The 72089-nt window shown below is 40.1% G+C and overlaps 1 protein-coding gene across 1 annotated transcript; it reads left to right on the top strand.

Annotated features, from left to right (window-relative positions):
• Window positions 1–12976: 12976 nt before the first annotated feature.
• On the top strand, window positions 12977–18089 carry LOC147881086 (receptor-like kinase TMK3). The gene is made up of 2 exons (XM_087402258.1): window positions 12977–15762; window positions 17065–18089. The coding sequence occupies exons 1-2, from the start codon at window positions 13344–13346 to the stop codon at window positions 17592–17594; spliced, it is 2949 nt and encodes a 982-aa protein (XP_087258384.1). The 5' UTR covers window positions 12977–13343; the 3' UTR covers window positions 17595–18089.
• The last annotated feature ends 54000 nt before the right edge of the window (window positions 18090–72089 follow it).

Consider the following 72089-nt stretch of genomic DNA (forward strand, 5'->3'; position numbering starts at 1 on the left):
AATCTTGGCGAGAATATGGATGGCACAATTTTCTTTGTGATATCAAAGAAGAAAGGTAGTGTGGAGAGCCACAAAATCTGTGAATGGTGTATCAACGTATTGGGCAGCCTAGAGTGACATCTTTCATTGGAGTGTTAGAAGGAGCGTGGACATCTTCAATGCTTTAGTCCATTGTGCTGCCAAAATGTTGGCTTGCCAAGAATTCTTAACCAACATAACATGGGTGTCAGTTATCAGTTGAGTGCCTTGAGAACTTGTGGCATTTTACCATCATGGTTGAGAACTTGTGGCATTTTACCATCATGGTTGAGAACTTGGGGCATTTTACCATCATGGTTGGCTGGAAATGTGCATAGGCACAAATGACATATGGGTGGAATTGGAGTAGAGACGGTATGGCAATGGAAGTAGAATGGAAACCCCATAGTATTTCAAAATGTGGGAAAGAGGAAATCAAACTATGTAAAAATCTTCTAGGAGAGCACTACTACTAGCTTCCTCGAATCCGAGAGACTCCATGAGTCTCAACAGAGGGGCACTACTCATGACAAAGATAACGGGCACCCACTGCTCATTGCAAAAATGGAGGGGCACTTTGGAGAGAAAGCACAAGAGCACTTCTTGAACAAACTCTTGTCTAAGCACAACATACCTTGTTACTGCTTCTTTCTCAAACTTGTGTGAACATATCCATGAAAGCAAGATTCTCTAGGTGAAATTGCACAAGTCCATGGCCTGGTCAACCCTATTTACGAAGTGCTTCCACAATTAAATGAAATAATCTCCCCCAATAGCCGCTACCCATCACTAACTCTGGTGATGTGAAGAAAAAGGGAATCATCTGCCCTTGTGGCCTCCCAACATAAGTCCAAGTGCAAATCTAGACTTCAGCAAAAGTGGACATCCACCCACTAGTTTTTGGATCTAAAGGACTCCCATCTCGCTAAAGAAGGTGAGTCTAATTTGGCCAACACCTATCTCTTGAAACCCATAGTGTCCTTCTCCCTCAAAAGAGTGATGTTTCCCAAGGGTAGTTTGGCACCCTTGCCCATGGTGAGCGTTTCCCAACACCCCATTATATCTTTTGGTCCTTCACCCTTCATCAACTCTCATCAACACCATTCCGATGGTTTCCTCTTCTAGCCTTGTGCCCTTGGTGCTTGTGCCAACTAGTCTTTACTCCCCTGCCTACTGAGCCAAATCCATTCCCTATTGTCTGTGCCATTGTGCCCCCGCCAGATCCTAGCCACTAAGCCCTCGATTTCAGCCTCCTTTGTCTTGGGCATCTCCATCATTGTACACTTCAAGCGCAATGCCATCATCATCGACACAACCCTGTTTGAAACCACCAAATGGCAAAAATCTGAGACAGAGGTGCAATCTTCCTTAGCCATCATAGTTCAACAAGAGTGGCTAGTTGACCCACAGCCCATGCCCTACAAGTGTGACTGTGCCAAAGCGCCCAATGTTGGCCGATAGTGTGTCAGATCATAGTTTCTTGCCACTAAGGACATGGACCAGCTCCAGTAAGAAGTAGACCAGCTGTATGACACTTTGACCACCACCACCCAATGCAGTAGCCTAAAGAGAACATCTTGAACACTGGGTCAAGCCATTGTCAAAAGAAGTCGCCTCAGTCGACTAGGTGTAGCCTGATGCCAGTGCAAAACATGTTCAAATGCTCGATAGCCTCCACCAATAGCATGCTAATATGAATTCTTATGCCCTACTTCTCGATGCATAGGTCCAGTCCCTTTGCAACCCAATGGTAGAGATGATACCCATGAACCCAATGGGTTTATTGGAGCTCTTTGAGCTTATGAACAATGGAGCTCTCAAGGTGGTGGTAGCAGTACAGTCATCCACTCTGACAAATAAATTTCTACATGAATTGATTTATCCACTTTGTGAATGGTGCTATACTAATTGGTACCAAACATGCCTCTTGCAATGGTACACACCCCCATAGAAATTACATACTTTGGTTCGAGCATCTGTTCAATGTTCACAGAGTCTCAGATAGTAACCACCGTTGTTATGGGATCAGCTTGTCTAGGATTGGATCTTGGTACTAGACCGTATTGGTCGAAGTCAACCTTGCTCAACTTCCTCATCCCCTTGAGCAAAGTGCAAGGCCTTGTTCATAATACAAATGCTCACCCTCTCTAGCTTGTGCTCTTTTACCAAGTGAGCTTCATCCATTTTTATAACAAATACTAGCTGGCCATCTGTACAATGAAAGAGAAATTCAGTAAGGATATAGAAATCAGAAGAAATAAAGTTGAATGTGAAGAGGAAATTTCTCTTGCCTTCTTCTCTCATCCCATAGAATTTGACCATGGCTCTCTGCAAATTCTCTACATCCATGTAAACATTATTGAAAGCATTCATCTCAAATGTTTGGATGCCAGATTTCTTTTTACTCTTCCAAGTCATTGTGCCACTTACACAATGGTATCCTCCAAGCTTTTCTCTAGCACATTGGTTTGTTTCTTAACATGCAAGCCTTACAGACCACGGTGTTGGCAATGGCATTGTAGATATCTTATACTTTTCCTCCATAGTAGACTTGAAAATTTTAAAAAGAAACCTGGACTGCCTGAGGATTCGACATTTTTTTTCAATATTATGTTTGTCAAACTCAATATTATTAAAAATTCTTAATTTGATCGAATTTTTTGCAAACTCTAGTTGCATTTTTCAACTTAGATGTCTTAAACATTTTTTCCTTATGTGTTTTCCTTTTTTAATTTTTTATCCAAGTGATGGAATTAATTGTATGGCTCAATTATTGATGGAACTTTTTAATCTAAACACACACTTTGATTTCCCAACTAGCCTTTGGTCGGGCTAGTGCCATATAATTAATTCACATCCATTGGATAATTATTTAACATGAATAATCCCTAGTCATGTTGTTGTGATCCACCTTATTTTTTACTAACTTTTATATCTATTTTGTAAAAGTGGTTTATGCATTTACTATTGGCATTATTTTTTCATTTTGACACTTATCATACAGATCCACTTTTATTCACTTATTATTGGTTGGTGGGGAGTAAGTTCCACATGGTGGGCTTACTCCCCACCATGTGGTCTTACCCTATGGGTTGGGGGTGGGCCACACACACACACACATACACAAAAAAAAAATTTGATTAGTAAATGTATCTCACACACAGAGACACTTATTTCTTTACACACACACACACACACACACACACATGAATACTTCCCTAACTATGAATTATTCTTTTATGTACCCCCTTGAAATCTTCCCTTTACACTTTCTTTTTAACCACCTCACATACCAAGCCCACTAATCGTCCCATACCTCCTCTAATCCCTTCTTAACCCATGCACTCATTCGCTCCTTACTCCATTTGTGACTTAAACTTCACTTGTGGCTAATTTGGTTTTTTTAAATTATCTAAAAATCCATATGGTTGTCTATATTCCTAGGTAAAGCAATAATAAGCCAGGGAAAACAAGCATTACCTGTCTATCCAAACATAACTATGATGTTCTAACACCTAGTTTGTTTGGATGGTGGTAGGTAAGTGAACCCCAACCTCAGAACTTAGATTGCTTGAGGATTCGATATTTTTTTTCAATATTATGTTTTTCAAACTGAATAATAGTAAAAATTCTTAATTTGATCGAATTTTTTGCAAACTCTAGTTGCATTTTTCAACTTAGATGTCTCAAACATTTTTTCCTTATATGTTTTCCTTTTTAAACTTTTTATCCAATTGATGGAATTAATTGTATGGCTCAATTATTGATGGGACTTTTTAATCCAAACACACACACACACTCTCTCTGTCTCTCTCTTTTGTGAAACTATGAACATCATATTACGAAACAATCATTTTATAAAAGGGCAGGACTTCAAAAAATAGGCAATGCCCTATCCATCAGAAACAATAAAAGAAAAGCTCCCACACACACACACACACACACACACACAATTACACACGTCCCCGGACCTAGTAGTAGGCCATATCCAAAGCACCTTGGACACAGAGTCTCGAGCACCCTGAACACGGAGTCTGATACATGGGATGGAGATAGGGGTGGTCTATAAAAAAGTAATATTAGTGAAAAGCTACGCCCATGATTTACCAAGCCCTGGCTATAGACCAAGAAGCATGCAAGACCCCTTATTCTAGAATTGTGAAGCATGGTGGTGGGGGTGTCTTATTAATAATAATTGTAATGGAAATACGATAATGATACATCCCCAAGTACATAGTGGAGGATGCTTAGACATTGCAAGGGAGGCATACGACATTACATAGCGACTATGTGTTGGTGGGATTAATTTAGAAAACCCTAGTGCTATGTATGGAAAATGGACTACTAAGAGCCATGATGATTTATCGAGATCCAGGGGGTCAACATGTGCTAGGGACCCTCGAGCACATCCATTCACTTGGCAAAAAATGACTTCCGTAGGCTTCTCTCGATCTACCCATCAGATGGAGTGAAGGCTGTGATTTGCTTGGCAGGAAGCTTTTTTTTGCAGGGAGACTTGCTAGAGTAGTAACTATGCCACTATAGATGTCGCCAAAAACTTATGAGAATTCACATGTGGGATTGTATAGAGCAAGCCTCTAGCATTTATCTTGCATGCACGCCATAGCCCTTGCCCTGAGGGAGCTCCCATCGAAGCTGGAACCAATTGGGAGGCTACCCCTTCCAGACTTTCATGGAAAAAAAGGTGCCTTGGATGTGATTTTCTCCTTCATTTTAGCCTGAAGGAGTGCGTAATAACTCTGACGAGACATGTGAGTCCTAGCCACAACATTCACTAGCTCGTACTCTGCTCAGAGAGGGGGGATGCGAATCAAGACAAGATACCTCATGGCAACTCTGTTACCATCTGGAGCAATGGATAACACTTAGGTATTTTGTAGTCCAGCCTCAAGAAACACTCTAAGTCTTGACCCATGAGTAGAGGGACGCCTTTTCTTTTGAAATACTATAGAGTTATACATCTTCCATGCCCCTTAGCTCACTTGGGGTTGTTGAGTCATGGAGAGCCAACTCTCTTGGCTGAGTGTCTCATAGAGACACAGTGATGCTCATGTTACTTCCCTCACTGTGTCTCATAGAGACACAGTGATGCCCATGTTACTTCCCTCACTATGTCTCGTAGAGACAGTGTGATGCCCATGTTACTTCCCTCTCTAAACACTAACGGACTCCTAAGCATACATTGTAGCTCATTGTGTATCCCTTAAAGACTGTCTCATGCATGTGTGGGGTGTGCGGTGTAGCTAGATGACCGCCTCCTCAGGTGGATAGTAGCACATACTTCCAGTGATGTTCTTTGCTATAATGCTTTATGTTCTACCTTGTCTAGGGTGTAAGCCTTTTGATCGATGATACTCCACATTCTGTCCCGTCCCATTAGGCCTAGCTTCATCACTCATCTCTAGACAAGGGCACTCATCCTCCAGGGCATGTCTAGGCCTCTTCAGGGAGGTTACATCTCCCATTCCAAGGGAGGCCACACATTGACCACGCACTGGTGGGCTTCAACCGGCTCCAAATCCACTCTCCATCTCGTTTATAGGTCATCTAAACTTGAGCATTGTCCTTTAATTATCTAAAGTCTTAGCTCTCTACAAAATAAGTCATGTATTCTCATGCCCACAAGCTATTGTATTCTTAGACCTAGTCACCATATCACATTTGAAGCAAAATTTTAAAAGTCGAAGGAGATTTCCCTTAGAAATTTTTACCTTTTCAATAATGCAACAAATAATGTTAAGAGAACCTAATGATTCATAATGTAGAAAGAATCAAGCTTTGATAATACAATCCTAATTGTATTTTTTGCCTTGCAACTAGCAAGTACTAAGTAGACATTCATTGAGTTGTTGTGGTCTTAAGAGTCAAAGAAAATACTTAAAAAGAGACAAACTTTAAGGTTGTATAAGCCCCACATAAGGAGTTTAAATAGAGCTCTTACTCTAGAATGCTAAATTTTAAAATTCGTGGATGATGTGATAATTGTGCACCTTGAATTAGGTTACAAAATAGGCATCTGTATGGATCTCTTTAAAAATATTGCATTGAAAATGCTGAGAGGTCTTTCAAGGCTACATCAAGTTTATAACTTTAACAGTGAGCACATATACAAATCATTACAAAGGGTAAGGTTCAAGAAATAGAGTGGGCACATGGGTATATGCATGTGGAAAAGTGCCCATTGAGAAAACAAGTAGATTATAAACCCACAGCTAAAAAGGAAAAAAAAGGAAGAATCTTGTACATATCACTAGCTTGAGTTGTTAGCACTAAATTACAATACATATCCAATCTTCTTGGAGATTGACCCTCAGTTGCATGTGGTACGAGGTTATCCCCTTGAAATATAAGTGCATCTTCAAATTCACATACAGGTGATACTCCCATAATTGTGACATTTCAAGTGCTACATATGGAGATAAATCAAAATTAATGACTATTAGGTGAAGGATAAAAACTTCTTAAACCATGTGAAGGGAAGCAACCAATTGTCATCAATAGAATGGGAATGCCTTCTACAACTGCCTTGTTTTTAGCAATTTGTTGGTGCTGAATAACACTACTCATTTAATTTTCTAGGGAGAATTTCCCCTCAATTGCATGTGGTGTGACGCTATCCCCTTGCAAATTCTGTACCTACAATTCAAACACATGTGGTACTCGAAGCTTTGAATGTTACCTATGAGGCTAGGCAAAGCCAATAGCCTTGGTGTGAAAACATTCATTCTTCTTACACAATGACAAGGAAAGCAACCAAGTTTTGTTAATAGAAAGAGATAAATGCGAGAAATACAAGGTTTGGCCCAATGAACAAGTGTTACATGAGGGGAGCTATGCTACATTAGGTTGAGGGTTTGTTAAATTGTAGATTCATATGTAAGGTGTGTCTAAGTGATGTGTTGGCATGTAGGTGAGGAGATCTCACTTGATATGATTGGTGGTAGCCCAAGTGGTTAAGTAATTAGCTCGCGTGGATGATTGTGACTAAACAAATCCCATAAGGGATACAATGTGGAAGGGTTATCATGTCGTCCTGTGTTTCTTTATGATTACGTTCATTGCTCTACAAAGTGCCTCGTCACAATTGGCACACTAATATAATACTGATGGATCCCTGTCCTTCCAAGCCCTTTTGACTACTGCATGGTAGACTTTCGACCTCAGCAGGCTTTTATTACATTTTATTGGTACATTCATTGACCGGCCAATCGTGAATAGTAGGTGAAATCTCCACATTGCTGATACGTGGTCGAAAACAATAGTTCAGGTAAGGAATTCCCCACCACAAAAGCGGCGGCTTCAGCCACCACTAGCTGCGACAGCATAAACTAACCCTAGGTTTAAGTAGAGTGTTTCCCACTCTTCTCACTCCAGCCCTAGTAAGGATGCACCTTGTGGTGAGTTCTTTCCCCTACTTTCTGAGTGAAGTTCCAGTCCCCCCCAACTATCTAGCATTCCCCCAACAGACCTACACTTTGACACTCCCAACCATCCCACCTTTCTGATGAGGAATTCAAGCACTCTGATGATGTCGAAAATAAAGCCCTTGGCACATAACCTCACTCCTAGGACACACCCTCTCTCATCTCTGAATACTTCTATGGGACTTAGGGAACTCTAGGCTAGGACTGCTAGCCCTCCCTTACCTCTCACGGGACAGTTAACAAAAACTTTGAACCCCCATTGCTTCATGGCAACCAGAGACTACCTTCGCGCCCACATTTAATCTCTTGTAAAAGAACTACCTTCATCTTATATCTACATACCACCGAAACACACCCTTTCTGCTTTATTTTGTTACAGCAATGCCTAAACATTCCATGAAACTTATGACACACTCGAGATTGGATCAACACACCTGGACCTTCCTAATGCACTAATTTGTGAGCGCCTTATAGCATCCTTGAAGAAATTAAACATGTTGTCTTTGCCGCCCCTAGTTTGACTTGCTTCGACATACTTCGTTGGTACAACTTGAAGACTCTTCTCAGCTGGCTTCTCCTTACCTTCTTTCTCATGGATCTTCTCTTCCTGCATCCTCTTCTTGTGATTTGCATCGGGCATTGACTCTTCCCTATTGGCTTCATGCTCGACCTCTTACGTGTCTCCCACTTGCAACACCAGCATGGCCTCGATCTCCAAATGTTTGTGTTGCTCACTGGTGGCCATGAAAACCTTTGTTGCTTGGAGAGCTAGATCATCAACATGCTTGGGGATCTCTGGCTGTTCATGGCTTTGCATGGTCATGATTTTACCCTTCTGTCCCACTACATTCCATTGCTCCAATTCCGATATTGTGCTTTGTGCTTTCCCCCCGCTGAGCTGATTGAAGATTCTTTTGGCGTCTTATCTCCCTCATGGGATGGGGGAGGGGACTTATGTCCCCCCACACCCTGCTTGTCCGACTCACATGATTCAGGTCCTATCTTATCTCAGCCAGTTTCTATGCTTTCACTTCTGGCCAACGTTGTTCATCGTTGCTTTGAGTGAGTAGATCCTCGCAAAGTGCCCCAATCGCTTGCATATGTAGTAGGCATCTAGAAAGGGCTGAATTTGACCTCCAACACAATTGGAGGACCTTCGAGGAATTTGATCGCCATGAAATCTTGGATCTCTTCGGACGTATCCCATAGGATCCATGCCTTCTTCCTGCCAGACTATGAGTGGCCTAAGGGAGGGAGTTGAAGGACCTTACCCAATGAGGCTGCCACTCTGCCCATCCTTCCTTCCAACCATTGTGGAATGTTGAGAAACTTCACCCACACTATTGTGTTTGTTGCTTTGAGCAGGTACTTCAACGCAAAGTGCCCCAATCGCTTGCATGTGTAGCAAGTGTCCCCAGGAAAGGGCTGAAACCTCAAATGCAATTGGAGGACCTTCGAGGAATTTGATTGCCATGAAATATGGGGTCTCCTGGGACCTATCCCAAAGGATCCATGCCTTCTTCCTACCAAACTACGAGTGGCCCGAGGGAGGGAGTTGAAGGACCTTACCCAGTGAGGCTGCCACTCTGCCCATCCTTCCTTCCTACCATTGTGGAATGTTGAGAAGCTCCACCCACACTCAGCAGTCATGAAGCAGGGAATGATCCACATTGAAGTTTGAGCTCCATGCAAAAGCAGCACCGAGCTCCCCAAAAGAGTGCTTAGCTTAGCATGTCACTCAGCAAGGGCCTTAGTGCTTCAACCCTCTATGGCTTGTATGAAATTCTTTTCGTTTGTTATACTTTGTCCCATAGGCCTATGAGGCCTCTCGAGGACATTAATCTTTCTCTCTCTCTCTCTCTCTCTCTCTCTCTCTCTCTCTCTCTCTCTCTCTCTCTCTCTCTCTCTCTCTCTCTCCATCTATCTAATGGCTTTGTTTATCAAAGTAATGGTAACCCTCTCCATTTAATTTAATGCATGAGTGAGTTTTCTTTTTTGGGGATGGGAATGCTGGTTTGCTTGGTCATTGCAATCGTTTGGTCCATGGACAAGATACTTTGCATGTACCTAAATGCAGGTGGCATTGAGGCCCATGCAAAGTGACACACTACACCAAAAAGAACCCTCTCCCAAGTTATCAACCTAATTATTCGTTCGACGACAGCTCACATTCATATGACATAAACTGTTTGAACTTGTCTATCGATGGGGTGCGGCTGGTGAAGAACATGTACAAGGCTCCTCTGGGCAAGCGTTCCATCCGGCCTGACATCTTCGACCTCCAACTCGCACATTGTGACATGTCTTCTGCCATTTTCGAATGATGGCTTCCTTTCAAGCTCTTTCGCTCGTTTGACAACCTAAGCCTCGGGTAGAGGGGAGAACCTGCTATGAAGCTTTGCAGAGCTAGCACCTCCACTTATGATGGTGTGTCCGTTGTCTCTAGTCCTCCCAAGGCCTAATTGGACTCCTCACTTGATGTGGCTCTCTGTTTGCCATCTGCTTCCTCCAGATTCTTTCCCGTCCCATCAGGCCTAACTTCTTCACTCATTTATAGACGAGGGCACTCGTCCTCTAGGGCATGTCTAGGCCTCTTCAGGGAGGTTACATCTCCCTTGTTCTAAGGGGAGGCCACATGTCGACCATGCACTGGTGGGCTTCAACTGGCTCCAACTCCACTCTCCATCTCGTTTATAGGTCATCTAAACTTGAACATTGTTCTTAATTAGATAATGTCTTACCTCTCTACAAAACAAGCCATGTATTCTCATGCCCACAAGCTATTGTATTCTTAGACCTAGTCACCATATCACATTTGAAGCAAATTTTAAAGTCGAAGGAGCTTTCCCTTAGACATTTTTACCTTTTCACTGATGTAACAAATAATTTTAGGAGAACCTAATGATTCATTATGTAGAAAGAATCAAGCTTTGATAATATAATCTTAATTGCATTTTTTTCCTTGCAATTAACAAGTACTAAGTAGACATTCATTAAATTGGTTGTGGTCTTAAGAGTCAAAGCAAAGACTTAAAAAGAGACAAACTTTAAGGTTGTATAAGCCCCACATAAGGAGTCTAAATAAAGCTCTTGTTCTAGAATGCTAATTTTTTTAAAAATTCGTAGACGTGATAACTGTGCACCTTGAAGTAGGTTACATATTAGGCATCTTTATGGGTTTCTTCAATAAAATTGCATTGAAAATGCTGAGAGGCCTTTCAAGGCCACATTGGGTTTATAACTTTAATAGTGAGCACATATATAAATCATTACGTGCATGTGTTATACAAGATAAGGTTCAAGCAATAGAGTGGCACATGGGTATATACATGTGGAAAAGTGGCCATTGAGAAAACAGGTAGATTATAAACCCATAGCTAAAAAGGAAAAAAAAGGAAGAACCTTGTGCATATCACTAGCTTGAGTTGTTTTTAGCTAAATTACAATACATGTCCAATCTTCTTGGAGATCGACCCTCGATTGCATGTGGTACGAGAATATCCCCTTGCAATATATGTGCATCTACAAATTCAAATACACGTGATACTCCGATAATTGTGACATTTCAATTGCTACATACAGAGATAAATCAATATTAATGACTATTAGTAAAACTTCTTAAACCATGTTAAGGGAAGCAACCAGCTGTCATCAACAGAAAGGGATTACCTTTTACATCTGCCTTGTTTTTAGCAATTTGTTGGCACTGAATAACACTACTCATTTAATTGTCTAGGGAGAAATTCCCCTCAATTGCATGTGGTGTGAGGTTATCCCCTCGCAAATTCTGTACCTACAATTCAAACACGTGGTACTTTGATAATTATGAACCTTTGAATGTTACTTATGGAGGTTAAGCAAAGCCAATAGTTTTAGTGTGAAAACATTCATTCTTCTTAAACAAGGAAAGTAACCAGGTTTCGTCATAATAGAAAGATATAAATGAGAGAAATACAAGGGTTGGCCCAATGAGCAAGTGTTACATGAGGGGAGCTATGCTACATTCGGATTAGAGTGTGTTAGATTGTAGTTTCATATGCAAGGTGTGACTAAATGATGTCTTGGCATGTAGGTGAGGAGATCTCACTTGATATGATTGGTGGACCCTGGTAGCCCAAGTGGTTAAGTAATTAGCTCGCATGAATGATTGTGACTATACAAATCCCATAAGGGATACTATGTGGAAGGGCTATCATGTAGTCCTGTGTTTCTTTATTATTACACAAGGAGGTATGCAAGAGTTTAAAGCTAACGGTTGCATGGATGGACAAGGAGAGGTGCTATTGAAAGTGCCCTTGAAGTTGGACGCTATTGCAAGTACCCTTTAACTTGGACTAGTTTAAATAGTCAAGTGAAGGTTTTTCCATGTTAAAATTGCATGGACTCAATAGTTTATGATTCATTATACTAGTTTAAGGGCTAGTGCACGATTGGCTGCACTCCAGAGTGCGCACTAGTTGTCGATTGAGGGAGGATCAAAGCGCAATTTTCTAGTTCATATGCGGGAATTCGAATCATATTGACTGGCCGACTAAGCCTTTGCATTGAAGTGTCTGAAGCTATTGTGCGACCCCCTGAGATTGGCAAGTGACGGTTAATCTTCATAGATGACAGTCTATTGCAAGTCATAATGCAAAGGCGCGTTAGGTGCCACATCTCGCACCCTCAAAATCCACGGTGCAAAAAAGGGCAATTGAGAGATGTGCGAAGGTATTTGAAAGTGTGAATATGTTTGGAGTGCATGGGATGAGGGTTCACTGGCTCTAAGTGAGTGCAATAGGATCACCTGAGAATGCCGAGGGAACACTTAGGGTTGTGTGAGACTTGTTGAGCACTCTAATTATTACGGTGTTTACACACTTGCCGGCCTATGGGCATGTCCAAGGCTCGCCCACAGCCTGCGCATGGTCTAGATACATTTATTGAGTCTTGGGCGCCCACAGTGTGTAAACACTCTAACCGCAGTTGATTGTTGTGTAAACACTCTAACCGCAATTGATTGTTGTGTTGGATTTTAAAAGTCAAGAAATGGGTCGATATGTGAATGGAAAGATATAAAAATTAAAATGTTTGACAGCTGGTAGAATAGACGGGGTAGAAACGGCGCAATTAACGGCGTCAGGTAGGGTTCATCAAATAGCACTTCATCACTCTCACTTTCTTCATCCTCTCTCTCTCTCTCTCTCTCCTCAAAGTTCCTTAGCTCCTCCATACCTGTTCTGCTTCCCGCCACTCCTCAGCCTCGCGCTTATCTTCTCGGGGCATGAGCACGCGACGCGCATCATGAGACTTGGTCGGAATCGCTCTGCGAATTCCCACTCCAGCATCCGTCTTCGATAAGCACGAAAGCGCGACGCGGGACGACGACAAGAGGCCGGAGATCGAGAGAAGAAGGGGGAGCGAAGGGGGGTGGGAGGCGCGCGAAGGAGATCAAGAGAAGGAGAGAGAGAGAGATCTGGGGAGGCTGCGAGGGATGAAACGATAGGTGGGGGGGAATGAGGCGGAGGGGAATGCAAATGCAAATGGCGATGGTGGCGATGGCGATGGCGGTGGTGGTTGCTCTCACATCCTAAGCGTAGGTCTCTCTCTCCACACGCATATAAGCTCCCGCCATAGCTGCTGCGGGCTTCTCGCGCTTTCCTTCTCGTCAGAGCTGAGCTTGCTTTCCTTCTCGTCAGAGCTGAGCTAGCAGGAGGCGGGCGGGGCTAAAATCTTCTCGGGGAGCGAGCAAAGCGGGGCAGATCACGATGCGTGGTCGGAATAGCGGCGGGAGTTTCCATTCGAGCGAAGGGTTTCGATGCGGCTGAGGAAAGCAAGGGGCGTGAACGACAAGCAGCCGGCGATCAGGAGAAGAAGGAGGTGAGTTCGGATCTGTAGAGGATGAAACGAGAGGTGCAAATGGCGATGGCGATGGCGATGGTGGTGTGCATTGTGTCGATGGCGATGGTGGACGTGGAAGCAACGACGGATGCAACAGATTTGAAGGTTTTACAAGAGCTTCTAGCGAACGTGGGAGGGACGAAATCTCTTCCGTCATGGACAGGCAACGATCCTTGCGGGAGCGCATGGACGTACATAGTCTGCAAAGGAAGTTCCGTCATCAGCATTCAATTACAGAACACAAATCTGCAAGGCCAACTTCCGTCGTCTCTCAATCAGATGACGAATTTGCAAGCTATCGCCTTGCAAGGCAACAATTTCTCCGGTCCTCTTCCTTCTCTTTCCGGTCTCGCAGCCCTTCAAACAGCTTACCTCGACGGACAATTTTTCTCCGTCATCCCTTCCGATTTCTTCCATGGCCTCTCCTCCCTCACCTTCATCGCCCTCGATTACTCCCCCCTCAACTCCTCCTCCGGTGGCTGGCCTCTCCCCCTCGATATTGCCTCCCTTTCCTCCCTCCAAACCTTGTCCCTCACCCGTTGCTCCGTCTCTGGTTCCCTCCCTCCCTTCCTTGCTTCCCTCCCTAGCCTCCAAAACCTCCGCCTCGCTTACAACCTCCTCACTGGCTCCATCCCTCCTTCCTTCTCCTCCGCCAATTTCATCTCCTTGCAGCTCAACAATCAGCTCAGCTCCTCCCGCCTCTCCGGCCCCATCGACCCCGTCGCCTCCCTCCCTTCCCTCTCCCAGCTCTGGCTCCAAGTCAATGCCTTCTCCGGTACCATCCCCCCCGGCCTTGGCTCCCTCCTCTCCCTCCAGGATTGCCGCCTCAACGACAACCAGCTCGTCGGCCCCATTCCCACCACTTTCTCCTCGTCCACCTCTCTGTATTGGTTTTCCGTTCGGCACAACAGCCTGGACGGTGCCGTGCCCAGTATCCCTAAGCTCCCCCCTGCGAATTACACGTTCGATGGCAATATGTTCTGCTCCACTAAGATCGGGGACTCCTGTGCTCCAGAAGTGAACGCATTGCTGGCGTTCTTGGGCGGGGTTGGATATCCGTTGACTTTGGTGCAATCCTGGATTGGTAACAATCCTTGCGCATCTTGGTCTGGCATCATCTGCGATGCATCGACCTCAAAGGTGATTACGATCAACCTTCCGAACCAAAAACTCACTGGATCCATCTCCCCTGCTCTTGCCAATCTCACCTCGCTTGTGAACCTCATTCTCAGCAATAACAATCTCTCGGGTACTATTCCATCTTCTCTTGCTACGATACATACGCTTAGTCGGGTCTCCCTCGAGAATAACAATCTAGATCCGCCAGTTCCATCTCTACCTCGGGTGAGTCTCAATGTTTCGGGTAATCCGGCAATAAACAAGATGAGCCCATCCACTGCACCTAGCTCTCCCAGTAGCGCGGCACCCAGCTCTCCCAGTAGCTCGAGCTCGCCCAGTAGCTCGCCCAGTGGGAGTGGGGGTGGGAATCGGAGCGGGAGTGGGAGTGGAAGCGGAGCTACTCTGGGTGGGAGTACACCCACGACTAAAACGTCTGCGGAACAGAAGTCGCGCAGTCGGTCAATCGGAACTCTAGTGGGTGGCGTTGTCGGAGCTGTCTGCATTGTCTTCGTTGCAGGAATACTTGTTTTCTTTTTCGTCAGAAAGAAGAAGAGATACTCTAGGGTGCAGAGTCCCCACACAATTCTGGTCCACCCCGGCAGCGGTCGAGGTGATCCTGGCGTCGTTAAAGTTACTGTCGGCAACAGGGTCGCAAGTGTAAGCGACGCTCAGAGCCATACAGACAGCCCACCTCGCGATGTTCAAGTGGTGGAGGCAGGCAATCTGGTGATCTCCATTCAGGTGCTACGCAACGTAACCAACAACTTCAGTCAAGAAAATGTGCTCGGCAAAGGTGGGTTTGGGGTCGTGTACAAAGGGGAGCTGGACGATGGCACGAAGATAGCCGTGAAGAGAATGGAAGCGTCTGTTGTAAGCAATAAAGGTCTGAATGAATTCCAAGCCGAGATCGCTGTGTTGACGAAGGTGAGGCACAGGCATCTAGTGGCCCTACTTGGTTACTGCATCGACGGAAACGAGAGGCTGTTGGTTTACGAATACATGCCCTTGGGCACCTTGAGCCAACACCTCTTTGAACATGCAAAGCTCGGATTTCCGCCGTTGAACTTGAAACGACGTCTGAGCATTGCTTTGGACGTGGCTCGCGGCATGGAGTACTTACACGGCCTTGCGCAGACCAGCTTCATTCATAGAGATCTGAAGCCATCCAACATTCTTCTGGGTGACGATTATCGGGCCAAGGTTTCGGATTTCGGGCTGGTGAAGTTAGCAAGCGAAGATAAATTCTCAGTGGAGACCAGATTGGCCGGCACCTTCGGTTATCTAGCTCCGGAATATGCAGGTACCTTCACTCCCAAGTTTCCGATTAGCGTATTTCAACGTATTACTCTTTGTTTCTTCTTATGAGCCGGTTGAGCTTGTTGATGGGCAATGTTATTAGCATAATGGCAGCGTACAAAATTCTGCTGGTCGCTGTTTCGCTTCTTAGTTTACTTAGTTGCTCCTTCTTTGAAGATCATCGTAAAAAATGAGTCTTTGCTTTTTTCCTTGCCAATTTGGCTGATACGTTCTCCCTTATGTCAGCAAAGCTTAACTTACCTTAGTAATGACTAATCTGCAACAATCACTTCAGGGGGCTTGTAGAGCCGTTGTGTAAAAGCGCTTGTGGCCTGTCAGGTATGTTAGTCTAGATAGGACGAGCTGGCAAAATACATGGAACGACTTGCTTGGCGATGTCTTGCACGGCTGTTGATGAAGCAAACTATTTGGACGGCATTTGTTAGGATTGCGTTAGCCGATCGTGTCGCTTGAGGCTGGCATAGGCGAAGTCAATTCGGCGTAATGGTCAGGAGTCACGTATAGGCAGGTAGAGGGAATGCTAGAAGATCTGGGGTGGGACGTAATGCAGGGTGTCTGGGATGGTGGGTGGAATGCTGTAGAAAGTGGGAAAAGACAGAGAAACAAGAGGAGAGGTATTTGGTAGACGGTTGGTCGAATTGTGCTTGTGAAAGTAGGGTCGAATTCTGCAGCTTGTTGAGGAAACAGAAGGGAGCAATGGTCACAGGGGTCATGTGTAGGCAGGTAGAGGGAATGTTAGAAGATCTGGGGTGGGTTGAAGGGCATTAAAATTGTGGTATCTGGGATGGTGGGTGGAATTTGTTCTGTGGAAAGAGGGAAAAGACAGATAAACAGCAAGGGATATGCATGGTAGAGGGTGGGCCGAATTGCGCTGCTGCCTGCAGGGTACTGGATAGGTAGAGAAGAAGACAAAGTATAAAACGATCTGCAGCTTGTGGTGAAAAGATAGTGGATGATGCATTATGCGGGTGTGTGCATTCTGTGGTGTGATGATGAGAATCATGCCAAATGTCTCTTTGCAAATGTTCAACCCTTGAGTTCCAATGACATAAACCTGTGTTAGAGATGGAGTCATTGTGAACGAAACCTTCTAGAAGAACAGTCCTTTCATTTCGAATGACATGGATGATCTTAAACCTGTTTTATAGACGGGACTCTTTGTGAATGAAAAAGCAACATTGTCCTTGAAGAAGTAGCTGATGTTGGTTGTTGATGTGGGAAAAAAGCTGCTGTAGTGTGTCGATAAGGGGAAAAAGCTGATGTTGTGTGTTTGGGCAAAATGCAGTGACAGGGCGAGTGACGACGAAATCGGACGTGTTCAGTTTCGGGGTGGTATTGATGGAGCTGATCACGGGGAGGAAAGCCCTGGACGAGACGCAGGTAGAGGAAGAGAGCGTTCATCTGGTGTCATGGTTCCGAAGGATGAGCAGCAAAAAGGAAGACTTCATAAGAGCAATAGACCCAATTCTGGAGGTGACAGACGAGGCCTTCCAGAGCATAAAAGCGGTGGCCGAGCTAGCAGGGTACTGCACCATGAGGGAAGCATGGCAAAGGCCAGACATGGGGCATGTGGTCAATGTATTATCCCCTCTCGTTGAGCTTTGGAAACCCACAGACATTGAAGGGGACGATGGAATTGGCATTGACTTAGATATGACCTTACCCCAGGCTCTCAAAAAATGGCAAGCCTTTGAAGGTTCCTCTTCTTCAGCTTCTGCTATTTTCTCTAACACCGATTTGGACGATACCAACGGTAGTATGCCGAGCCGTCCCACTGGCTTTGCAGACTCTTTTACCTCCACAGACGGCCGCTAGAAATGTCGGGTCCCGCCAAATTTAGCCGCTTTTGCTGGCCTCCAGCTGTTTTTTTCCTACCTATATATTCGTCCAGCTGTCTTCTGTCACGTGGGCCCACGGGCCCACCCGGGCGCTTCTTCTAAATTCCAAAAAGAAAAAAGGCCCTTTTACCTCGTGCCACTTGGGGCCCGACCCCTATGTAACGGCTGTCCTGTTCGTCAACGTGCCTGCCAGGCTGGCTGGCTTAATAAACTCCCCCTTTGTGAGAGACAGTTCAGAACCCCAAAAAAACATGCAGAAAAGCTCTGACTTTGTACCTCCTTCGGCTGTCGCATCTAATGCTAAGCTTTTTTGTGCACAGCTGGTAAGCACGCACACACAACGTTCCAATATCCATCCCCTCCTTTTCTATTTGCCCCGCCTCTTGGCTACAGCACCTGTCCTGTCACTCTTTGAAGTGCTCTTTGAGTTCAAGTATTGAAGGTGCCTCTCCCCAACCTATTTTGTTTGACTAATGCTTAAAATTCTTACATATTTTATATATATCTTGGGCAAGTTTGTGCTGACCTTGAAGTTAATTGGAATGAGACAGCAACCAAGAGTTAAAAGATAATCTGAACTTATGCCAAACATAAAAAAAAATTGCTTCAAGACATACTTGGTGCATGATTTGCAACGCAATATTTATTTTCTTACAAGTACTTAATTCTTCATGCAATTTTGGTATTGGGCTTTTCTAAAACTCTTGCTTTTGAGCTCTTAACATGAGCATAAATTCTCCCATAAAAAAAAACATGAGTAAAAATTCTAGCAACTTTTAATGTAATTATATGCTATAAACTACATTGAAATGAGAATCGAGAAGTCTTTTTAATCTTTTGTAATATCATAGAATCCCTTAATGGAAGTCTCTATAAAAGCTATAGGGTAATGTTAGATTATTATAACAAAATGTTGAGTTCAAAGCTATATGTTTTGAGAGACTTTCCATTGGAACAAATTGTGACCTCTTAGAGTGTCTTCATTCACAACCTTAGCTAAGGTTGGATAATACTTATGTTGGATGCAATGTTATCCATCTCCTTCTGTGATAAGAAAGCTATGGCAATCTTCATTGACAACACTCCCAACAACTATGAATGTTGCACGATCCAGAGGATTGGATCAAGAAGAGGATTGGATCGAGATCAAGGAGGACATGTTAATAGATTGGTCAACAATATGCCATCGTTGGTTAAGTGATGTGATTTGATGGATAGTGGTAAGTTCATGGAGCCAGGATTGTCTTGGAGTTAGATGGATTCAAGAGGATGGTAAAAGAATGAGAAGAGAGTGGTATAAAGAGATTAGGCTTGCCTCTCCTTTCAAAAGGTGACTTGTATAAAAGGCCAAATGGTTAACTTTGGTCTTCATTGTTGTTTGTAGAAGTTTGAATACAAGCTCCCTCTTCTCTTCCAAGAGTGTTTTTGGGTGTTTCCTTGTTTCCATTGTAGTGTCCTTGTGTTTGCCACTCCATTTTCCTTCACTCCCCTCTTCCCTTCTTCTTTTCCCTCCCTTCTTCCCTCTCTTCTCCCCGTTCCCTCTTTCTCTCGTGGAAACACATTGCAACAATCTGGAGGTCGCTTGAGTGACATTTGCGAATGGCTCGTGCCTTGCATTGCTCTCACAAGTGGTAGCTTGGAGTGGAGGCTCCATCAGAATCTCTTCAATATCCCCATGACATGGGAGTCACCGTCGAGACTTACACAGTTGCCCTTGTTGAGGCAAACATGGGTAAATTCGTTTTGTGTAAGAACTGCTTCCCAAAGTGCAATGCTAAAAATCAAATGACTATTTTTATGTTAATGAAGTATTTTCCATAGTGCGATAAAATACGCTACCCTTGCCAAGGAAAACTTGGGCGATTTTGTTGGGTGAAAGATGTGCTTTCCATAGCATAATACCAAGAATTAAAGGACTATTTTTAAAGCTCGAGAAATTGTTTCTTGCATGTGATAACGTATTGGAGAAGAGTAGCAAATAGGTTAATTTTCAGGCATCGTGACCTCAAATAGGTAGTATGCCAATGTACTCCCTATTTCAATGTCAACTGAATGCTTTGTCTTTCTCACAAATTAGCCCATCATCTTGATATCGCTCTTTCATAAGCTGAATACAACCCAACAAATCGGGTCTATTTTGACTATTAAACTAGGAAATTCATGCATACTTACTGAATAGAAAAAACTATATTTTCTTCTTTATCTAGAGAATTGCATTTCCTATATAGCTATCTAGTAAATGTAAATCTTAGATATGGAGAATGAAGTGTTTTGTGTTTCTACTCTAAAGAATTGGATTACCTATATAGTGCTATCTAGGAAATGTGAGTTTTAATATGGAAAATGAAGTGGATTTGACTTTTGTTATGAAGGGAATTTATTTCTTATATAGCTCATGTATATTGCTATCTAGGAAATGCGGTTTTTATATGGATAATGCAATGGATTTCACTTTTGCTATGTAGGGAATTGTATTTTCTATGTAGTCCACTCATATTGCTATCTAGGAAATGTGACTTTTAATATGGAGGGTGCAGTGGGTTCTACAATTCCTATACAGCAAACGAGGTCTTTATATAGCAAAATTAGCAAGAATGTATCTTTTCATTTGTAGTAATTGTAATTATCTAAATAACAATGAGTTGTTTATTTAAGAAATAAGCTAGAACAGGTTCAAGGAGGAAATTAGAATTAAGCTAAAACGGGTTCAGGGAGGAAATTCGAGCCATGTGGAAATCTTGTACAGAGAATTTTGTCGACCCCAAAGAAAGATGGGATAGGGGTGTTCATGGTGTTTAGCTAATAGTTGGCGCACTCTGTTTGGATCAATACGGGCGATAGAAACCAAATCTAGAGCAATGCTTTGAGCCAGAGGTGCACTCCAGGGGGTAGAATCGTCAGTTAAAAGGGTTTGGCAAAAGGCACAAGGAATGAAGAGAACGGAGCTTAGTCATTTCTGAAGAGGAAGGGAGAGAGAGCTTCAAAATGGAGGTGATGGGGAAGATGATGAGGTGGCAGTACCAAAGTGGACTCTCTAGAGCCTACCAGCTCTGGTACCAAATCTAGAAGAGTGTGAGATAGAAGAGATGCATCATGGCACAAAGAGTGGGAGCATAAGTGAGGCAAAATCCATTGTATTAGAATGAAGGAATGACCTCCATTTTATAGAAAGAGAGGATGGTGTAGGCACCTCCCCTATATCAGTGGCAATCAGCCCCTACATCAGTGGGACTGGCCTAAATCAAAGGAAACTCCCATGTGGGGACCTTTGGCTTGTATCATCACTTAGGTCACATACTAGACACATCATAGCACTTGATGTGCCTCTACAACACACACACACACACACACACACACACACACACACACACACACACACACACATGTGACTCCCCTAGATGCACACATGCACCATAGAGCAATCTCTTGACCATAGTTATCCCAACACCATTGCCATGCACATGGCTCGAGGGGGTTCTCTTAACCATACCTGGAAGTTAAGATGGTGTGCTACATGGTGGAAGGAGAGACTCTGTGAAGTTGGGTGCAAGTAATCTTTGGCAAGGCTAGCTTCCTTATGTGGAAGGTCATGTTTAATGTGGCTGCCAGTGAGGCATCGCCTGGCAAAATTTATTGATGTCTCTGTCCAACATGCTAGTGAAATTTTATTACCTATCAAATATAATTTGCATGGTTGGGCCTGCATTTTTCCTTGTTTCTCATCATGCATAATGCATGAGGGTCAAAAAATACGTGCGGGGGTGCTTCTACCCTATGTGCATGTCTCCAATGGCTATGATTCTTTCCAAGTGTGTTAATCTTAACTCAAGACTCGTACAAAATATCATAGCCATAGGATATCATTCACGTGGTTGCGCATGCACTTTTCTTGGTTTCTCACCATGCGCCATTTAATAAGTGTCAAAAATATGTATTAGGATACTTCTATCCTACGTGCTTATCTCACTGATGGATCCATTGGGCTGTAATTTATAGGGTTGGGCATGCATGTTCCTTATGTCTCACCATGCGTCATGCATGACTATCAAAAAATATGCATCGGGTTGCTTCTAGCCTATGTGTTTATCTCCATTGGTTATGATACTTTGCATTGGCATTAATATTATCCACGTTAAGTCCCATTAAAAGTATCATACCCATACCCATGAAATACCATTTCCATGGTTGGGCGTACTTTTTTCTTTTTTCTTATTCTTGTTTCTCACCACCCCTCATGCATGACTGTAAAAAAAAAAGCATTTGGGTGCTTCTATCCTATGTGCGCCTCTTAGATGGATATGATACTTTGCATGGGCATTAATCTTACCCATATTAATTCCCATAAAAATTATCATACCCATAGTATATTTTTTGTAGGATTGGCCATGCAATTTTTCTTGTTTCTCATCACGAGTAATGCATGAGCATCAAAAAATATGCATCGGGGTGCTTCTAGCGTATGTCTGTGTCCTTAATGCATATGATGCTTTAATATTACCCACTTTATCTCTTTGGAGAAGTATAATAGCCATCAGCTATCAATTGCATGGTTGGACATGCATTTTGCCTTATTTCTCATCATCACCATGCATCATGCATGAGTATCAAAAATATTCATCAGGGTGATTCTATCCTATGTGTTTATCTCCGATGGGTATGATACTATGCACGTCTTAATATTACCAAATTAAATTCAAATTCAATTTACCATAGCCATTAGATATCATTGGGATGGTTGGGCATGTATATTTCCTTGTTTTTCCCTAGGTGCTACCCATCAGTGTCAAAAATACAAATCATGGTGCTTCTAGCCTACATGTTTCTCTATGATGAGTATGATACTTTGGAGTAGTGTTAATCATACCAAATTAAGGTCCCATGCTAAGTATCATATCCATTGGATATCATTTTTAAGATTGGACATGCATTTTTTTTTGTTTCACCACATCATGCATTAGTGTAAAAAAAGATGCATCCGAGTGCTTCTATCCTATGTGTGTGTCTGTGATGATATGATTATTTGCAATGAGTTTCATCTTATCTACTTTAATGCCCTTTCAAAGTATCATAGGAATAGGATATCATTCGCATGGTTGGTCATGCATTTTTCCTTGTTTCTCACGACCATGAGTGTCAAAAATATGCATCGAGGTGCTTCTATCCTACGTGTTTATCTCTGGTGGGTATGATATTATTCACACAACTTAATATTTCCTACTTTTAGTCCCATGCAAAGTACCATAGCCATTAAATATCATTTGTATGGTTGGGCTTGCATATTTTCTTGTTTCTTCCCATGCATCATGCATGAGTGTCAAAAAATATGCATTGTAGTATAATACTTTGGATGAGTGTTAATGTTATTAAATTTAAGGCTTTTGCTATGTATCATACCATCGGATATCATTTTCATGGTTGGACATGCATTTTTCATTGTTTCTCACCACTCATCTAAAAAACTTTGCATCTAGGTGCTTCTATCCTATGTACATGTCTCCAATGGGCATGATACTTTGCACAATCATTAATATTGTCCAATTAAAATCCTAAAAAAATATGCATCTAGGTTCTTCTATCCTATGTACATGTCTCCAATGGGCATGATAATTTGCACAAGCATTAATATTATCCCAGTTAAATTCTTCATGAAGTATCATAGCTATCAGCAGATATTATCTACATGGTTGGGCATGCATTTTTATAATCTTAGAAATAACTACTCTCTTTATAACATTAGATCATAAACATTTGTTCAATTATTTTTGTGCTTAACGTGAACCACATAATGTATATCCAGTAGAGAAACATATGTTATCAAAATGTATCTAGTAGACACATATGAGTTACACAAAGGCTAAAAGCACCCTGATGCATAATTTTAATGCTCATGCATGATGAGAAACAAGGAAATATGCAAGTCTAATCGTGCAAATGATATCTAATACCTATGATACTTTGCTCTTGCCTTGAAGTGGATAATATTTATACCAATGCAAAGTATCATACCCATCAGAGATAAACACATAGGCTAGATGTATCCCGATGCGTATTTTTTGACACTCCTACTAGAGGTGTGGTGAGAAACAAGGAAATATGCATGCCCATCCATGCAAATGATAGAATAAAAGCACATAGGATGTGTACTTTTTGATACTAAAATGCACATGGGATAGAAGCACCTTGATGCATATTTTTTTAACACTCATCCATGAGGCATGATGAGACATGTGAAAAATGCATGCCCAACCATGCAATTGATATCTGATGGGTATGATACTTCCACAGGCCTTAAAGTGGGTAAGATCAATGCTTGTGCAAAGAATCACATCCATTCAGCAGGCTAAAAGACCATGATGCATACTTTTTTGACACTCTGCATAACGCGTGATGAGAAACAAGGAACTATGGATATTTGATGGCTATGATACTTTGTATAGGAATAAAATAGGGCAAAGTAAGATGTATGCATAGTACCATACCCATAAGAGATAAGAACATAGGATAAAACTTAAACGCAACCTAATGCATATTTTTTGACACATGCACAATGCATGGTGAGAAACAAAGAAAAATGCATGTCCAACCATGAAACTGCTACCCTATGGCTACGATACTTTTCATATGTCTTAAAGTGGATAAGATAAAGATACATTCAAAGCATCATACCCATCGAAGACATTCACATAGGATAAAATCATGCAGATGCATATTTTTTGACACTCATCAATGCTGCATGGTGACAAACAAGGAAAAATGCATGCCCAACCATGCAAATAATATATGATGGTTATACTACTTTGAAAAATACTTAAATTAGGTGAGATTGGTACCCGTGCAAAGTATCATACCCATCAAAGATACACACATAGGCTAAAGGCACCCCCATGCATATTTTTTTGACACTAAGTGGGGGCCTTGTATTGCATCACCACTTGTGTCATGGTCCATAGCACTAAGTGTGATTCTGTACACACACACATACACAATCATATGACTACTACTAGAGCAAGCCCTTGATCACACATATCCCAACATACCGCCCCTCAAGGGTTTGCCTCATGCTATGTCAAGGATAAATCTAGTCAAATAGTTTCACATGCCATCTTATGGTGGTCAAGGATAAATATATGGCTAGGATATCATGCTAGCAAAGGTGAGCAAGGGTCAAGGTTTACAAAATGGGATAAAACCCCCCAAATGGTTCTCTCTCTTGCATGTACAAGGATTAATCTTAGGCCTTTGTGTGGACCTAGTTTCTCATGTCTACAAGAGGTATCATGGAGGCAAAGACATATCACATGGCTTACATCATATGGTAACGAGAGGTGATTTACAAAGACTATAAGGACTAAAACACATAACCATAACATTCTTTTTGGAGTACCACTCTAGGCAGAGAACCTCAAAATTGACTACATGACCAAGTGATGACAAAAGTTCAAAGATATTGGACTTTAGAAGGTTCAATCTTTATCTTCCCCTTCATTTCTTGATGCTATCACAAAATTTGTGACGTCATGTTGATGGAGTTATTTCTTCAACCATATTTGCCTTTACTTTCTTTTTTTTATTGTAAAACTTCTCAGCAGAGAGATTGTTTTTGCCACAATAAGTGCATGGATTGATCCTATAGAAATCTTTTTCAAGATGATCGGTCTTTCCACAATGCTTGCATGCTTTGTACTTGCCCTTTGATGAAAACTTCACTGTAAGTGCTTGAGTTTTATCTTCTACCTTCCTTAAAGTCTTCTTTGTCTCTTCTTCTTGTAGAGCACTGATGTAGCCCTCTAGTATTGGTTGGGGAAGATTCTTCAAAGTAGTCACAACATAGTCAAAATCCTGAGGCATACTCTTCAAGAGCACAGCCATTGCATCATCTACAATGACTAGAGAGTTGATTGAGGCAAATTGTGTCATAAGACTCCTCATAGTGTTGACATGAGCTGCAACAATGTCTCCATGCATCTTAAGTTCAAAGAACTTAATTTTTAGATTCAACTTAGAAGTATGAGAGCTAGCACCAAATAACACATGCCAAGCCTTAGAAGGAGATTCAAAATCTAAAATATGATGCACATAATCATCTCCCAAACCTAATGCAATGATTGCATAGGATTTCTCTAACCTTTTAGCATCTGCTAGTATTGTTGAAGTAGAGTCACTTGCCTTTCCTTTTCCTTTGGTTGTCATGGATTCACCCTCATTTGATGATTTATTCCCTGACTTGACTAAATCCCACAGATTCTTCTTCATAAGCACAAATTTAATTTTCATTTGCCAAGTATGGAAGCCTTGGCCATGGAATTTGTCTATCTTAAAGGTATCCATAAGAGGGTCTTCCCTTTATGTTTAGGCAGTGTCTGATCTCTTACAAATGGCTCTAAATATCAACCATACAAGTGCATATTGCAAGCCGTAAAATTAGAGAATCCTAGTCTTTTTGCATCAAAATAATAATATGGCTTATATGGCTTTTTCTTCACAAGCTTTGTCACCTTTCTATTGACATATTTAGGTACTTGTTTCTTCTCTTTTTCTTTCACATATGAAGCATGGGAAGAGGAACAAGAGCTAGGCATTCTTAATAAGAATTACTAATTCACAATTTTAATGATAGTTAATCATCCTCAACACCCACATGAGCTAAATTTTAACATCAAATGTCAAAAACTGCCAAATCGACTTGCAAAATACTAGAGCAACTTGGAGGGAAAATTTTGAACAGTCATCACATGCAAAATTGAGAGGTCTTTCAGAAGCGAAAGAGAGCTCTTATACATGACAACGTCTACTAGAAAGCATGCATGCTAATTCATGTCAAGTCGCCTAGGAGAACTTCGATGGATAAATAATTGATTCAGTTCAAGCTCAAAATACATGACTAGATAGCTCTCAGCATCTCCTAGCTGGGGCTATGAGAGATTTGGGAATGGTGAAGTAGATGACCCAAATTTTGAAGCGATGCGCTGGGGAGAAAAATAGCGAGTGCAACTGATTCAGGCAAACTTTCATCGATCCCTCTAGTGAGGATGTGTGCCACATTGATATGAAGGTTCGGATGAGAGGGCTTAAGGAATGCTACTTTAGAGGCGGAGAATGAGCTTAAGCACTCTTGGAGAGAAAGAGGAAAAAATGAGGAAGAAGGTGGAGAGTGGAAAAGAAGATGATAAGGTGGCATTTTGGAGCTAGAATGGGCTAGAGGCTCAAGGTGTTTCTGATACCACATGTTGGGGAGTGGCTCTAATGTAGTGTCTTGTTTGATTGCAGCCCACCTAGAATACTTTTTATAGACAATGGTTTCTCTACAAATATTAATACAATGAGCAATGTTTCCATCGACTCTTGACTCTATTGGTACCCTCTATTCTTTTGAAGGATACAGTTTGCTATATAGTAGTAACCAAATTTCCCCTTTTTTTCTCAATATATTGTTATTTACCTTTTTTACCTCTATAATATTGCAAATAGCAATTGGTGACACATAATTAGATAAAATTTTAACTATTAATTCTTCAAAGATCTTGTATAGTTCCTATTAATTCCCCCCCTTTTTTTATTTTTATGTGTATAAACTAATGAGTTTTTGCAATTTTTATGCTTGGATAAGAGAAGAAGCAATAGTGTACCTACTCTAAGAGGTGCCTTTATAGTTTTTGGTGGCAGTATGCTTATTTAGGACTCTCCTATCCCATACCTAGCCCCCAATAACTAAGCTGCCTCCTTTTCACTAGTGTCTGCGACTACTGCCTCCATCTTCCACCTCTACGCACTCTCCTCGTAAGCTCTGCCTCTACTCTACCCCCCTCTAAGCCCTACGACTACACGTTTGCTCGTATCTACAACCATGTCGGCTACTCAGGTGCTTCCCTTATGCTCTCTCTACTCCACACTGATTCGGCGCATCATGTACTGGCATTTCTTTGATCACTCTTCCTTCATTGGCCCCCCTGTTGTGCAGCATTGCTGTGTTGTTGCCTTAGTCTTTAGATAGTAGCCTTTGATGTCTGCATATGGTTGCCTTGTAGAAACGCAACCAACAGTTACATACTAGTTTTACACTTCTTACTTTTTGTTTTTATGTTAATGTCTCACCGTCCTCCATTCTATTGTGTAGCTGCCTCCTCCGTGTCTCTCTGCTAACTGGGCAGACCGTGGTTCTGCTCTTCCTTCACCTCTTTTGAAAGTCTCATGTCGTTATATGTTAGTTGCTTGCTATGTGCCGCTCGTTCCCAGGCCTTGCTGTAGCTTTAGGTAGTGTAGATATTGTCTTACTCTATGTGGCTTGCTTGTAAATGATGTTGACTGCACGATGACATAGAGAAAAGGCATAGGTGGCACGGTTCTTCTATGCTTGGTAGAGCATCTTAGATTTTGACGTAGCTATAGGTCCTTTCCCATGTTATGCACTTACCTCTTGGCTTTGTATCCCTTCGCCATGTGTCCTGCATGCATACACTTTAGTATAACCTCACTTCCTATGCCTAAAGCTAACCTTTGGTTATCAATACTAACACGCCAGTTACCCTACTTACCTTTTAAATTCTTTTTTATCCTTTAGAATTCCTCTTTATCCCTTAAAATTCTTTTTGATTCCCCTTTTTTTATATATATGAGGAAGCGTGCTTGTCCACAAACACATATATTTATCGATTTACCTCTTCTCTAAAAGAAAATGCTAAGTTTACTTTAATTTACTTCTTAGTCCTTTCTATTTCGCTTTTGTAGAATTCTTTGAAGGACTCTCTATATAGTGATTTAAAACCCATATAGTCAAATTTTCTCTATTTTCCCAAAACAGTAAAATTTTCTCTATAAACTATATAGAGACACTCTCGTTTTCTCTAGCCTAGAATTTTACTAGATATGTGTATTTCTATATAGTAAACAATCTAGCAAAATTTTTTTTTTTTGCTATATGGAGAATGGAAAAAAGTTCTACAAGCAATATCTTGCCTTTTTTTCATGTTTGCCTTTCAATGAACTTGTGACACACCTCCAAATTCATTTCTCTTGTTACAACAATCTTACTTATCCTCATTCCCTATCATCTTGTGGGAGCTGCCCCATCACATTCGAAATGCATTGCATTTGAGCAGCAATGAGGTAGCAAGAAGATGGAAAAACCATGCTCCATTTAAATGTAAAAGTATTTAACACATCCTTAATATTCTTGTAACTTAAGATAAACCTTGGAATCAACCCCAATATTTGGCAATCCATGAGCTATCTCCTTTCTTTATCTAAAATAGGCTCAAGTCTTATAACCTAGATTCACATGCTTGCCAACTCCAAAATTTCTTTGAAAGGCAAGATAAAACAAAATTGCTCTTGTTACCTGTATTCCTGATTCAAAACAATGTTGTCCACCTTATCCATGCATACTAGTGGCTTTTTGCATTCCTATTATAGACAAAGAGATAGAACAATTAATAGGCTACACATCACGTGCATGTACATGTAAGAGTCAAGGCTATTGAAAAAAATTAGCACTGAGAGAATTGAGATTATAAGACTACTTCGATAACTTTGGGAAAATTCCTTGATTTTGGGACGAATTTAATGATCTCTGTCCCTCTCTCTCTATCCTCTTTATTGAAAAATATAGGCTAGTGGTCGAACTTAAGTTTGGCATGGCACACCTAAAAAGTATAGGCCATGCTCAAACTCAAGTTCGAGCATGGCATTTGAGTTTGAGCATGGCGTGAAGGTTATAATGATTTTTCTATAATAGTGGGACTTGGAATTTTACCGATATTACTAAAAATAATCTTTTATTAACAGAAATAGCAAAACGCTACTCACTCTAGATGCCAAATTTGAAAATATGATATTACACAATGGGCACCTTGTTAACTTGCATGCATATTTTACACAGAATGCAACAATTCAGCTACCAATCATGTCATTTTATTGATTAAAAGAACAACTTTACTATTACAAATTATTCGTGTAATTATTCGTGTACACTAGTCTCAAAACCCATTATGTCATTTACATGCATAAGGATTCAAACGTCATAGGGGACAAGTCTTATTCCATTCCACATCGAGCTTTTGCAAAGCAAGCTATCGTGCTTAACATAAATGGTAATAGTGATGCATGTATTTCTTGACATAATGCCCCACAAAATATTTTAAGAAGATAAGTGTTAGAATCAGCTCAACAATGTACTCCAAAACATTAATTTATAAGATATGAGGATGAATGTAAACATGAATATAAATGAATGTACTTCTAACTTTAGTTCAAGAATACACGTATCAAAAACATCCAGATTCCATTCCATTGCATTTAACCATTCACTAATGACCCAACACAATGGGTGTCAAATTAAAGATGCACATAATCCATACTATAGCCTATGATTACCATAGATGCAAGGATGCCTTTCTTTATTCCTTTTCTACAAGTGATCTATATACATAATAGTCTCGTTGAATATGATTTTGTTACTTTTATAATCCCACAAAAGATAACTCACTACCTCCATATCCAATAGATATGCACTCCTTGGACTTTGCCTCAAGCTATGTTCTCAATTCCTAATCAACATGGACACATGATTCATAACCCAAAACCTTTAGAATGGAATAGTTAACCTTTTTACTTGTCCATGCCTCTTTTGTAATGCCACCATCTAAGAAACTTGAAGGAGACCTATTTATCAAGTAAGCACTTGTATTCACTGCTTCAACTTAAAGCTATAAGGGCAACCCTATGTGTAGTCTCATGTTCCTTGCATGCTCCACCATGATTGTTTTATTCATCCTCTCTAACATAGCATTTTCTTATGGTGTTCTTAGAGTTTTCTTCTCTCTACAAATTCTATTGTATGAATAGTAACTATCAAACTCTTTGTTGTAGTATTGACGTCCATTATTTTATATGAGACCCTTCTCAAACCCTTCAACTTCTTTCTCAGCCAAAGTTTTCCATTTCTTAAAAGCTCAACTGCACAAGAGCATCACACATGCCTACTACCTTTTGTGCATACTCTTCCACACCATATCCTAACACCACATTCTCTATGATGGATCATTCATATCCAACTCAAATTCATCTCTTTTCTCATATATCAATGCCAAGTTATGCAAGATGCAACAAGCATAATTAGTCTCGGGAGATTAAATTCTTAATCGGCGGGCTGAGATAATATTGTCCATGTGCCCTTCAACCTATAAAATGTATGATCAACACAATACGGCTCGAAGACAATCCATAATTGTACTTCACACACTCCTTGTCTCCCAACATTTGATCTTGCCTAAAAGGTATCGTAAGGCAAGGTATTAAAAAAAATTTAAAATTGTACTCTTCAAAGCTATCAGGCCCTACCATCACTGAAGGACCTAGCAAATTCTCTCTTCCTTGGTATTTTCTATAAAATGGAGTGTCATTTGTCATTGCTGCACACTAGCCACCCAATGTTGATATATAACAATCTCATCTTCACATCGACTATGGCTTTGAACAATCATGCTATAGTTTCAATCCTTGTCATACTAATGTGTACAGTCCTCCTTCATTGGAATCTCCAAGAGAATGTGAGTGTAGTCCATAGACCCACAATAGTTTGAAAGCCCCTAGAGCTCCTCAAGTCCTCTGTTCCACTATAGCCAACTTTGTCCGCATTGTTGGCCACCGAATCTTGTGATGGAGTCGAGAGCGAATGGGTTCCACAAATTTTTAGAGAAAGAAACAAGATATTGATCTCCCACAACCAAATTTATCTAATAGGCACACATAGCACATGCTAGACATTAGCTGCAACAAGTGAATTGCAACCTTCCTCTCCATAAAAAATAATCTCTTCACCATAGTTGACAGGCCTTTAGGAATGGTGCCTTGCTGAAGGTATTCCTATAGAATGTGACAAAGAGATGTGAACAAGCCATAAGGTAGGTGCAACGCCTCTCAAAACCACCAATGGCTCCACCAGTGGATGGAATGAGGCTTGATGCACCACCAACAAATCTCCCTCACAATCAATGTCCATTGTATCTTCATTGATAGAAGGTGGTCTATGCCATGCATGGCAACATAAAGATAATGCCATAGCAACATTAGACAATGCCATGATATAGGAACATCTTCTACATTTTTCTAAATCCATTTGCATTTGCCATACATGGTGACATTTAGAGGTCAGTCAACTACAATCATACATAAGAAGTCCTTTGAAAATTAATTGACCATAAGAAAGGTCTCTCTCTTTTTTTGTGAATTTCATTTGAAACCAAAGGAAGAAATAAAATAGTTCTTGTGTATCATTAGGAAAAACATAGGCCATCATAAGGTGTCCCTCTCTCTTTTCTTGAGAATGCTACTCAAAACAAATGAAAGAAATAACAATGTCCCTCTTGACACTAGAAAAATCAATAGCAAAAACTACAACATACATACTGGGCCAACTACATCAATAAATATTATCGAGGCACATTTGTTTGAATATCAATAAGAACAAATATAGAAATAGGGCATTAGTGGCATCTGAATAATATTGGAAAAGGGTAAGAGGGCGAAGACCTTTGAGGTAGAATGAATTTTAGAAGATAGAATTTTGCATTGTGTTGTTTATGAAATCCTCATCTTCAAAAATCTACCTAAAGTTTTACTACAACTGCCACCATCAATGTGAGTAATTACTTTTGGGAGGGGGATACAATGCATAGACAACTCAACCTTGGGTTGGCTTACTGCAATGCTATCAACACTCAGGCGAGATGGGTAGAAAACTATGTTAATCCAGCCAAGCAGGGTGAAAGCAAGCTACGGTGTACCCATTTAGTACTCTTTTGGTTAGGGGAAATTACTGTACTATTTGAGTATTAAATAGATATTTTAAAACTACTTATAGAACATTTTGGCACTTTGCATTTGCCTTTGGATTCTATCCCCTGGATGTTGAATAAAAAGTACATATGGCTATTAGCAATAAATTTCTTTTAGAAATGAATGAGTACTAAAATTTTGTACTATTGCCAATCGTAGCATGCTTTTACCTAGCACGTGTTATTATTTTATGGCTACTCCCTTGTTTGTTACATGTAAGAATGCATGATGGATTTTGGCTTGCATATTTTTGTTTCATGAATTTGCTTCAGATTAATCATGATCATCGAGGCTAAGAGACAAAATCAAGTGAAGAAAAATTTGCAATTTAGTGCAAAATAATCAATCCACATAGTTTTTGTCCATCCTATTTGTTTCTTTAGTAGGGGACAATGGGATTCTAATGGGGTTAGTGCCACAACGAGACTAAGCCACAATGGGATTCTAATGGTTAGTGCCACAATGACACTAAGCCCATATTTGACAAACTTTCTCTTTCTCCCTACCCTCACAAAATAGTGGAGGAAATCATCCACCAAATGAGAGTTTATGTTCAGATTCTCAACATCATAAGGCTTCTAGATTTTGAAAAGATATTGATCTTGCACTTTTCATCTACTCATTTGAAGAGATTAAAGATTCTAAGGATTGTAGTCACTAGTGCATGCCTAGACTACTGATGCTTGGAAAGAGCTGCTCTATTTTGCTTTTTTTCCGATAGGTGTCTAATAATTATGGCATTCAAACATTGCAAAGCTATCAATCAAAAACACTGACTAGTGCAACTTATGTCATGACACATGAATGGAAGCTTTGAAATATGAAGTGCAAATATTTATTTTAATGTCTTCACTAACTAACCTCATAGTAAAATAAATCTAAATTTTTGTGTGTATCAAGCTTCAGGATTGGCAGAAATTCTTGATACATCATTCCCCCAAGTTTTTTTTGGAGTATCATGTATGATATGCTACTACTTCCATACTTCTAATATCTATAGATGTTTGGTTTTCCATTGATTATCCACCATCATGAAGGCCATAAAGGGAGATTTGGGGTCTAAAAATTTCCTCCTAAGGCATTTCTAAAGGTTTACAAAAAGTTCATGGTCATTTTGGAGGGAAACTTTTATGGCCATGGACAACCTATAGCTAGAATTATCCAAATTCATCAACCTTTATATTTTTATAATTGTTTCATTGATAGATTTCTAGTGATATATATATATATATATATATATATATAGATATAGTTTGGATAGGATGTATTAGATTTCTAATTTTCCCTCAAATTTCCAAGTTTGAATCTCACATGGCATTGGAGCTTATATGTCATGAACGTAGTGGCTTGAAGAATGTGAGGTGTGAACTTTTCTTTAACCTTTGCCTTAGGGGGGACTTTTGCGATCTCAAACATCCCCTAATTCCCTCTCCCTCCTTCATAGAAGCAAAGAACTTCGACTAAAGGGGAATACTGAAGCAAATGTTGGCTACAACATTGAACATGGGATAAAAAGAACATAAGGGATGTGGCAAGGTGCAATAGGAGGGGAGCCCAATAAGTGATCAATAATAACACATGCAAGATGGGCATACTAACCCAGAAGAATAAGATGCAGAGAGTTGGACATGGAACATCTATTTATTCCTTCAAATATCCACATTCTCATAGCTTTTTTTCATGGCAAGCCATGGGTTTTGCACTAGTACATAAGACAAACAAACTGAAGAGATACAGTGTAAGAACTTGGAGGATGGGTATTATTATAGCATCCAAAGCTAGTTGGAATGTAATGTCTTGTATGAAAATGAATCTATGCATTAATTCTATTGCTTTGGAAATATAAAAAAAGTGGTCAAAAACCATTTTATAAGTGCCACGATCAACTTTATGAGTTTGTAGAAATCAAATGTTCAACTTGGATAGAGTCGTAAATGAGCTTTTCCATTACAGCCTTCACATAGTAGAAAAAGAAAAAGAAATCTTTCCATTACAACCTTCACACAATAGAAAAAGAAAGCTTACCTATAGGTTTACTGAAACATTGAGACAAAGGCTTCTAAGATGAAAGCATTGAGACAAAGGTTGCTGAGACAAATTATGATATTGAGATGATGCTAGGAGGGTAGATGTTGCACAAAAGCAAAAAGAAAGAGATTTTGGGAGGTGATTGAGAGTTCCAATGGTGCAAAATTTCCTTTGGAAACCCTAACGATAGTGGATTTCCTTCCACCTTTAATTTTTGTGCCTACATCATTACTTGACTCTATGGGAATGATGATAATTCATCCCTTCATTGAAATAGGGTGTGCTTTTCCATGGCATGGGAATACCCCATATTAATATATAGACCACTAAGATGACACTAACCTTCACCATGTACTGTTGATTGTGTAGTCAATAGTACTAATATTTATACCACTGAGATGACATGGGACTTCACCACTAGTGATGGCATGTGTTTCGTGAAAGCCCAAAGTGTGGCTATGTGTAAGGTGTGCAATTGATCCATATTAGTTTAGCATGTGCTTTGTGATTGTGTTAATGGTTAGGTGATTGTAATCCTGTGCATTGTTGTGTGCAAGTAAGGCTAGTGGAAGAGCTCATTGCTTAAACAATAATCTTTTTCTTACATTCTCCATTGCATAACAATAGCATCACAGATGTATCTATCGAAGCTATGCTTATATATTAATATACAAACTTGGAAAAAGTTTATTGAGACTTTTTTAAAGAGTTTCATAATATTAATAGGATGTAGTAGACTTTTATATGTTTTCTTTTGAATTTTGAAGTAAAAAATGTAAATCTTGGTGAAACTTTAGATTTTTTTGCATAAAAGTTTCAAATCTTGGCAAATCTTTCAAACATTTATCTTTATTAGGGCATAGAAACTTTTGTCACCAATATTAAAGTTTTGCTTCTTAACGAAACTAATTAGAAAAAATCATCCATGAATAGCATTTTTAATATCTTGTTCAAAAATTGCATAACTATGGCATCATTCCAAGTTAATACACAAACAGTTTTGGTAATCCTACTCGCGAAGAAAAGGTATTGATTACTAGGATTGATTTTGAGTGGAGAAGCTTGAAGAACATGTGAACAAAAGACAAGAGTAGATTAGCATGTCAACAGGTTGTCCTATGATAATATAAACTTAATGAGATAATGCTAAGCCTAGTCTAGATACATGAAGAGAAAGATTACCAAGGAGGATCAAAGCACATAAGAAATTCCATAAGAGAAGACACTAGATAGGCAACACAATCTATTTCAAATGTCCTTATCAATCATACAATGGGAGAAAATATAAATAGCCTCAAGGTCGCCTTTACACATCATCATTTCTGTTCTGTATCTTTAGAGATTGTGTATTTACATAATCATGTGACTTTTGGCCTAATTTGCCTTCATGAATAATGCTTTCATGAAATCATGTATCCAATGATGACACAACCTTTCCGGTCTAAATAAATATGAAAGTGCATATTTACCACTAGTACTTCCTCACAATATTATCAATAAAATAAAATATATCATACTTGTGGTAATTTAGGCGTGATTTTGCCCAATGGTACTAGGCATTACACCACCATTTTCATGACTATTATCACTAGTAAATGATCATTTACTTGAGGTAGTAGCCTGGTAGTAGGCCTTTAAGTGTTGGTAATAGCCTTTTTATTAGTAGTAAAAGTAATGTTTTTGGTTCATTTTTACTGCTTTATATTTGAGAGGTAAATTTTTTGTTTTATCTTAAGACTCACACTAGGGCCTAGCCTTGAGAGTAGTCCTTTCCCTCTATTGCTCACAAGGCATGCTTACAATGCAATATGATACATGTGAAAGCATGCATGTAATATGTATCATATTGCATGCTTGCATTGCAATCAATATGCATGATGCATTGTGTATCATGTTGCATGCCTGGATTCAACATCATGTTACATTTGTAAGTGTTAAAATTAGATTTTATCTTATGCACATTCGTATAGTTGTACGTGTTAAGACTCGCATAATTTTGTGCACTTGTCCTTCCTTGAACCTTCAATCAACACTATTGGAGATGTTAGGAGACAAGCCAACTCATGAAGATAGAGCTAGAAGGGTAGGAAGAGACTTTGACATGAGAGGAGGAACTAGAAGAAGAGGGGTGTGCTGATCAAATTTGTGAGTAGATGAAAATGATTTCTATTACACCCCTTTAGCAATTGTCAGACATTATCCAATGAACCTCATAATGGGCAAATCCTAATGGCTCATAGTGGAATGATAAAATGATTGGTGTCCAAGGAGGATGTCTTGTCAATCTTGCTGATACCTTGCTCTTGTAGCCACCATTCTCTCAACACCCCCCCTTGGTACCTTATTCTCCTAACTACACAAGGTGTTTGGGCTTTTTACATTGATGTTGGTTGTCCCCTATTAGGCTCATTAGCCATTCACATGCTTATGTGCTTCTTGGCGCACACAGATTCTAACACCTCCTGTATGTCCATTTGTGTAGTTGCAGATATTGATATCTGGCATAAATGCATTGGTCATGTTAATGTACATCGACTTAAATCAATGCAGGCCCAAAATATTGTTGCAAGATTGCCTAAATTCAAGGTTGTAGAAATGCATAAGGTATGTGAAGCCTGTCAATTTGGAAAACAGGCAAGGAAACCATTTCCTAGACATGTTCAAGAGAGTAAGAAGCCATTGGAATTAATCCACTCTGATATGTGGACTACTAAAGCTGCATCTATTGGAGGCTATCATTATTTTGTCACTTTTATTGATGACTACAGCAGAAAAATTTGGGTGTATTTTATGAAAAAGAAAAGTGAAGTGTTTGGGCATTTCAAAGCTTTTAAAGCTATGGTTGAAAAAGAAACAGGCCTACAAATAAAATGCCTAAGGTCAGATGGAGGGGGAGAGTACCTCTCAAATGAGTTTGCAAGGTTCCTACAAGAGCATGACATAAAGCAACAATATTCATGCAATCATAACCCACAGCAAAATGGACTTGCAAAAAGGAAAAACAGGCATATTAGAGAGGTATCTCGGGCCATGCTAAATGAAAAAGACCTACCAGATTATTATTGGGCTGAAGCAGTTGCTACAGCAGTTTACATAATGAACAGGACTCCCATTGTAGCAATACATGGCATGATGCCAGAGGAGATGTATACTGGTAGGAAACCATATATTTCTCATTTGAAAATTTTTGGTTGCATTGCCTATGTTCATGTGCCAGATGAGTTGAGGTCAAAGTTGGATCCAAAAGCTGAGAAGTACATCTTTATTGGTTATTCTCTGTAGCAGAAAGGGTATAGATGCTATAACCCTTCTACTCGTAAGTTTACAGTGAGCAGAGATGTTGTTTTTGATGAGATAAGTAGCTAGTATTAACCAGTAAATGTGATTGATGATATAGATGTACAAAATGGTAATGCTACACATAATTCACAGCAGCAATCAAAAAATATTAGTGGACCTGCAGTGTCCTCTAGCAGTGGTTCACATACTTCACCATGGACAGGTAGATTGAGATCAAGAGAATCTCCTCAAAGCAATGCAGATAGTGGTATGCAGGTATCACGAAAAGGAAAAGAGAAGGTAGATCAGCCCATGTTTGATGTGAATGCAGGTCACTCTTATGTGGATGGTGAATCCAGTGGCTCGGAACAGAGCATTGATGATGAGTTGGGTATTCCTTCTATTGTTACACCTGGAGTAAGAAGACCAAGGATGTTTTGAGAGCACCTGGAAGTGAGCCTACTTTGTGCAGGTCTAGCAGAGCTAGGTATTCTGTGGATAGGCTGAAATCTGATGGATTTACAACCACTCACTATGCTTATATGGTCAAAGTGATACAGGAACTAGAACCCACTTCTTTTAAGCAAGCCATGGGAAAAGAAAAATGGGAGAAAGCCATGGATGAAGAAATGGATACCTTGGAAGCAAATGCTACATGGGAATTGGTGCCTTTGCCTAAAGACAAGGATGCAATTGGCTGTAAGTGGGTTTATAAGGTGAAGCACAATGCATATGGTTCTGTGAATTGATACAAGGCAAGATTAGTTGTCAAGGGGTACGCACAGACATATGGCATTGATTATGAAGAAACATTCAGTCCGGTTGCAAGGATGGCAACCGTAAGAGCAATCATTGCTATGGCTGCATCAAAGGGATGGTCTTTACATCAAATGGATGTAAAGAATGCGTTCTTGCATGGTGATTTGTAAGAAGAGGTCTTTATGGAGCAGCCACCAGGTTATGTTCATGCTATTCATCCTGAGTTTGTTTGCAAGTTGAAGAAAGCCTTGTATGGCTTGAAGCAAGCAGCTAGAGCAAGGTCTAACAAGATAGGACAATATCTTGTCACTATTGGCTTTCAGATTTCCAAGGCAGATTTCTCACTTTATGTGAGAAAAACAGAGAAAGGTATTATGCTGCTTGTCATTTATGTTGATGATTTGATCATCACAGGTGATAGTGATGAAGATATCCTTCATATGAAAATGCTATTGAAGCAAAAGTTTGAGATGAAGGATTTGGGAGAGCTGCGTTATTTCTTGGGCATTGAGGTGATTAGATCACCAAGTGGGATACGGCTCTTGCAGAGGCAGTATGGATTGGACATGCTGTCCAAATATGGGATGACAGGCTGTAAGCCTATTTCAGTTCCTTTGGAGCAGAATGTGCAGCTGAGCGCAGATGCAGGTGAGCTTCTGGAAGACCTACTATGTACAGGTGCATAGTAGGAAGTTTGATTTATATGACTATTACCAGGCCAGATTTGAGCTATGCTATTGGATTGGTAAGTCAGTTTATGTAGGCTCCAAGGAAACTGCATTTGGATGCGGCTAGATGCATACTCAGGTATGTGAAGTCCACATTGCAGTATGGACTATTTTATGAGGCTGGGGTTCAGATATAGTTGCATGGATACACTGATGCTAATTGGGCTGGTAGTATTTCAGATAGACAATCTACCAGTGGATATGTGTTCTCTTTTGGGAGTGCTGCAGTCACTTGGAGCAGTAAGAAATAGCCTACAGTTGCCTTGTCAAGCACAGAGGCTCAGTACAGGGATGCAGCAATGGCTGCATGTGAGGTAGCTTGGTTGCATAAGCTACTTTATGATATGCATCAGTCTACAGATGGGCCAGTTGTCATTTATTATGACAACATGAGCAGTATACACTTGGCAAATAACCTAGTCTATCATGCTAGAACAAAGCACATTGAGGTACATTATCACTATGTGCAGGAGAAGGTTTTACTAGGTCTTATTGATCTAGTATATGTGAGCACAGAGGATCAGGTAGCTGACATACTCACGAAGGCATTGGGTGCAGAGAAGGTGCGCAAGTTTAAAGACCTGCTTGGTGTGCAGGAATTGGGATTGAGCTCGAGGGGGAGTGTTGAGATATCGAGCTCCACTTGTGATATGCCAAGGTGACTGTTGTGCATTTATGTCACCGACTTGTTAGCTGCAGATGCGGTTGGTACACCACCCATGAATAATAGCTGGATGACAGCTATCCTTATGTACTCTAGTTTGTGGCTCAGTTAGTATGCCACCTTAGTTAGCTGAGTTTGGTTTGAGGCCCACATATAGGGTTCTTCTATTTCTTTGTACAAGAGTTCTTTTGGCTTTCACAACTAAGAAGAGGAAAACTGTATTCAGCCTCCACCTTTGTGTGTATTCCCCCATTGTGTATATGAGAAAGCCACAAGTGAGACTCCTTCCTTCTCTCCCACTATCTTCATAGAGGCATCCACATAGTGTTGCACATCTATGTAAGGTGTGTGCCTTCACAATCCACTAGAGTCTTGCAATGTAGTACACGATGTCTCAAAATCTATAGAATGTGCAATTGGTTCTCTCAATTCAACATTCGTCATAAGGCATTATGAATATTCCAGAAGGAAAGAGTGATGCAGAAAGGAGGAGAGGAATATTATGAAGTTGGTTACGATGACATGAAGAAAACAAAGATTGCAAATAATGTTGTCAAATCTTTGAACACCTTGGATATTGTTTGGATTATACTACCAAGAGGATATTTTTTAGCTTCTTCTAAGTCATACACAAGTGAAGGACCTTCACACAACAATCCCAAGAACGATTCCAAAGCCAATAAGGATGCTAAAACCCAATCAACACTCATTTTTTGTCTTCATAATTCACTGCAAGTGGTCAAGGTTGCAAAATATTTAGAGCACTTGTTTCTACAAAAAAGTAGCCTAATGATGTTTATAAATGTAGGAAATGGAGGTGAAATTAATGTTCCTATACGCTCAAGCTTATTGGATGTCCATAATAGCAATTCATATGTGGCTAGTGATTATTTACAGATCAAGGAGAAAAACAAATTGCCTTTGCAGCCGTACAGAAGGTAGCAACACAATGATGTGATTAGCAAGGTGTTTCAAGATATTCTTGTTGCATTTTTGATTGAGCATACTTCGGTTTCACCTCACAAAATGGATGTATATAGGTCAAACTAGGTAGGAAGCATCACATTGAACATCCCATACATATTTTGGATGAGTCACAGGTATAGTAGCCTTTGGACCTATTTTTTTACATGGTAACATCTAAAATAGGCTTGATGTGATAAAATTTTGTGCCAATGGAGTAAAATTTTAAAATTCTACTGAATGTGATGTGCCAATGAATGTGACGTCACAGGTGTGGCATATGGTTAGATTCTACTTCAGTTGTTGTATTTCAAGCTTTTGATGCTTCTACTCCTTACTCTCATGGGAATGATGTTCAAGTATTCACATCGAGAGGAAGATGAGGAGATTGATATTGTTCTAGTTGAAATGGAAATAGAGATGGTAGAGTATTGGATCACGTCAAGAAGGAAAGAGTGCCATAGTACTACCATATAGCAATGCTATACTATCACTTAGCATTGCTATATATAGCATAAAGCAGTTATAACAATGTTATACTATCACTAAGCAGTGCTATGTATAACACATAGTAGTTTTAACAGTACTCTACTATCACTTACCACTACTATATATAGCACATAGTAGCTATAGAAGTTCTATATTATCACTTAGCATTGCTATTTTTATGAAACATACCACTTATAGCAGTGATATACTAGCACTGCTATGTATAGAATTTCTATATTGTCACGTAGCACTGCTATGTATAGTGCATAGCACTAAGTATAGCAATGCTAATCTATCGCTTAGCATTGCTATGCATAGTACATAGTAGTTATAGTGACTTAGAGTATATCACATAGCAATTACCATATAGGGCATAGCACATAGCAATGGTATGTATAGCACATAGCAATTACCATATAGGACATAGTACTTATAGCAACTTAGCACTTAGCACTTAGCACTTAGTGATGTATTATGACTTAGCACTACTATCTATGTATAGCACATAATAATTACCATATAGCACATAGTAGTTATAACAACTTAGCACTTAGCACTTAGAACTTAGCAATGCTAGCACTTAGCACTTAACACTTAGCAATTCTCTGTTGAGATATCGAGCTCTACTCATGATATGCCAGGGTGACCGTTGTGCATTTATGTCACCGACTTGTTAGCTGCAGATGTGGTTGGTATACCACCCATGAATAGGGGACGAGCATTTTCTGAGCGAAATCTTCCGAGCGTCCGAGCGAAGGAAAAAAAAAGCTTCCAACTATGCATAAATATGGCAAAAATCGATCAGAAGAAAACATAGTTTCACTTAGAAATATGCAAAGTATTATAGCAATGCCTATTTTATACAAAAATCTTTAGGTGAATCTGTAGGAATGGTGAGAGCATAATGGGATGGCTTTTGAAGAAACCCACATGTAGAGTAGACTTCTCTATGAAAATTCCCTTATGATCCTTCTTACAACTTTTACTTAATAGGGGGTGACATTGAAAACCCTCTCTCAACCTATCTTCATGAAAGAGTTTCTTCAAAGAAAACTCATTGAAGCAAGCCATCCAGGTAGTTTCGCCAGCGAAACCCCTTTGAAGCAAGTCTCCCAAGGTAGTTTCGCTGGCGAAACTACCTTGGACAGCACTTTTAAAAGTGACATAACTTTCATATCCAATGTCCAAATATAGTCATTCAACCACTCAAATTGATCGGAACACCCCATTTGAGCACATCTATGGAGTTATATTTTGGAAAATCTTTCATATATAGTATTAAATATTACATGTATTTTATGAGAGTGATATATAAGCCCAAGTTAATACTTATTTATAGTAATTTAAACTTCTTTAGAAACATGTCCATAAATATGCTATAAAAACACTAAAAAGATATTGCCATATGATATAAATGTGTTAATAAGTAATTATATATGCATAGTATTATTACATTGAGAGTGATTATGAGTAATGTTTCTTAAAGGAATCAACACTTTTTTAAGGTAATAACAAGGGTACAAAGGGATGTCTCTAAATAAGAAAATTATGTTGTGTAAAAATGAATGAGTGACTAGTCTGTATATTTTTATGATAAAGAGATCTAGTTCTAGTGAAAATAAAAGTGTAAAAACCATGTTTCCTAAAGAAAAACATTTTTAAAAATCTCTTGAAAAACACGCTCGGATAAACCTGCTCATAGGTTTTTGCTCGTAAAATTGACGCATCCCCCATGAATAATAGCTAGATGACAGCTATCTTTATGTACTCTAGTTAGTGGCTCAATTGGTATGCCACCTTAGTTAGTTGAGTTTGGTTTGAGACCCACATATAGGGTTCACCTATTCTTTTGTACTTAGAGTTCTTTTGGCTTTCACAACTAAGAAGAGGAAAACTATTTTCAGCCTCCACCTTTGTGTATATTCCCCCATTGTGTATGTGAGAAAGCCGTAAGTGAGACTCCTTCCTTCTCTCCCACTCTCTTCACATGGTATCAGAGCTCGGTTCATGGTAAGGAGCTCAAGAAAGCAAACCAAGTTCGTGGTGTCATAGTAAGAGGATCAGTGTTGCTTTCCTTTTTTGAGTTTGGGAGCAAATCTCTACATGTAGCACAGCCGAAAAGTGCAAGAGTGCACTGTCTCATATTGAAATGCCCTTCGCGGTGTGGCGAGAGGGCAGTATATGCTATGGAAGAGGGCAAATCCCTCTATTAAATTATCTTTTTGATTCAAGGCCATCTCAGGGCCTGTTTTGGTGGCAGAAGTTTTCTGTAGGCACTCAAGAAAGTGCCCTGTTTTTGCTGTGCGACCACTATTCTGTAGGTCGGTGAAAAGTTATCGCAAAAATTACATCGTATGACTGTGCGCAGAGATATTGGGAGTGATAGAATCATTCTTATTGCCTGTTGATGCATAATCATCACTAGGAAGTGGTTGTGTGATCAAATACCACTCTCGTCAGTTTTGCAGAGTGTTATGTAATGGCGTCTGATGCTCTTTCATAGATTGTCACTGAAAAGCTTGACAAGAACAACTTCCAAGCATGGAAGTTTAGAATGACGAATTTCCTTAAGGGAAAAGGCTATTGGGAGTTCATTACTGAAGCTAAACAAGAACCAGTTATTCTAATATTCCCAATCAACAAGAGTTGTAGGCATTTAAAGACTAGCATGAGAGAGCCATAAAAGTTATGTACTGGCTGTCTATCAGTATTTCAGATTCTATGATTGCGCATATTCAGGATGCAAGCATGCTGAAGGAGGTGTGGGATACTTTGACAAAAATCTATAGCATAAATACGCAAGCGAGGAAAATGGAGCTCAAGCAAGAGTTGCATAATGTGCAGAGAGAAAATATGAGCATCAATGACTACCACATGAAGGGGAAGAAGATTGTAGATGCACTTGCTTCGATTAGGTCACTAGTGGAAGATGATGATTTAGTTTCTGTGACCTTGAATGGTCTAGGAAAGGATTATGTACAATTCCGGACATCCATTGCCATCCGTGAGAATTTTCTTGATTTTGAGGAGTTGATTGCTCTTCTAATTTCTGAAGAGCAGAGAAATGGTGGCGCATCTTCTTCAGGAGGAACTTCAAAAGAAGCTGTCTTGTACTCAAATGTTGGAAGAGGTAGAGGTAGAGGCAGAGGCAGAGGTAGAGGTAGAACAGGTTGATTTGGAGGCCGTGGTAGAAATCAAAATATGCAGCAAATTCAAGAAAACCAGTCCTATGGAGGAGGATGTGATAACTTTAGAGGCAGGGGGAGCCAAAGAGGTCGTGTTGGATGGCAGAGAGGCCAAAATGCAAACAGCAATGTTGAATGCTACTACTATGGTCAAATGGAGCATATGGTTAAAGACTACTATAAAAAGCAGAATGACATCATGACTAGAAAATTACAACAAGGCAATTATGCATCCTCTAGTAGACAGGGTGATGACAGAAATGAGCATCTGTTTATGGTATAGCACATGACCAATTCTGTAACAAGTGCAAAAGAAAGCAATGATGTGTGGTATGTTGACTCAGGTGCATCAAACCACATGACAAGTCATGTAGAATGGATGCAGGATGCAAGGAAAATGGAAAGACCAGGATTTGTGGAGACTGGTGATGATACTGCACATCCTATTGTGCAGATTGGTAAAATTCCTTTGTTTATGCAGGATGGAAAAAAGAAATACCTATCTGATGTATTTCATGTCCTAAATATCACCAAGAACCTGGTTTTTGTTGGTTAAATGGTTGAGCAGGGCTTGCAAGTCAGATTTAATCCTCATGGATGCTTTGTTGAGGATATGAAAAATAAAGGTCGCTTGATAGCAAAAGGGAAGAAGAAGGGTAGGATGTTTATGTTGGATGTGGACATGCCTGAATTGAGTGCAACAATGTTTGCACATGGGACCGGTGTAGTTGCAGATATTGATATCTAGAATAAACACATTGGTCATGTTAATGTACAACGACTTAAATTAATGCAGGCCCAAAATATTGTTGCAGGATTGCCTAAGTTCAAGGTTATAGAAATGCATAAGGTATGTGAAGCCTATCAATTTGGAAAACAGGCAAGGAAACCATTTGCTAGACATGTTCAAGAGAGTAAGAGGCCATTGGAATTAATCCACTCTGGTGTGTGGACTACTAAAGCTGCATCTATTGGAGGCTGTCATTATTTGTCACTTTTATTGATGACTACAACAGAAAAGTTTGGGTGTATTTTATTAAAAAGAAAAGTGAAGTGTTTGGGCATTTCAAAGCTTTTAAAGCTATGGTTGAAAAAGAAACAGGCCTGCAAATAAAATGCCTAAGGTCAGATGGAGGGGGAGAATACCTCTCAAATGAGTTTGCAAGTTTCTTGTAGGAGCATGGCATAAAGCAGCAATATTCATGCAGTCATACCCCACAGCAAAATGGACTTGCAGAAAGGAAAAACATGCATATTGGAGAGGTATCTCGTGCCATGCTCAACGAAAAAGACCTGCCAGATTATTATTGGGTTGAAGCAGTTGCTACAGCAGTCTACATAATGAACAAGGCTCCCAGTACAACAATACATGGCATGATGCCAAAGGAGAGGTATACTGGTAGGAAACCATATATTTCTCATTTAAAATTTTTTGTTTGCATTGCCTATGTTCATGTGCCAGATGAGTTGAGATCCAATTTGGATCCAAAAGCTGAGAAGTGCATCTTTATTGGTTATTCTCTCTAGCAGAAAGGGTATAGATGCTATAACCCTTCTACTCGTAAGTTTACAATGAGCAAAGATGTTGTTTTTTATGAGATGAGTAGCTGGTATAAACCAGTAAATGTGATTGATGATGTAGATGCACAAAATGGTAATGTTGCACAGAATTCACAGCAGCAATCAAAAAATATTAGTGGACCTATAGTGTCCTCTAGCAGTGGTTCACATACTTTGCCATGGACAGGCAGATTGAGATCAGGAGGATCTCCTCAAAGCAATGCAGATAGTGGTATGCAAGTATCATGAAAAGAAAAAGAGAAAGTAGATCAACCCATCGTTGATGTGAATGCAGGTCACTCTTATGTGGATGGTGAATCCAGTGGCTTAGAATAGAGCCTTGATGATGAGTTGGGTATTCCTTTTATTGTTACACCTGGAGTAAGGAAGACAAGGGATGTTTTGAGAGCACCTGGTAGTGAGCCTATTTTGCACAGGTCTACCAGAGCTAGGTATCTTGTGGATAGGCTAAAATATGATGGATTTATAGCCATTCACTATGCCTATATGGTCAAAGTGATACATGAACTAGAACCCACTTCTTTTGAGCAAGACATGGGAAAAGAAAAATGGGAGAAAGCCATGGATGAAGAAATGGATGCCTTGGAAGCAAATGCTACATGGGAATTGGTGCCTTTGCCTAAAGACAAGAATGTAATTGGCTGCAAGTGGGTTTATAAGGTGAAGCACAATGCAGATGGTTCTGTGAACAGATACAAGGCAAGATTAGTTGTCAAGGGGTATGTGTAGACATATGGCATTGATTATGAAGAAACATTCAATCTAGTTACAAGGATGGCAACCATAAGAGCAATCATTGATATGGCTGCATGAAAGGGATGGTCTTTACATCAGATGGATGTAAAGAATGCTTTCTTGCATGGTGATTTGCAAGAAGAGATCTATATGGAGCAGCCGCCAGGTTATGTTATGCTATTCATCCTGAGTTTGTTTGTAGGTTGAAGAAAGCCTTGTATGGCTTGAAGCAAGCACCCAGAACATGGTCTGACAAGATAGGACAGTATCTTGTCACTATTGGCTTTCAGATTTCCAAGGCAGATTTCTCACTTTATGTGAGAAAAACAGAGAAAGGTATTATGCTGCTTGTCATTTATGTTAATGATTTGATCATCACAGGTGCTAGTGATGAAGATATCCTTCATGTGAAAATGCTATTGAAGCAGAAGTTTGAGATGAAGGATTTGGGAGAGCTACATTACTTCTTGGGCATTGAGGTGATTAGATGCACAAGTGGGATATGGCTCTTGCAGAGGCAGTATGGATTGGACATGCTGTCCAAATATGGGATGACAGGATGTAAGCCTATTTCAGCTCCTTTGGAGCAGAATTTGAAGTTGAGCGCAGATGCAGGTGAGCTTCCAGAAGACCTACTATGTACGGATGCATAGTAGGAAGTTTGATTTATATGACTATTACCAGGCTAGATTTGAGCTATGCTATTGGATTGGTAAGTCAGTTTATGTAGGCTCCAAGGAAACCGCATTTGGATGCAGCTAGATGCATATTGAGGTATGTGAAGTCCACATTGTAGTATGGACTATTTTATGAGACTAGGGTTCAGATACAGTTGCATTGATACACTGATGCTAATTGGGCTGGTAGTATTTCTGATAGATGATCTATTAGTGGATATGTGTTCACTTTTGGGAGTGCTACAGTCACTTGGAGTAGCAAGAAACAACCTACAGTTGCCTTGTCAAGCACAGAGGCTGAGTATAGGGGTGCAACAATGGCTGCATCTGAGGTAGCTTGGTTGCATAAGCTACTTTATGATATGCATCAGTCTACAGATGGGCCAGTTGTCATTTATTGTGACAACATGAGCAGTATACACTTGGAATACACTTGGAAAATAACCCAGTCTATCATGCTAGAACAAAGCACATTGAGGTGCATTATCACTATGTGCAGGAGAAGGTTCTAGTAGGTTTTATTGATCTGGTTTATGTCAGCACAGAGGATCAGGTAACATATTCACGAAGGCATTGGGTGCAGAGAAGCTGCGCAAGTTCAGAGACCTGCTTGGTATATGTAGGAATTGGGATTGAGCTCGAGGGGGAGTGTTGAGATATCGAGCTCCACTTGTGACATGCTAGGGTGACCGTTGCGCATGTATGTCACCAACTTGTTAGCTGTAGATGCAGTTGGTACACCGCCCATGAATAATAGCTGGATGACAGCTATCTTTATGTACTCTAGTTAGTGGCTCAATTGGTATGCCACCTTAGTTAGCTGAGTTTGGTTTGAGACCCACATATAGGGTTCACCTATTCTTTTGTACTTAGAGTTCTTTTGGCTTTCACAACTAAGAAGAGGAAAACTGTTTTCAGCCTCCACCTTTGTGTATATTCCCCCATTGTGTATGTGAGAAAGCCGCAAGTGACACTCCTTCCTTCTCTCCCACTCTCTTCACATGCTCACACTTAGCACTTAGCACTTGGCACTACTAAGTGCTAACATTGCTAATTGTTGCTAACACATAGCACTTACCACTTAGCAATGCTAGCACTACTAGTGCTAACATTGCTAATTGCCAACACATCGCACTTACCACTTAGCAATACTAGCACTACTAAGTGCTAACATTGCTAAAATTGCTAACACATTGCACTTACCACTAAGCTGTACTAGCACTTAGCAATTAGCTTGTCAGAATCTTGGAACAAGATTGAAGAGTTACTCAATGATCATGCTAGCACATAACTATTCCCATATAGCACGTAGTAGTTATAGCAATTCTATAGCATCACTTAGCATGGCTTACTATAGTGCATAGAAATTACCACATATCGCATAGAAGTTATATGAAACGGAGCTACGATAGCAGTTACCAGATAGTTACCACATAACGCATAGCAATTATAACACTACTATATAGGAAATGGAGCTACGATACTAGCATCAGCAAGGCTATATAGTAGTTAGCCTAGGTAGCATTAGCATGGCCCTTCAATAATATAAATAATTATCAATTTGATCCACAGTACTAACAATTACCATAGCTAGTGCTTTTAATTATGACTGCTTGCTTGAACCTTATCTAATTTCAAGGAATACAATGCTCACTTATGGATTTTAATGCTACAAAGTGGAGTTGTATTTAAGGTTCAAGTCAATGTGTTCAATATAAAAATTTGTTAGCATTTGTTCCAACACTTGAAACCATTCTTGGTCAGGAAAGTAAATGATAGAGTTATATATTGTTGCATCTATCACATGGAGATGCTGTTCTATAAAGATTTAATAAATCATGTTCGCTCTAAAATTTTTGGATTGCATGGAAACTCTTGCACATGTGACTGTGCTATTTATTTTAGTAAAGATCAATCAAGTGGATATGGGGTCCATAAGCAAACATACAGTGGTGTCACCATCATGTGGGAGTCTATTTTGTGTCTTGAACTAGTCTCAATGGGATTTTTCATAATTTGAACTGCCTTAAAGGGTATTTCATGAAGTGTAGCACAAAGAAAAAATACTACCTATCCTAATGAGCAATATTTCATAGAACATCTGGTTAAAATTAAGTATTCTCAAAATGTAGATGTAAGGTTGAATAACCAGGGGAAGAAGAAAATTAGCAAGGTACTGATATACAAGGAGGTTGACGTATCCAGTGTACTGAAATTGTGTATGAAGCATCTTGGGTAATTTAGCCTACATAACTTCATGGTGAGATGGCAAGATGAGCAATTCAAGGAGCACTTGAGAAATTTTCCCGAGCATGTTTTCATTTCAGTGGTTGAATTTGTAAAAAAATATAGTTTTAAGAAGAAAAATGAGATATAATCCACACATTGGCATTCTAACCAGGTCAACATACTTGTCTGGATAACATATCCACACATTGAGATGAAGGGAGAACAAGATTCATAAAGAGACCCACTTCTATGTCTCTAATGACAACGACCATGATACAATTTTTGTACATCATTGCTTTATGTTGCTTCATCATTGATTAGGGGATTAGGGTGTAAATATCAAAAGGAATTGGGTTTAGTAGGGTATTGCATTTTAGTTCAAGGCCACAAGACACTTCTACTTTATTTCTTGATACTATGGCCTTACAAAACATACAAATGACTTGGAATTTCTTTGGCTTAGGTCATGGGAAAGGGGAGCATGATGGTGTAGGTGTAGTGGTGAAGAGGTGCTTAACACATGAGAAACTAAAGATGCATGGGAAAAAATTGCAATGTGCCAATGATGTGGTAAAGTTCCTTAGGTAGAGGTTGATCTTGGGCAGATACAAGCTACCCATTTTATTAGATAAATACATGAACAATATATTTTTGGAGGTTGGTCTAAGGGATGTGGATAGGTCTAGATGTTGATAGGTACATGGCTCTTAGTCGATGCATTGTGTGAGTAGCTTTTCAAAGGATGATCCTACTAATTTGAGAGCAATACAATTATCATGTTATTGCTGTGCATGTATACAAGAACATTGGACATATTGCAATAAAAAATCTCACATTGCTAAGTGGGCACATGTGATTCATGTTCCTTCGGAATATATCAACAATGACAAGTCTTGACATCAAGCCAGGTGCCCGCAACTCATCGAGGAACAATATAATAATATCCTTGGTGCATGTATCCCCCCAAAACATAGTCTCAAACTTGGAGTTCCAACAAAAAAATTGAATCAAGAATGAATCTATAAGGAAAAATAATATAGATCTTACGCACTAATACGTAGCTAAAATTATTCCAAAAAAAAAAAAGTGACAAAAAAGATAGTTTATTCACCCAAGGTAAGATGCTATCTCCAGCAAGTTGACCAATAGCTATGGTGTCACTAGAGCTGACCAATACCTAGGACCTATATATTTATAAATGTCAACAAATATATACTTTTAATATTAGCCACCACTGAGTCATTGGTGAATGCAAATGATTCATCCATCCTACCATGTTGCAATAAAGATACACTATGTCAAAGTATATACTTAATGGGAAGAATCCAACCACTACCATTCCTCCATAAATCTATGCCAAGGAGAATGGTACTAGGGTCATAGCTACAAACAACTTGCCAATGGAATTTAAGGAGTGAGAATCATCTCATGAACCTTCCTAGTGTTCATAAACAATAGTTATTTCATTAATTTTGGACTTGTCAATGTACAAATTCATTTTTAAAGATATTTTGGACTAGTTTTTGGATAAAATTTAAGGAAAAACCCACTCTTCAAAAAAAAGATGAAAACATAAAAACAAACAAATTTTAAGAGTTTTTTGAAGGTAATTAAACCAAAATTATAAAATTTGACGTGACACAATTTACATTAAAAAAACTTATAAGCTCTCATTAATAGCTACATCAAAAGACTTAATTTTTTCTTAATTATTTACTTAATTTATTATAATTTAAATTAATGAAAATAATTTAAATGCATGAATAAATTAATGTATGTATGTACGTATGCATGGCCCATGCATGACATTAATTTACTATAAGAGTCCTCTAATGTATGTATGTATGTATGGCCCATGTATGACATTAATATAGCATAAGAGTCCTCTAAAATCTTCAAGATATCGTACGGTATCAATAAACACCATTTGAGAGTTTAAAAACTCTAAAATCTCATAGATATGGCATCACTCACGCTGAGAATGAGATAGGAAAGAAGTTGAAGGGTCTCAAATCAGACAATGGAGGTGAATACTAGAGCAAAGAATTTGATAGTTATTGTTCAAACAATAGAATTTGTACAGAGAAGACAACTCTAAGAACCACCACAAGAAAATCTTGTGTCAGAGAGGATGAATAAAACAATCATCATGGAGCATGCAAGGACCCTGAGACTACATGTAGGGTTGCCCTTATAGCTTTAAGTTGAAGCAGTGAATACAACTGTTTATTAGATAAATAGGTCTCCTTCAAGTTCCTTGGATGGTGGTAGTCCAAAAGAGGCATGGACAAGTAAAAAGATTAACTATTCCTTTCTAAAGGTTTTGGGTTGTGAATCATGTGTCCATGTTGATAAGGAATTGAGAACATAGCTTGAGGCAAAGTCCAAGGAGTGCATATTTATTGGATATGAAGGCAGTGAATTATCTTTTGTGGGATTATAAAAGTAACAAAATCGTTAGGAGAAAAGATGTTGTATTCAATGAGACTGTTATGTATAAAGATCACTTGCTGAAATGCAGACACAAAAGATACGCCTCTTGATGAAATCATAGGAGATGAAATTCAAAAGGTTGCAAAAAATGAGCATGTGTAGTAGCAGTATGATTAGCCAGCAATAGTAGCAACAAGAACCTCAAATTCCTCCAGGTGCACTTAGAAAGTCTACAAGGGTAAGTAGAACACCTTAGAAAATTTCTCCTTCTTTCAATTATGTTCTTTTGATTGATTCTAGTGAACCAAAAATGTATGAAGAAGCAACGCAGGTAGAATCCAAAAAGAAGTGGGAGTGAGGCATGAAAGAGGAAATAAACTCTTCGCTACAAAACCAAACTTGGGATATGGTTCACTTTCCTAAAGGAAAAATAGCATTGCATAATAAATGGGTTTACAAGGTTAAGACCATTTATTATCTGAAATGGGTTTACAAGGTGAAGGAAGAAGAAGAGAAAATGCAAAATTGTTTCTATTCCATTGGCTAATTTCATATTATTCAAGGATATGTGTCCCAAGACATAGGAGGAAGTTGGATGAGCATAATTTTTGAGCAAAAACCTACGAGCAGAAAAGTCCGAGCACCATACTTTCTTTTGAGGATTCTGGTAACGCAATTGATTTAAAAGAGTTTAAATCCCTTAGCTTTAGCAATCCCATATTTGAAGTATTGAGAAGCTCTCATGTAACACTATATACCATATTCCTGGATGAGTAGGAAAAAGATCATAGAATAATCTATAATACATTATCAAATATAGGAAGGAAATGGAGGGATTTTCAAAATGCTCCAAATTCTCCAAACTTAAGTACTTTTAAAGAAATGTGGTCCCTACTGAACTCCTTCCTACCATAATATGAATTAGGGAGAAGTTATAACTCTCATGTACATCTTGAAATTTCCAAATTATCTCTTTTATACCTATAAAAATTATGACATTAAGCCTGCCATTGCATAGATCATGAAATTTTAAACCATTTTCCTTTTTATAGCTCCTCAATCCGATCTATAGAGCAAAAGTTATGACTCCTTCTTTGTAGGCTCTCCAAGGGTATTCTGCCAATGGAATAGGGTTGGGGCAAGCTCTTCAAACCATATTCCTCTGGCAGAATACACTTAGAGGGTCTATTAAAAAGGTGTTATATATTTTTCTTAGCTCATCTTGAGGAACTATAAAGAGGATATTTGCTCAAAATTCCATGATTCAACCAATGGTGAAAGGAAAAGAAAGGATATTTGAAAGTCATAAAATAAAATCAACACTTGGACATTATATATGTTTATTATATAAAGGTATATTTGTATCTATTTCTATTCATCAATATTTCATATTTACTTACATATTCCTTGAAATAATTTGGAATTTTGTGCTCCCGAAAAATGACTTGAGCCTATATATTTGGACCCCTACCACCTTTTGTCTACTCGTCGCTCGGGGGTTTTTGCTCGAAAAATGGAAACCCTCAAAGGAAGTTGACTATATCTCAAGGGTTCCATATGCATTGAAAATTGGTAGCATGATGTATGTAATGGTATGAACAAGGACAAATATTGCACATGCACTGGGATTTGTGAGTAGATTTATGAACTATCCAAGTAAAGAACATTGGATGGCTGGTAAAGCGGATTCTCAGATATTTGAGATGTACGACTACTCATACAGTATGTTTTAAAGGTTCAAACATTTCTCTACGAGGATATGTAGATTTAGCTATGGTAGGTGATAAAGATGGAAGAAGAAGAAGCACCAGATAATTTTTCATTGTAGGTGGAATAGCTATAATATGGGTTCAAAATTGCAAAACATTGTTGCACTTTCTACTACAGGAGCAGAATATGTTGTAGTTACAAAGGCTAGTAAAGAGATTATTTGGTTGCAGGGGTTTATGGAGGAACTTGTAAAGAAGAAATAAAATTGTAGCTTGTATAGTGATAGCTAGATTGCTATTTATCTCGCAATAATTCAACGTTCCATTTAAGAACCAAACACATACAACTTAGATATCATTTCATCTTATCGTTTTTGGAGGATGGACAATTGAAGCTTCAAGAGATAATACTAGCCAAAATCTTGCAGGCATGTTGAATAAGGTGGTAACCAGAGGAAGTTGAATTCTTGATCAATTTCAATTGGTCTTCAAGAATTAAGAACAATGTGAGAGATAGCCAGATCCAAATAATTTCAATTGGTGTAGTAACAGTGGAGTTACTATGATTAGTCTCCAAGTGGGAAATTTTTGTATGTGGAGACTAATCTTTTTTTAGAGGTTGTTTTCAAGTATGCTTTGGACCCAGGTGCATTTATACCCACTCTATGAAGGTGGTTGTGGGGGAACAAATCCCTCCATACTGCTATCACTAGTGGGTTCCAAGGGGGGCCATTGATACCTATTTAGGCCCCCCTTGGCAAGTGTTTGGGGGTACCACCCTCAAAGCAAAAAAATCATGAAAATTAGTGCATGAATTTTGTGGTAAATTTTTGTAAAATAAGGGCGTGGCTCACACAGCATGATAGAAGTGGATATATTCCTTATCTTCTTGCTGGCTGGATAAGAAAAATACAGAACTAGTTATTTCTCCGTGGACATAGCCCACACTTGGTGAACCATGTATATCAATGTCTCTTTTTCTCTTCCATTCTATGTGATTCTTTTATTGTTTATTTTACTCATTGCTCTTCTTGCATTGTTGCTCTTTTATTGTGTTTCTCTTAGCAGGGGAGGGGGTGTTCTTAGATGGGTTGTTTATTGGAACTCATCACAACTAGCACACCCACTCGCACATACTAGCTTTGCAAACTAAAATAATCATAAACTCCATAATAAAACCAATATGGTTGTGGTCTCAACACCAAAAAAAGTTATTTTTAGCATGGGAAATTCATGTGGCATATAACCAAAAACCATAAGATGAAGCCAGATCTACAATTATTAGTGGACACACACATAGTCACATAAATAATCATATTTTCAATAGAAGGAAAAAAATATTCACATAAAGACAAAATATAACTAAGAGCCATGAAGAACATAATCATAGCATCATATAAATACTATTTGATGTGTATCCCCATGTTGGCACTAGTAAGTTAAGGAAATGTAGTTAGAAAAATGGCATAAGTCATCATTATCACTATTGCCATGTGTTATCTCGATCATCGACCCCTAACTTGGATGGCTTCTAGGATCCAAAACTTGTGGAGGGGATGGTTCTATGAAAAAACCAAAAGCTACTACATTGCATCCCATGCCATTGGTATCCTCATCATCATGCTCTAGGTTGGGTAGTCTTTCATGCAATACCCCGGCATTGTGTGTGAAATGTATGCTGATTTTTGTGCTTCAGACTCCTACACATGGTTGACCCTCTGATAGGAAACTTTGCGTTGCACTTTTTGGATAAGTTTAGCTATGCCTTATATGCTCTTCATGGCAATCCAACAGATCATTTGTGGATGCAAATGATAACAATGTCCCACCTTGATCAACTAAGCACATGCTAGCTACACATGATGTGGACAAAAAGCTACTACCAATCCTTGAAATAACCAATTGGAAATTGTTTGAACCATTATTGCACAGTCTTGGTCAACATACAATTGACGCAGAAGGATACCCAAGTCAATATCTACCACGCCTATACTTATGGTCATATTGACTTTCCCTTTGTCTTTTTTGTTGTTGCAAGAATAAAGAATGAAATACCTATGATTAAATTTCCTTTTTTGTTTCTTCTCTTGTTGTTGCAAGAGAAAAAGAATGCAATAAATTCATGTGATCACAAAAATATAATCTTAAAAAATATGGCCTTTTTGCTATACTAGTCCCAAAACTTTACAAGTATTTAAAATCATGCCCCCCATAGACTAGTGTTGAGAGATGGAAAAAATAAAGATTGATTTTCATGCATAAGCAATTGTAATTCTTGAAAATCAATCTTCTTTCATCCTTTCTCAAAGAATCTTGTCCAGTAGCTTCTTCTAGGCTCAAAACACCTTGCATAATTCATGGTCCATTTAGGACAGCATTTATACTTTTGTGGCCTTTCTTTGCCACACTAAACAAATCCAACATGAGTTAGAAGGCATAAACCAAAAAGCCCAATTGTGTGGTAGAACATTGCCAAGTGCATAGTTTGGCCGAAACACAAAGGCCAAAAGGTGGATTCCCAGCCGTATGGTACCTGTTGGTGGTAGGATGGGAGTTGCTCTTCAACCCAATGGATCCAGATTTGTTAGAAGTCATTCTAGAGCCAATAGACATTAAGGCAAATTCTATGCACCTGATTCAGGTTTGGAGTTTAAGGGTTAGAGGGAGGTTCAGGGTTTAGAAGGAGGTTCCAAGATTTAAAGAGAGGTTCCAGAGTTTAGAAGAGGGTCCAAAGTTTAGAAGAGTTCAAGGGTTAGAAGGAGGATCCAAGGTTCAGGGTAGAGTACATGGTGGACAACTCATCTCCCTCATAGTTCATGGAGGTTAAGGGTTGAGGAACTAAGGGTTTAGGGGGAGCATAGGAGTGGGAGAGGAAGAAGATGTAAGAGCATGGGGGGAAAGGAGAGAGAGAAGAGGGAGGAGGAGGAGGGAGGAGGAGGATGAGAGGGGAGGAGGAGAGGGAGAGGGTGGGTTGCAAGGTTGGAGGAGAAGGGAGGAGGAGTTGCAAGGTTAGGACATGCTTTTGGATGTGGAGTGCAAGGAAGCATGGACACTTGAGACAATTTCTTGGAATACCAAAGTAGAGTTCAACAGAATGCCCCAAAGAGTGTGGGCTTCATTCCATTATGGGTATTTATACAAGTTGGAGAGCTTCTCTCTCTGCATGTAGGAATTGTAAGACATTGTCTCTCTACATGTAGAACTTGCATATAGAAGTTACATGTAGGAGTTGCAAGTATCATATAGGAGTTGCATGTAGAACTCGCATGTAGAACTTGCATGTAGGAGTTGCATGTAGAACTCGCATGTAGAACTTGTATGTAGGAGTTGCATGTAGAACTCGCATGTTGCATGTAGGAATTGTATGTAGAACTTGCATGTAGAACATGCAACATTTTGTACTATCTAAGTCCATGTTGGCATAGAGACAACATACTCCCAGATCCATTTTATTATCCATCCTCGGGTTATGGCTTATTTTGAGCATGTAGCTAGGTTGCCATGCATGTAATCCAGTGGCTGTGGAACTTGTGTCATGCCAGTCAATCCTGCTAGCCCGTATCCACCATTTGTTCAAATAGAGATACGTGACGTGCTTCTAAGAAGATGACTCTTTGATACAGTCAGCTTGTAATTTGAGCATCGATCCGCTCATTGGGATTGAAAGTGAGTGGAGGCAAATGGCTATCAAGGTGACATGGGACCTCTAAAATGTATTCCAATGTTTTGCAAAAGATAGCACGTAGGCGAAGGAAGCGATCAATGTTGCTGCACATTATTTGCTCATGTTGCTGAAGTGCTCGGATTATTGTGCCTTGGATATTCCATTCTACAGCAGAGTATGGTTCGATCATTGGCCAATTAATGGTGTGATCTTCACCCAAAGTGTGTATGTTGGCTTCCCATCTGTGACATCATGGAACTACATAGAATTTGGGATGGGTTCTAAGACATGGAGGTGCATGTAAGTACTCTTTCAAGAAGATTACATCAAAGAGCTTGGGATGGCACCAATCAGGTTGTGGTTCCAACTTGCTTATCTAATCTTCATTAATTTGATGCTGCCAAAGGTTGGTAGGGAAGTTGTCCAAGGTCCATCCACCTCGAGTTTTCATATCAGGATATTTTCTCCAAAATTCCTTGATGGGGTTACTAGGAACCCTATATGATAGCATCATCCTCAGAATGCTTCACATATAGCTATGGTTTACACTTCCATCTCAGTTTGCATTGTCACCTCCTTCGACCTCCTCACTATCCTTTGTGAGTTCTTGCCTGCTTCATCGTTCTTTTCTCTTGTATGGATTGTAGCAATGCTTAACAAATTCAGTGTTTTGCATTCCCTTTATACCCCTCTGTGGATTGTGAATGGAGTCAACTTTGCTTTCTGGGGAAGCAATGTATTGCTGAGATCACTCACTTTCAAGGCACAATCTAGCATGGGTTGTTCTCAAAAGATCTTCCATAAACCTCATTCACTCTTTTGGTGGTCACGAGCAATGACTACACTGTCTCCCTTCATATTTCAAGTGTCGTATCCTATTTTGTTTCATATTTTGAAAAATATTTCAAACAAAACTTTCCTCCAAACTGATGCATACAACAGTAAAAACCAGTAAGCGCTCCATAAACTTTGTATAGTAAACGTTGAGAACGAAAGCATTTCTTCAAGGAAATCTTAACTCATCCCCACAAAAATATGGTGGACAACAGACTTTGACAGAAGGGAAACACAATGCAAATATGGTGGGCCGTGCAAATATGGTGGATAGCATACCTTAACGAAAGGGAAACATAGGTTGAAGCATCTAGTTGGGGACTATAAACAAAAGATTGTGGAAGGCTCTGTCTTCCTGATGCTACAACTTAGGAATGATAGGTTTTGGCCTGTTCGCATAGGGCATTCAGACCTGGTGGAAGAGGTCTCCTTTTCTTACACTACTTGCATCGAACACCATTTACAGCTCAAGAAAACATGGTCCCCCTTGAGGGAATGCCATTGGTTAGAGCAGGATGTCCTAAGAGAGGTCATAGCCCATTTCAAGCCTTTCTGGACAAGCAGATGCCCACACAAGATTTTCTAAATTTTCAGGCTGATGGCTCATGGGGGTCTACCCATCGGCCCTTGGCTACTGCAATGGAGTTTTGGAGATGATCCCACACTTCTTATGGGGTCACCCCATGACTTAACAAATATGGCTATCGGCCTTCAAGATTGTGGTTAGTACTCAAAGGATGAGCAAGGATTTCACTTGTGGGATGGCAACATGGCTCATGGAGGGAGGACACACCTTTGCAATTGATCTTGTCTCTGCAACTTACATGACACTCCAAATTGAGATTTGTGATGCAGTTTTGCCCTGCCAATCATGCCGACTGCCTCTACCAGAGGACGGTGTGTGGGAGACAGTTTCCAGCATCACTTCCTGGAATATTTGGTTCGCTCGATGCAGTCACAAATTATGGGAAGCTAGTCGATTTCTCATGGCTACTCTAGTAGCCATATGGTAGGATATCATCTTCATGTTGAGCTCCATTTGGGGTGTGGTACTCAAGTAGGCTTGAGAGAGATGGCCAAAAGGCCGGAGTGTTTCTGCTAGGAATGGCCAGTAGCAATCTTCTACACCCTTTCCATGAAGGGTATTCGCTGGATATATAGACCACCACCTTGGTTGCTAGCTCCTGTTTCGGAATCTCTATAGGGGGTGAGCCAAGAGATCCAAAAACAGGGAACTTTCTCATAGCAGCCATCGGTAGCCTATTTTCTCTTTTGTATATGCATCGACAGCTCCTTTTAAAAGCTATTTGTATGGTTGTTTTCGAAGCATTAATAGAATTTACCTTTTGGGGGAAGAATCATCAACGTTCCCTACATCCATAGAGGATGCTCTAAAATTGTAGAAGAAGCCTCTTTTGTCTCTATACTCTATATTGCAACCAAACTCACAAAATGAGGTTTGTGGACAAAGCAAAGCACATGTCAAAAATAATCTATTCCTTCTTTTTCACACAAACATATCTCAAATGCATAAAACTTAGCACTCCCATATCTCTTAGAAGTATGCCAAGCACAAGAAAATACATGTTTGTCATGAGTCCCCACATGGCAAAAGGCTCCATCCCTTTTCTTGCCCAACAGAAAACCCCAAAAAGACCAAACAATGCATCAAATATAGATCATTGCAGCCTATGTACAAGCAATTGATGTGCCCTAACCAACAAGTCTCCAAGCCCCATTCCCAAAATCATGACCCTCCCTTTTAAACAAAGCAATCATTTTTAGCTTCACTTGCATGTGCACACCATTATATATAATGTCACACTTTATGTATTATAGAAATATACTGGATTCTTGGCCAATGCTTGAGCCAATTGATTATCACAGTATATTGTTGTTGGCTTTGACTCATCAAAGTAATCTATTTTTGACAATAGTCTTCTGAGCCATATAGCCTCACATGCACCTGTATGAGTGCTCTATATTCTGCTTTAGTCGAAGAAAAAGAAACAATTGGCTGTTTGTTTGACAACCATGATATAGCACCTTGACCAAGGAAAAATGCATATCCCTGTGTCGCGATCTCCTGGTCTCATGATCTCTGACATAGTCACTGCCACAGTATCCATGCAATAATGGATGACTTCCTCTGTATTCTATCCCAAACTGTCTTGTACCTCTGATGTATCTCAAGACTATCTCAAGACTCTTTTGGCTGCATTCCAATGAGACTGTTTTGGATTTGCCAAGTGAGCTTACTGCATAATAAATATCTGGCCATATGATAGTCAGATATATAAGAGATTCCATGATCTGCCTGTAGTATCTATCATTGACTGTAGGCTTTTTTGAATCTTTAGTAAGTTTCAAACTCTGTTCCATGGGAGTGGCTGCAATCTTGCAATCTGCCATATGAAACTTCTTTGGGAGACTGTCAAGATACTTGAGCTGACTCATGAATGTGCTATCTAAATCTCTCCAGAACTCAATTCCAAGACAATAGTGCATAAGTCCAAGATCTTTCATGTCGAACTCTGCAGATAAGTCTTGTTTCAATTTTTTGATGAAGCTATCCTTGCTTCCTGTCACAATCAGATCATCTACATACAAAAGTGCAATAGTGATGTCTTCCCCTTGAACTTTGTAGTAGAGAGTATGATCTGCATTGGACTTCATGTATCCTAGATTAGCAAAATACTCGGTCGTCAATTCTATTGTACCAACTTCTAGGTGCTTGCTTTAAGCCATAGAGACTCTTCTTGAGATGGCAAACCTTATTCTCTTTTCCTGGTTCAATATAACCTGCTAGTTGTTGCATGTAGACTTCCTCATCTAGATAACCATTGAGAAATATATTCTTGACATCGAGCTGATACACATTCCATCTGTTAAGTGTCGCTAGTGATATCAAGAACCATTTGGAATCCATCTTTGCTACTAAAGCATAAGTCTCATCATATTCTTGAGCATATTGTTGTGCAAATACTTTTGCAACTAATTTGGCTTTGTATCTTTGAATACTGCCATATGGATTGTACTTCACTTTGTATACCCATTTGTTTGCTATGGCCTTCTTTCCTAGTGGAAGGTTGCATAATTCCCAAGTATTATTCTTATACAAAGCATCCATTTCTTCATTCATAGTAGTTTGCCATTCTGGCTTGTCTACTGCGTCTTTGAAGTACACTGGCTCTTCTGTAGCCATGATGGTAGTCATAAGAGCATAGTTGGTGGTTTCCACCTGAATTGCTTTACCTTTCTGAGCATATGTCAATCTGGCTGGTGGTCTGCTTTCCCTAGTAGACTGTCTGAGTTGCTATGGCTCTGCTTGGGGTGTTGCTAGCAATTATTTCTCTTCTTCATCAACCTGTTCTATAGATGACTGTGAAGTCGATGCTTCTATCTCCTGTGTAGGTGAGGTTTTCCATTCTGATTCCTCATTAAAGATTACATCTCTGTGGAGATAATGACCTTGCGGTTGATGGGGTCATACAACTTGTATGCTTTGCTTTCTTCACTATACTCAACCATGATGTATTTGCATGACTTTGCATCCAATTTCCTGCGATGATCATCATGCATGTGGGCATATGCTATGCAACCAAATATGCAGAGATGCCTAATGTGTGGCTTGTATCGAGTGAATGCTTCATAAGGAGTCATACCCTGTATCGGTTCGGTAGGAAGCCGATTAAGCAAGTAGTTTTTTGTAGCTATTGCTTCTGCCCAATACTAATTCGGAATATGCTTTTCACTAAGCATTGCTCTAGCACTGTCTACTAAAGTCCCATTCTTCCTTTTAGCTCTTGCATTCTACTGAGGAGTATCTACACATGTGAATTGTCTTCAAATGTTGTGATTTCTACAAAAGTTCATGAATGCTAAAGGCATGTATTCACCTCCTCTATCTGATCTCATGACCTTGATCTTTCTGCCTATTTGGTTTTCTACCATGGCTTTGAATTCTTGAAATCTAGAAAACACTTCAGATTTCTCTTTCAGAAAGTAGGCCTAACAATATCTGTTGTAGTCATCAATGAAAGTCAAGTAGTAAAGTGAACCATTGATGCTGCGGGTGTGGGCATGATTCACGAGATCTAACAAGTACTTGAAGTTGACATGACCATATCTCTTGTGCCATTTTGCAGATAGTGGCATTTGTTGCGGTTGAGCTAACATGGCATGCTTATCTAGTACTGTAGCTAGCATTCTCTATAAGCATCCTTCCTTGACACCTTTTACTACTTGCTAACATCTTTTGGATTTGTCTCTGATAGTGCATTCATCACCATCAAAGATGACTCGATAATTGTGTTCCGTCATTTGACCTACTGACAAAAGGTTCTTGCTGAGCTTCACAACATAGAGTACATCTTTCACCAATCCTTTCATACTAGTGAAATTGTTCATAGGGATAACACCTGTCCCTTGAACTAGATTCGGTGTATTGTCTGTTGTGTAGATGAAATTTTTATGTCCTTCTAATGGCTTCATTTCTGTGAACCATTCCTAATGATTTGTCATGTGAGATGATGCACCGCTGTCGATATACAAAGGATCCTATTCCACTTGGTCGACTTGATAGCTTTAATCCTCTTTGGAATTGAAATCAGAGTCTGGGCTGTATCAGTTTGATGCATTTCCTTGCTTGCAAGAAACATACTTCCATGTTCATTTGCAAAATGACTGTGACTAGAATGTCCACCACAATGATTTCCTTTGCCTCGAGAATTCCCTTGATTACTGCTAGATTGACTGCCTCGGTCGTACTGCTTCTTGCAGCAATCTCTTTCATAGTGTCCAAACTTGTGACAGTAGTTGCACTAAATGTTTGACACATTGGTGGATGCATTCCCTTGTCCTTGAAATCTTCCTCGGTTGGAATGATTTCCTCTTTGCTAATTCTAATACTGAGGACGATGCTAATGCTGATGTTGATGCTAACTTTGATTTTGTTACTGATGATGACCACTTTTTTGGTATGATCTACCTCCACCTTTGCCTCTTCTTCTGTCTGAAGCTATGAATGCCTGATCATTAGAATGACCTTTACGTGCTTGAATTGCTGGAGTCCTAAGTTCTTCACCAAGTAGGACTAACTGAAGTCCTTCAACTGTCGAAATTTGCCATTGGATGGCAATACTCTAGACTAGATTCTCGTATCACTCTCCTAGTCCATTTAGGATTACTTGAACCATTTATGCAGGGTTCGTAGTCTCTCATGTTGCTACAAGTTGATTGTTGTAGTCTTTTATGCAGAGTACATAAGCATGACTGGTTTCACTGCTGTTGTGGAAACTCTGGTTGATTTGGTTTCTTAGTGTGAGAATCCTAGATGTGTTCTTGGACTCATAGAGAGCTACGAACATATCCCATGCTTCTTTTGATGTCTTGACTGTGTTGAGCTATCCTAGCATGACATCTTGCACATTCTGCTTGATCAAATGATAGGCATACTTGTCTTTCTTATCCCATTCTGCTTGAGCTCGAGCAATGGCACGATCTGCTACTTATGCTTGCTAGTGCTGTGACAATAGATGGAGTAGAGGCAAATGTGCATGAAAAAAGTGGTTTTGTCAGCGAGGCTCAGATGTGAGTGTAACATGCGCTAAAATGTGCACATGATGTGACAAGCACGTAGAGCACAAAAAAACGAGCGACATTCCTCTTTGGAGCGCCCTCAAATTCTTCCTGGATCAAGAGATACGACTTGATCTAGGTGGAGGGGCAAAAGGAGTGCAAATGTGCTCAATGATGATGTGTCACTATGGGTCACATGCAGTGCGATGTGGCACTGTGCCTAGCAAAAGGTGTGTCAGTGAAGCAGTGTGCTGAGGTGGTAGAAGTGGTCACATGAAGTGACTGTGGAGCATTGTGTGTGCCTGTAAAGGTTAGTGCTGACTGGACAATTGAGGTGGCACAAATGATGTCAACAGATGATGTGGTAGTTGACATGGCACTGATAACATGGCAGGTGATGTGGTAGTGATGATGTGGTAGATGATGTGGCAATGATGATGTGTCCCTGATGATGTGGCAAGTGATGTGTCACTGGAGATGTGGTAGTTGATGTGGTTGCCACTGTGGCAGATGATGTGGCAATGTGGATAAGGTGATGACGTGGTAGCCTCACGAGGCTGCTGATGTGGTAGTGGCTGAGGTGTCAGAGGAGATGATGTGGTAGTCACTACCATGTGTCAAATTTCTAACCAAATGTGTGGTCAATCAGGGGATAAGGGTAGCCCCTTATCTACCACGTGTCAGAGATAGGGAGGCCGAAATCTTGTGAAGATTCTAATGAAATCTTTTAGATTTTTTCATCTTCTCCGTCTACTTGAACAAGCTAGAAGGCTGTCGAAGGCCATGTAGAGGCAGTTGGTTGTGCATGAAAAGCCCGTAGAGTTGTTGTGAGGTAGTCGTTTCATCATGCTTAAGTGCTTGGAGGCATTGTAGCTTGTCATAGAAGCCACCTAGGAGAGCCACCTATGAGTCACTACTTTTGCTGTGCTGGTCGGACGGTTGAGTTGGAGAGCTTGGAGTTGTGTGGAGGACGCTGATGTTGTGAGTAGATCATGGGCGTAGTAGTCCATATGAAGGCGTCATCACTCATCAAAAGGTTGCCATTGCTCCAATGCTTTGTGTTGCAGGAGAGGCTTCATGAGCATTACTTGTAGCAACTGGTGGGCTCAGGGAGTCGCAAAGGCTTGAGGTGCTGGAAGCTTTAGATGTTGGTGTTGGGAGCCATTGGCTCAGCCTATGGAGTCACTAGCGGTCCTTGGTGCTAGTTGGCTGTTGTTGCTAGCTGGAGTGTTGGCCCTGAGAGGCACCTTTTGGCAGGACTAGGATCCTCGCAAGTCATGGTGTAGGAGCCATAGTCACGCTGCCTAGAGACTTGAGCAATGAGCTCTATAGAAATAGCGCCAACAGGCTTTAGTCTTGAGAGCTTGATGGAGCTGTGAGTGCTAGCTGTCGTAGGAGCTCGCTTGAATGAGGCTTTCCAGCCACTAAGTGCAGCTCTTTGAGGTTGGGCTTGGCACCACCTTCTTTGCACTTGTTTGCTACTTCGCATTGCTGAGGTTGAGTCTCAGGTGCTTATGGCTCATACCACCAACCAAGGCCAAGATAGCCTCAGAGAATCCATCACGACCACTTTTAAGACAAGCAACGGATTCAATCCCAAATGGACTTGGATCTAAAGAGACTTCTCTCTCTCTTACAAATCTCTTAGAAACTAAAAAATGAAATCTCTCAATGATCTCTCTCTCACTCAGAGAATAACTTCTCTCAATGAATGGAATGTCACAAGGAATCTCTCTCTCACAAACACTCAAGAGAAGGAACTAATATCTCTCAATCTCTCATGGACGAAAATTCCTCTCAAATGGATGGAAACGGAAGTGAAAGAATACTCAAGAGAACTCTCAATCTCACAATCTCTCTCACACTCTCAAGAATCACAATGCCTCAGCAGAAGGCAAGGGAGCTCTGATACCATGACAAAATATGAAGAGGGGAGAGGAGAAGAGTGGAGATGAGGAGAGAGGGCACAGCTAGAGATCACACCACAAATGACCAACTGTACACTAGATTTAGTTGGAAAAATAGAATATATACAAACCCATTTAGTGTTAGGATTAGGGGATCTAACCCTTTCCTTTATAGCACTCTATAAGGTTAGTGCTATGCACATATGATCACGTGATGGTGCTATGCACACATGATCACATGATGTTGAGCATGAACTCTCAACAAGGACCATCAAAACACACAAAATGTTCCAACTTACCCCACTAAAGTGTCATCGGATTCCATTCCTTCATCTCTTGCAATGTTGATGGATCTCTCTAATGTATCATTTTCCATTTGAGAGGTGGAAGCTTTCTCCTATTCTATCTTGGAAGTGGAAGCTTTTGCATTGGAGGGTTATGTATCATACATCAACTGCATCTCTCAATGTAACCAGTGTTGTCAATAGAATGTCTTCCATTGTCTGGTCTTCTGGACCAAAAAATATGGGATCTTTGACACTTGTGTTAATATCAAACCTAGATAGGAATCCTTCTATCAACATCAAACCGAGATAAGGCCTCGAGTGCCTCGTCCTCTTATAGTCCAAAAAGCACTGCGATGTCATGAAGAAACACTTCCCTTCTCCATCAATGAGGGAGGACAATGACCATATGTCTAATGCTGGGTCATTTATCTCCAATGTAGAATCTTGCTCTACAATTGTAGGGGATCTTGGAGTAGGTCCAATTATTTAGATGCTTCCATCTCTTCCCTTTCTCTTCCACATACAGGTCAGAGTCTGGTCTAGGGATGAGGATATCAATAGGTTTTGTAGACGGGGTGCTTAACAATGAGGTCTCTTCCTTTAAATTTCCTTCTTAAGCGGTCCAAGTGCTTCACAAACTTAGGTTCATCTACGAATAGATACTTGATGTAATCAATCGGAACCCATCTTTTCAAAGACACATCAAGTCGATAAGCAAAATTAGTGAAATTCTCTTGCATGTAGTTGATGATATCTTTGAAGTCATTCTTGGCTTGCATATATGTGCCTAGGAAATCTAAGGTACTGTCAAACACCAAAAAAATATCTTCCTTGCAATCTATAAATGTAGTTCACAAGATAAAATCATGGAACAATCCATGGAAGATGTGGTCAAACATCGATTCAAGGAGTGAGACAATTTCAAGGGTGGGAGTTTCTATGCATCTCTAAAAGTGAAAGTGAGAATTGAATGTAAAAATGGCTCTTATCTCTATGTTTATCCAAAACCTAAAGATTAAAATGCTAAATCATAAAATCCCTAAAATTTTTTGACAAAATTTAACATGAAAGCACATGATAAAAAAATAAAAATAAATTACACCTTATTTTGAATGTCCTTCATTCACCCTAGCTACGGTGTCATTATTCTGGATTGTCAGTCTATCAGTTCCCCAGTCATGGAGGACTGATGCTTCCCATAACCAAGGACATCCCAGTAAGATTTGATAGGATTTTTTGGGGAGATCCAACTTGTGAATTGAAGGGAAAAGAAGACTCCTGCGATCTTTGTGGACATGCCATTCACTATCCCCAAGGGTTTAGCCCATGAATCATCGGCAAGGCATATATGGAAATTAGCAGGATTTTGCATTGGTGGGAGACCCCATTCTTCGTAGAGCTCCTTGGATAGGACATCTACACTTGCTCCACCATCCACTATGGCTTGGACTTCATTATATGCCTTGTGGATCAAAGGCATAGTAATGTTGCATATGTGATCTCTCTCACCCATCCGCACAGGGATACCTCAATGTTGTTCATAGGTGGAGGGGGATTTGCAAGTTCAATCCATCCTTCGAAACTCTCCTAGAGATTGGGACAATTTTGTAGGAGGATTCTGATGGGAATTGACACAGGGCAACTCAGGATGCTAGAGAGTGTGCCTCCTTCAAGTTGACGTGGCGGTACATTATGTTGTGGAGTTTGTTGTTGGAACAAAGGCTCGAGTAAAGTATCAATACTTTGTGAGGCCAAGTCATGGATTGGGTCTTGAGCTTGTTTCTTAGCCTCCAATTGAGCTTATTCGTTTTGTACCCATTGTTGAAGTGCCTGAAAACGAGCCTTCTCCCTTTGCATTTGGGTATGGAGCTTCTTTTATTTGAGGCTCGAGAGTTGATGTGGATGAGCTCGGCTACTCATTGCTTGGCGGAGGTGGAGGCACTTGTGCTTTCTTTTTTAGAAGTCGCTTTGGTTGGATTGGAATGTTAGGGTCCTTGGTGGCCTCTTTTTGTTGTCGTGTAATTACATTTATAGGTTGTGATTTTACACTTGCCGGACTCAAACTTTGATGGTCCAACCCAATGATGCCAATGGGGATGTTAGGCTTAATTTTTGTTTGTTATGGGACCTTATTTTTCATGGGACAATCCATACAAGCATGTCCTATGCCACAATCTCAGCAGAGTGGTTGGAAAGTAGCTGGGCTACCATGATGAGGGCACTCTACGATCCGATGGTTTTCTCCACAACTGTAGCACTTGATTGGTGCACGATATGTGTTGGGACGTACTTGATTTGCATAAACTGGTATTAAACTCTCTGCACCTTCTACATAGTACACTGGGTACTCTGCTTCATACTCAAATGGCGAGTCTACTTCCTCGGCTTGTAATTAATGTATTGGAACTACATGAGGAGCTAGATTTGGTACTCTTGGATATGGTCGTGGATTCAGATTCCTGAGTAGTTGTGGGATTTGTGTCCGAACAGGAACAAGATTTAGCCTCGGAGCTGGGGGCACTTGTGCAAGTGCCAGTTGTCTGTATACTGGCATGGGTGCCACTTGGTATTGTTGAGGTTGAGGCGGGTTGTTGCGCATGTTGAAGATGCAACTGTTCTCATCCTGTATCCACCATTTGTTTGAACAGAGATATGTGGTATGCTTCTAATAAGAAGATGACTCTTTTATAGAGTTGGCTTGTAGTCTGAGCATCGATCCATTCATTGGGATTGAAACTGAGTGGAGGCTAATGACGATCAATGTGGCTGGGGACCTCTAGAATGCATTCCAATGTTTTGCAGAAGATAGCACTTTGACAAAGGATGCAATCAATATTGCTGCACATTATTTTCTCATGCTATTGAAGTGCTCGGATCAGTGTGCCTTGGATATTCCATTCTACACTAGAGTATGGCTCGATCATTAGCCAATTAATGGCGCCATCCTCACCCAAAGTGTGTATGTTGGCCTCCCATCTGTGATATCGTGGAACTGCATAGAACTTGGAATGGGTTTTGAGACATGGAGGTGCATGTAGGTACTCTTTCAAGAACATTACATCAAAGAGCTTGGGGCAGTGCCAATCAGGTTGGGGATACAATTTGCTCACCCAAGCTTCACTAGCTTGATGCTGACAAAGGTTGTAGGAAAGTTGTCCAGGGTCCACCATCCACCTCGAGATTTCATATCAAGATATTTGCTCTAGAAATCGTTGATGGGGTTATGGGGAAGTGGTATCACATCAAAATCATACCCATCATTGGAATTTGGCATGGGAGTGCGAATTGGATTATCTGGATCTTGATATTCAAAATCAAATATTGGGTCATTTCTTGTTGATGTCAACACAAGTAGTGTCAAAGGTGATGGCAGGGCAAGGAGAGAATCTAGGGACATGGGGAAGAAATATGGAAGAGTTTAATTGTGGGAGGGGAATCAGAGGGGAGGGAGGGAAGAATTGGGAAAATGGTTTGAGCAGCTTGGTAATCCTCGAGGGTAGGATTAGTAAGGGAAGGGAAGAAGTTAGGTATGTGGGGCTCGTAAGTTTGTGACTGTTTGGTTAGTTGAAAGTGGTGAGAGGCATGAGCAAAGAGACAATGAAGGGAGTAGATGCTATAGGCTAGAGCTTAGGGAAGGTTAAGAGGGTGGTAGCAGCAACAAGGGTAAGTGAGGTTATGAGATTGGCATAGAGAGTGGTTAGATATGGGAAGTTAGACGTGAGATAGGCCATGTCATCCTCCGACACTTCTTTTTGTTGGTGCGATGTGATCATCAGCTATTGCAAGGGTGGGATGTTGGTTATATTATGCCTTGTAGAGAATAGTGATGGCCTTTGCAGCTATGGCAACAAACCAGCAAGAACCCTGAGGGGAGGACTACCCATGAGGCATACATATGCGATGAAAGAATCCATCCTAAGTGCTATAAACCCGACATGTGTAGATAGGCAAAAGATATTTTTCTCATCTTCGGACAAGTCTTGGCTAATTATGCACAGAGTTCTGGTCCCTATGGAACGTTCCCATTTGATTGTTGGATGAGCAGATATGATCCTAATTTGGAGTTGCTTCCATTGGATAAGCACGCGTGCGTTGAGGTGATCTTCCTCTTGTAGAGAGCAGCCACAAGCTCTTGGTACACCACCGTTGTGCATTGTAGTGGGGCTTCATTGTTGGTGTTGTCTTCCAATGCCTCATTGTTGTGCACTAGCAATTGGAGTTCAAGCTTGGAGATGATTATCTTTTGGGAGTGCATCTCATTCATTTTTTCTTTGTATTGCTGGTAGATGGGTGTATATGCCTCCTTAAGCTTTCTCATTTGCAAGGTGACCTTTGCCTATTGAGGAATGTCTTCAGTGGTATTGGACCATTAGTCCAAGACTTGTGCTTGTGAAGTGTTGGCCTCTTGAGCGGTAGCAAGTTGGTCCTTTAAGATTCTTCATTCCCTTGTAAGCTTGGAGGATGACATGAGGGAGAAATATGGAAGAGTGTTAGTTGTGGGAGGGGAATTAGAGGGGAAGGAGGAAAGAATTGGAAAAATGGCTTGAGCAGCTTAGTAATCCTCGAGGGTAGGATTAGTAAGGGAAGGGAATAAGTTAGGTGTGAGGGGCTCATAAGTTTGCTACTATTGGGTTAGTTGAAAGTGGTGAGAGGCATGAGCAAAGAGACGATGAAGGGAGCAGATGCTAGGCTAGAGCTCAGGGAAGGTTAAGAGGGTGGTAGCAAGCAAGGGTAAGTGAGGTTATGAGATTGGCATAGAGAATGGTTACATATGGGAAGTTAGATGTGAGATAGGCCATGTCATCCTCCAACACTTCTATTTGTTGGTGCGATGGGATCATCAGCTGCTGCAAGGGTGGGATGTTTGTTATGTCATGCCTTGTAGATAATAGTGATGGCCTTTGCAGCTATGAGGTAGCTATGGCAACAAACCAGCAAGAACCTTGAGGGGAGGATTACCCATGAGGCATATATATGCAATGAAAGAATCCATCCTGAGTGCTATAAACCCGCATGTAAAGATAGGCAGAAGATGTTTTTTTCATCTTCAGATAAATCTTGGCAAATTATGCATAGAGTTTTGGCCCCTTTGGAACATTCCCATTTGATGTTTGGATGAGTTGATATGATCGTGAATTAGAGTTGCTTCCATTGGATAAGCACTCTTGCTTTTAGGTGATCTTCTGCTTGTAGAGCAGCCACAAGCTCTTGGTACACCACTGTTGTGCATTGTAGTGGAACCTCATTGGTGATGTCCTCCATTGCCTCATTGTTTTGTACTAGCAATTGGAGTTCAAGCTTGGAGATGACTATCTTTTGGGATTGCATCTCATCCATTATTGCGAGTGACAATGTTATTTACATGAAATATTTAAGTCTCCTTTCATGGATTTATATATTTATTATTGAGATATCGAGCTCCACTCGTGATATGCCAGGGTGACCATTGTGCATTTATGTCACCGACTTGTTAGCTGCAGATGCGGTTGGTACACCGCCTATGAATAATAGCTGGATGACAGCTATCCTTATGTACTCTAGTTCGTAGCTTAGTTAGTATGCCACCTTAGTTAGCTGAGTTTGGTTTGAGACCCACATATAGGGTTCTTCTATTTCTTTGTACTAGAGTTCTTTTGGCTTTCACAACTAAGAAGAGGAAAACTGTTTTCAGCCTTCACCTTTGTGTGTATTCCCCCATTGTGTATGTGAGAAAGCCGTAAGTGAGACTCCTTTCCTCTCTCCCACTATCTTCACATGGTATCAGAGCCTGGTTCATGGTAAGGAGCTCAAGAAAGCAAACCAAGTTCGCGGTGTCCTAGTAAGAGGACCAGTATTGCTTTCCTTTTTCGAGTTTGGGAGCAAATCTCTGCAGGTAGCATAGCTGGAAGTGCAAGAGTGCACTGTCTCAG

Source organism: Dipteris shenzhenensis, chromosome 31 (genome assembly GCF_047967505.1).
Source record: "Dipteris shenzhenensis isolate YYH24624 ecotype China chromosome 31, Dip_SZ_1.0, whole genome shotgun sequence".
Taxonomy (NCBI): Eukaryota; Viridiplantae; Streptophyta; class Polypodiopsida; order Gleicheniales; family Dipteridaceae; genus Dipteris; species Dipteris shenzhenensis.

Coding starts and splice junctions, on each gene's coding strand:
- LOC147881086 (XM_087402258.1), top strand. CDS start 13,344: ATGAAACGAGAGGTGCAAATGGCGATGGCGATGGCGATGGTGGTGTGC. Junction 15,763..17,064: donor TCTAGCTCCGGAATATGCAG/GTACCTTCACTC, acceptor GGCAAAATGCAG/TGACAGGGCGAGTGACGACG.